The sequence below is a fragment of the Pinus tabuliformis genome, chromosome 8 (genome assembly GCF_031772625.1).
Source record: "Pinus tabuliformis cultivar Carrire ecotype Pingquan chromosome 8, CPIR1, whole genome shotgun sequence".
Lineage (NCBI taxonomy): Eukaryota > Viridiplantae > Streptophyta > Pinopsida > Pinales > Pinaceae > Pinus > Pinus tabuliformis.
The window spans coordinates 1,673,345,111-1,673,417,199 of record NC_142294.1 but is presented as its reverse complement, the minus strand read 5'-3'; positions in this window follow the sequence as shown (position 1 = coordinate 1,673,417,199).

Here is a 72,089-nt window from a genome sequence, read left to right as displayed (position 1 = left end):
CTGCACATTTAACCATTTATCAATGACATCTACATCTATCTAACCCTAGAATATGGGGATTTCAAAATTAACTTGTATCTTAAATGGTGTGGCGTTTCCAGAGTTGTTGTTGGAAGCCGATGTGTTGCCCCTAGGTAGTCGCTGAAGGATCTAGGCAAAGATGTCCATCATCATGTTCCTTTGTCGCTTGAGGGATTCTTTAAATACCACTGATCTAGATTTAAACAAGAATGAAACAAATTATAGAGATAGCCATAAACATAGAGATTAATGGGAAATTATACTTCATTTCATTAATGTAAAATACTGAAATATGCTTACAAACAAGAATGGAAATAAACTATCTAGGGCAATGGTAGCTTATCTCTCAGAAGAGATGTGGTGGCTACATGCCTCTAAACTATTTTAAAATGAGGCTCAAGGGCCTTTTTTTTTGTTGAATAGTAAGAGAAAACCCTAAACAACCAAAACCCTAACCCGAGGAGATGTAACAACAAGAGTTTATGGGCCCTATTGGGGTGAGTTGGACAACCAACTTCCCAGGGTTTCAATTTGCTCATATTATATCCATTTGACACACATGATAGCCTGTTCGAAATAACACTTCGAGGAATATGATGGAAAAGGTGATTTAAATAAAAAATCGCCAACAGTAGATTTCTCGAAAAACGCTGTTTAGGGCCTCAAAATGGCTCCAGAAGTTTAGGACCCGAAAAACTGCTAAAAATAGTAAATTGTCCTAGAATTAAGGAAACTGAAAAACTGAAAGAAGCAATGGTTGGGGTCCAAGTGGAATTAGTGGGTGGCCACCAATATCCACCTGGATTAACCAGATCACTCATTCCCATTGGAATCTTTTGAACCTCCAAAGTCTCTTTATCAATGAAAAAATAGATGAGTGTAAAATTCCCTCACCCTTTGAGCCTCAACCCATTAAAATTTTCTTGAATTTAAAATTTTGAGAATTTCATGAGAATACATCATTTTCCTTGATTTCAGAGTCCTTGTCTTGTTCTCATATGAAGAACAACAAACTGATTTGGAAGGAATAAAGACATTACCTCTTTGATCCCCAATCAAAGGAAACTTAAATAATCCCAAATTCTTCTCACCTTGAACACTATTGTCATGATGATGTTTACCATTTCTAGTCTTGTACTTCCCTCAACTCTTGACCAAATTTGACTACCATCACCATGCACCATCTACACATTTTGAAACCCACAAGAAGAAGTTTTGGAAACGGTTTCCTCTTTTTCAGTTTTCTTTTTCTCTTTCTGTTTTTTCTCGCACTCTCTAACATTAGTATCTTTCTCTCACACAAATTTTCATCAATGAGACGTGTTGTTGCAAATTTACTTGATGTTGTTGACCTATTTGAGAAGGCAACATGTTAGACTCCTAAAACATATTATTGTAGAAAATTTGTTTAGGTTAACTCGATAATGCAATGTAAATCAAAGCAGAATACTATAACCGACTTCTACTATTAATTTTCAGAATCTTAAAGATCAAGATGAACAATATAACCAGAAGAAGAAGAATCAATTACACAATACACATGAAAATACTTTGGCGAAAGCCACCACTAAAAACCCCACACTATTGTATTATCATACACGCTGGAAATACATAGGAATTATACAAAGCCTTAGCTCTCATAGCTAGCCAGCTCTCAGTACAATTCTCATAGATGCTCACAGGAAATCTTAGCTTCTCTCCAGCCTTCCTCTCTGCCCTCCAAGCTCCTATTTCCTTGCACTATTCCTTATGGAGGATTCTCTTGTTACCAAGTGGAAAAACTCTTTTTCCAAAATTGCACAATCCTTAAGGATTAAATCCTTGACTGCATGCATGAGTTTCCTCTTTGAGAAAACACATGCAACTAATAATACACTATCCTTATCTATAATCTCAATTTTGTCTTTCTCAGAATAGACATTTATGAGTTTTTGATGAGGGAATCTTCAGTTAACTAGAGTAGCACTAGTTGAGTGCATGCATGCATCCACTGACTGTTAACTCACTATTAGTCCTGCAAACAATTTGGAACTAATTTAATTGGACTTAACTTAGTAAATTGAGTTAACTAATTAAAACTCAAAAATAACTCAATATTATCTCCTTATTTTAAGGGAAATTTCTTGCATGACTTCAGAAAGACTTCTAACTTGAATTTGTCCAACCAATTAATTTAAAATTAATTAATTAATTATTTCCAAGTAGTTATTAAGACTAAATTTCTTTATTTCACAATTTAATTCAAGGATAAATTAAATTGGAATGTTCTTGTTGCCATATTTCAACACTGACTCTCAAGAAGAAAGGGATTATTTTCCACCCCAATCCTATCTCTATGTAACTCGAATTTACACCTTGACAATGCATTTGTTAAAATGTCACCATCTTGCTCCTCTGATGAAAGATATTGTAGCAACAAGATCCTATAGACCTGTGAAAAGCCACGGGAAAAAAATCATGCCTTATGCTTTTCCACACTACCATCAGTAGTTTGATTTACCTTATAAGCCAACGGGAACTGACAACTGACTTGTTCTCCGATATCAGAGCCACATCCAAAACATTGTTACGAACTATAGAGTCATACTCCTCCACCATAGCATCAAACCAAATCAACAGCTATAGTGCTTCCTCAAAGGAAGATGGCTCAGCCTCAACACATTCCCCAACAAAGGACATGTGTCCAATGTACCTCTTAGGTGACCTCCTGTGTCTGCACTGAGAAGATGGTGCTCCCACATTCTCTCTCACATCCTCCAACAATTTGTCAGCTTCTCTTGTGCACTTCCATCTATCTATGGAAGGCACTACTTGAGTGGATGTCTCCACTCCTGGAACCTCTGCATGTGGTTCCTTTGAATCAGTCTGAGGCTCCTCCTCCTTAGGAACCAATAGTTCCTCCACAGCCTATAGTTGTACCTTCCTTTTAAGGGAAGCTCGAATGGCCTTCTGCTCATCAAACTTGAGATATATGCGAACCAATTTCTTTCGACCGATACGCAAGTACACCCGATAGTTGTGAGGTGTATCAGTGTACCCCAAAAATATCCCCAAATCTACTGTCAGCTCAAGATTCTTTCATTAATCCTTTATCACATGGCAATATATTGATGGGCCAAAGATCCTAAAGTGACCCACATCCGGTCTCTTACCGGAGAAAGCTTCCTCTGGTGTCTTCATCCCATGTATGCAGTGTGGGGTTCTATTTTGCAAAAAGATTGTTGTGTTGCATGCCTCAGCCCACAAGCAAAGTGTTAGTTCTTGTTCATGTAGCATTGCTCGTGCTACCCCTACAATAGTTCTATTCTTCCTCAAGGCCACCCCATTCTACTGTGGGTTATGAGATGCTGTCAAGTCTCATTTAATTCCTTTCACTGCACATAAGTCCTTAAACTCTTGAGAGACATATTCTCCACAGTTGTCACTTCTCAAGGCCTTCATCTTCTTTCTTGACTCTTTCTCAACCAAATATTTGAACTCACAAAAATTTGTGAAAGTTTGGTCCTTCTTCTGCATGAAATAAATCCAACATTTACGAGAATAGTCATCAATGAAAATCACATAATATCTTTCCTTCACTATGGATGTCATCGAGAATGGTACACACACATCAGTATGAACTTGCTCTAAGATATCTTCTACATGACTATCTCGATCACGAAAGGAAGACTTGGTGTACTTTCACAAGGTACAACGTTTGCATGTGTCAACTTTCTCATGTTTACCTTTAGGAAGTCTTGTAGATATCTGTTGCATTATATTCAAAGCCCATTGATGTAAATGGCCCAACCGCCCGTGCCACAACTCTGCAATATCTTGGATGTGCACCAATTGTGCTTTCGTACACAATGTTGCACAATAATCTACCTCTACTTTATAGATATTCTCCACCCGAATTCCTATCCTCTTGATCTAACCCATGGCTTTGTGTCTTAGGAATGCCTTTCCTTCACTAAGGACAACCTCGTAGCCTTTCTCTTCCAACATCGTGACCAATACCAAGTTCTTCTTCAGTCGAGGAACATACATCACATCTATCAAGATGAGAGGAGCTCCATGCTCCCTCTTAAAAGAAACTGTGCCCACTCCTGAAACACTATAACGTCCGTCGTCACCCATCTCTATGTGCATCTTCAGGTCTTTCTCCTCCAAGGCATAAAATAATTTTTTATCACTGGTCATATGGAATGAAGCTCCACTGTTAAGATACCAGACACAACCCATCATCGGTGACACCACACATACAATGAGGGTAAAGTCCATTTCGAACTGAGAGGCTAAGGCCTCACCTTCTAATCCTTTTGAGAATCCCTTCTTGGACTTCCTCGATGGGAAATTAGTCGCACAATGTCCCATATTGTGAAAATTAAATCATCTTACTTTAGACATGTCACCCTTCTTCTCTCCATGAGAAGAATTCAATTTGAAATGGGAAGCCTTCCCATTCCCTTTCCTTTGCTTACTTGCTAAGGCCAGATTTTATTCATCATCATTATTGGATGAAGAACCTTCTCATGTTGTCCTCTTGATCTCCTCCTGCATAAGATCCGACCACAATCTTTCCCAATCTCAAAGTTTATCCTTTCCATTCACAAAGTCATGGTAGCTATTCCAACTCTTTGGAAGGCCAAGGAGAGTGAGGCTCACCATACTATCATCGACAGTAATTATTCCCACACTACTAATATCATCTATACAGGTGGTGAGCTTATTTAGATATGCGGAAATAGTATCACCCTTCTCCATATTGATTCTTTGAAGCTTACCCTTGAGTGCCAATTTCCTTTGGTTGCTACTGTTCTAGTAGAGGTCCTTCAATGTCTTCTGCATTTAAAATGGAGCATCCTTCCCATGGAGACTCAAGACAATATGGTCTCAAAATCCCTCAAGGATGATCCATCTCACCTTCACCACACACTTCTTCCACTCATCCAACTCTTGTGCATTCGTTGAAGCTGGCTTTGGGATTTATTTATTAATGAATTCCTTCAAGCCATTGTCTTCTAATACAAACTCCATTATATCTTTCCATGCTATGTAATTCTAGCCACCTTCCAAGGCATACTCGAGTCTCAAGCCATAAAATGCCATTGTCCAACCTTGATGTATGATAGGAATTAGATTTTCTCCTGCAGCCCCAAAATTCAAACTTAAAATTCTCTTCTCAATATACTATTCACAGCTCTTATACCATGTAGAATATGTGTAGGTTAACCAATAATGCAATATAAATCAAAGAAGAATACTAATGTACAAATTCTCACTGTAGATCAACATAATATGCAATATACTAAAGCAAAATACAAGATCTACTTCTGCAACAAACTTTGCGGAAGCTTAATCGAATATGAGCAAGATAAAGTAGAACACATATAATTGAGAAAGAGAAATCAATAACGCATGAACATAGAATAATACTCTGGGGAAAGCCTTAGCTAAAAAGCCCGATCTCACAAGTGGAAATATGTTCAGATTACACAAAGCTTCAACTCACAAGCCATCCAACTCTCATAGACTAAATAGACACAACATATGCCTTCCCTTAGCCCTCTAAGCCTCCTATTTCCTTTCGCAGATTCTCCTGGGGTCCAATGCTACCACCTGTGTGAATTGGCCTCTCACACAACACATCAAACTCAAAATTAATTGCACAATCCTAAAGGATATAATTCCTTATGCATGGATGAGTTTCCTATATAGGAAAAATCCTCCAACTAATAGTACATTGTCCCTTCCTCTGATCTCAATTGGGTCTCTGACTGAACTGACATGCATGAGTTATTTATGAGAGAATATTCAATTATCTGAAGTGCAGAAATTACATACATGCATGCATTAGCTAACTAAACTCACAATTAGTTCAACAAACTATTTGAACTAATCTAACTGGACTTAACTCAGTTAACTGAGTTAACTAATTACAACTCAAAGTACAACTCATCCTAATCCCCTCTAATCAAGGGATAACTTCCTTAATCAATGGAGAAACTGTTGCATGTCTTCACATAGACTTCATATTTGATTTCCTACAACTAATTAACTCAAGAGGATTTAATTAATTATTTTACAAATAGTTGCTAAGATCAAATTCGAATTTTACTTGTCAATTTTAGTTCAGGGACTAACCAAAATTGGAATCTATCTCGAAATGCTATTTATATTAAAGATATTTTTAGCACATCCATTTTTCATTCCTTTTTGCTATGTCCAACACTGATACCTGAGATTCTATTTATAGTAATGTTATTTATAACATTTCTATTTTTAGCATTTCTTCTTGCCATTTACAACAACTATAACCTATTTCTACTATCAATTTGCGGAGGCTTAAAGATCAAGTTGAACAACATAACCAGAAGAAGAAGAATCAATCGCATAATACACATGAAAATACTTTGGGGAAAGCCACAACTAAAAACCCCGCACTATTTTATTATCATAAACGGTGGAAATACATACGAATTATACAAAGCCTTAGCTCTCACAGATAGCTAGCTCTCAATACAATTCTTCCATATGCTCATAGGAAATCTTGGCTTCTCTCCAGCATTCCTCTCTACCCTCCAAGCTCCTATTTCCTTGCATTGTTCCTTGTGGAGGATTCTCCTATTACCAAATGGAAAAACTATTTTTCCAAAACTATGCAATCTTCAAGGATTAAATCCTTGACTACATGCATGAGTTTCCTCTTTGAGAAAAAACATGAAGCTAATAGTACATTGCCCTTGACTTTAATATCAACTAGATCTTTCTCAGAATAAACATGCATGAGTTTCCGATGAGGGAATCTTCAATTAACTAGAGTAGCACTAGTTGAGTGCATGCATGCATCAACTAACTATTAACTCATTATTAGTTCCTCAAATCGTTTGGAACTAACTTTACTGGATTTAAGTTAGTAAACTGAGTTAATCAATTACAACTCAAATATAACTCAATCTTATCTCCTTAATTTAAGGGATAAATCTCGCATGACTTCAGAAAGACTTCTAACTTGAATTTCTCCAACTAATTAATTTAAAATTAATTAATTAATTATTTCCAAGTAGCTGTTAAGACTAAATTTGATTTTAATTCAAGGATAAATTAAATTGGAATATTCTTGTTGCCATGTTTCAACAATTATCATTTATATTAGAAACATTTATGGAATAAAATTTCAAAATTTAATCATATCCTTGAAAGGATTTACATCCATCAACATATTCATGTTTGAGAATTAATAATGCAAAATTCTTACTAGCATTAACAATTCTCTTCATTTGTCCCACATTTGCAAGAGATGCATTAATCTTCTTGTTGTGTGATGTAACAATATACTCAATCCCATTCTTGAACAAATGATATGTTTTCTAATGGCAATGAAAAAAATCTCTCCTATCATATATATATGGGCTTCCCAAAACAATATCACATATATCAATTGGAAATACTTGGAGCTCTACCTCATCATAAATGTTTGTAGTGATTGCAAATTTCAATTTACATCTTCCTGTCACATGCAATTTTTCATTTTCACATACCCAACCTAAAGCATATGGTTTAGGATGAGGAATGGTTTCAAAATTCAACTTCTTGACAATGTCTTCTTAGATAAGATTTGCTTGTGAACCACTATGCAATAGTTTGTCAAACTTGGTATGTCTTGAAACAACTATAAGGTGGAAAATTTATATTCTTGTTTTTTGATATTGAGTTTCTATTGGCTTGAGGAGGCCTCATCCAACTTCAGTGTTAGTTAGCCAAAAAAATCACTACACTACTGGCCCTTTCATCATCAGCCCGCAGAGCGCGAACTAAAGTCTCACTCGAAGAAGTATGGGGGGATGTTGGAACCAAGTTTCTGCACCCTTGAGATGGATGTGATGTCTGTTTATTCCAACTCTACTTGCCTTTGCACATGTTTCTATCCCTCTACTCTACCTTCGTAAAATGTTACAATCAGCTTCTGCATAGCCCTAACCAGGGGCTAATATCCTTTCGCGCTGCTAGGGCAGCGAACCGTGATATCTCCCAAACTAATCTAAGTATATTACTTATATTATTTATAGACCTTATTTAGATTTTCATAAATAGATGATCTTTATTGCATTCACTTAACCAATATAGTTATTCACATTCACACATCATATAAAAATTAGAAGTGAAATTCATACCCAAGATAACAAATGCATAAACAGGAAATAAAGACACATAAATTATGGAATACATCTTTTTATTGATAATTCCAAATGATTACAGACACTACTTGCCCTGCACACTCAGCTACGTGGGTCTACGGATCTAGCTGAGGACTTCTAGGCCTCTGCACACTCAGCTACAGAGCCTGTACGCATGCTACGGCCCAAAACGTAGACTTCTACTTCAGAGCTATCCCACATACGTCATTCCTTTATTGATTCCTTGTTGTATTCTATCTGCCTATCTACTTAGAGATTCACTCTATTTATACAATTCCATGGTCCGTATATTTTTTACAACTAACATTACATTGACAAAATAAGGGCAGACAACCCTATGAATATTTAGCATCTACATTCTCTGCGACCACATGATGCGGAGTATTTGTATTCAGATTACAAAAATTGGACCAAAATATGGGCTTTAAGCCCCAAAAGTTCTATTGGGGAATCCCACGCCCAAAAGACCCTCAACATAAACATCATGACTCACCCTCAAGTGACTCTGTAGGTGAAAATATTTTAGCACAAAGACCTCCCAGCTGTATTTGGATCACCACAACTTGAGTAGCGCACTGATTGGCTGCCTACTAGACTTCTTCCACATGTTGTTCAGTGACTACTATTGAATTGCTGCTGTAAAAATTCTATTGAGCTTCCTACATTTTTGTTATCTTTCCTTCGATGGAGGCTTTGATCATGCAGGCCTCGTCTATCCATGGATGTAGGCGTGCTTTTAAGATTGATTCCTTATGCCCAGTGACTTCCACCTGTTCCTTACTTGCCTTTACCTCTTGCATTCGTGCAAGCCTTTGTGTAAGGGAAATCAACTGCGCAATCCCTTTGACCTTGTTGTAACTCTGTTGGAGCTCATGCACCTCTATCTCTAGACTCTCTACAGTCGAGTCCTCCTGCAAGGCAGTTAGGACCTCAAATGACTATTCAAACATCTCCATGCAGTCTTCCACTGCACTGTCAACTGTGGCCATTTCTATTGTAATAGCGATGGTACGTTGTTCCCTGATCTCCAGTGGAGCTGAGGGTTGAACCTTCAACTACAATTCTGCAATCTGAAGGTTCAACTCCAGCTAAAATGAACCCTAGCCATCTTTGCTCAAACATCACGCACCCCTGTGGCCAATTTATGGGCACACACCATCGGTTCTTCTTCCTGAATGTCCAACTCCGGGACCATTCGACAAGCTTCCTCCATAACTTGCATTATCTGTTGATTCTTCGATACTGGCTCATTACATCGCAGGCCCAGCTGCTCAATGTTGATGCGCAACTCACAGGCGGTGTAGTTTATAGTCCCACACCTCCTTTCAACTGCCTGGAGTGCTAAGACTGTGCTTCTGTCAGCTAGTCAGATGGTCGGGCCACTTGTGTATGGCTTCAAATGACCACCATTCACTTTTCCTAGGAAGGGTTCTCCATTTAACTTAACCAATTGGACCGAACCACTGTCGGTAATCTCCCTAAGAACGTATAGCCCCAGGAAATAAATTCTGAGTTTCACTGGAAATTTATCAAACTTACTGTTATATAATAACACAAAGTAATTCACCTTAAAGGTGCGCAACTTAATATGTCGATCATGCCAAGCATTTTCACGCTGCTTTTGGACTTGCTGGTGAAATCCAACCAAAAATCTCAATTCCTTTAGCTCATCTAACTTCACGATCCTCTCTTCCAGGGCTCTGCGATCCATCATACCTATGAGCACTACTATGCGTAGGCTAGGAATGATGTATTCCATAGGCATCACAGCTTCAACCCCGTATACCAACCTAAAGGGCATCTATATTGTTAGCTTCTTACGCATTGTCTGATAAGCCCATAATACTGTAGGTATGCATAGGTCCCAATCACTTCACTGAGCATTGCATACCTTGGTTAGTGCACCGATCGTCTCATTCAGGAAGTGCGTACCATGATCACTCATCAAGATTTTTGTACAGGCAAATCATTTCAGTACATGCTCAAATAAAAAAATTGTGGTAGGTGCACTCGTGTAATCCTTCATCAATTTCACTTCTACCAAATGAGTCAAATACTCCTTTGTAGTGATAATATACCTTTTCCCTATCTTCCTTTGTGGCTAAACCGGTCATAAAAAATCTATTGCCCACTTTTCAAAAGGTTGCAATATCATTTGTGGATTCAAAGGCATTTCATCCCTCTATGATGGCCTTCTTGATCTTTGACATATGTTGCACGCCTTGAAATATGCTTTTGAATCCTCATGAAGGGTTGGCCACCATAACCCTATGCATAGAATCTTCTATCTATTTCATCTCCATGCATAATGTCCTCCCGTAATGCCCCCATGAGCACCCACATGGGTGCTTCTTCGTTCAAACTCAGGTACATACCTTCATAGTATTTCATCATTCCCCATCTTGTATAGATTCCCAGCAATGATAGAGAAATCTGCCATGTGCACGACTAATTCCTTCTTTTTCTAGACAGAGTATCCTTTCGACGTAGTTTTAGTTGTTAGGAAGTGTATTATATCCTTGAAATTTCCATCTGCGATGTTGACAACAAAAACCTGTGTGTTAGGTAATCCTTCCTCCAAATACGTGGGTTCCTCCCCTATATCAATGTGCAATAGGTGGCCTAGTCCCGTGTTCAATCATCCAAGCTTCACAATGACTTCAAAATCATATTCCTAGAATAATAATAGCCACCTGTAGATGTGCCCCCCCCAACACAAGCTTATTGATTAGTTACTTTAGTGCGGAGTGATTTGTATACATCTTAAAGTGGCCTCCTAACAAGTAGTGATGATACTTCTGGAGCACGTAAACCATAGCTAGTCCCTCAGGTTCAGTCGTGGAATAGTTCTTCTTTGCTTTGGATAATTTGCAACATGTGAAAAATATGTTGTGGTACACGCCTTCTCCACCATCCTGTGATACTACTACCTCAAATGCTATACATGACGTGTCGACATGTACATGAAATTCTTTTGTCTAGTTTGGGAAGACTAGAATCGGTGCAATAACCACCTTTTTTCAATATATCCATGATCTTCTTACAATCATTGTTCCAGCAGAACGAGACATCCTTCTTCAATAATTTTTCCATCGGCACGATGATCTGGGCATAGCCTTTGATAAAATTTATGTAATATCCCATATTTCCCAAGGTAGCAGACAACTATTTCACACTCGGCGACGCTTCCAAGTTTAGAATTAGAGTGATCCTCATGGGGTCTACCATCAACCCTTGTCTACAAACTACATGTTCCAATAGGTTCCCAAAAGGAACGCAAAACAGACACTTATTAAGGTTCAGCAGAATCTGGTATCTTCAACACACATCTAACATCAAGCACAAGCTCACTACATGGTGCTTAACCAATCCAAATACAGTCCAGTCTTCAAAATAGACCTCCAGGAACTTATGAAGAAATTCAAGAATTATGGAACAACAATGTGGGAAAAGATAGCAAGCACATTCTTCAACCCAAACAACATTACAGTATATTGAAAGAAACCACACTCAATCACGAAGGTTGTCTTGCTCCTATCCTCTGGCGAGATTTTGATTTGGTGGTACCCAGAGAACCCATTAGTGAAGGAGTATGCTTTGTCACCACCTACATTTTTCAACACTTCATCTGTGAATAGAGTTGGGAAAGGATCATGCACACAAGCATCATTCCCCTTTTTAAGATCCACGCATATCATTATCTCATCTTTCTGTTTCTTCTACTGCACCACCATTGGGCTTACCCAATCAGACTCTTCCACATGCTCAATGATGCATGATGCTAGCATTTTGTCTAGCTATAAGTAGACCTTCTCCTTTTATTTCGGATTTAGGTGATAAGGACTCTTCTTAATTGGCTTTGCATCAGGCTTTAGCATGATCTTCATCACTCCCAGGTCTTCTATTATTCATTTCAAATCCAAAATCTTGGTAGGGAATAAGTCCTGATATTCATAGAGTAATTCAACGACGTCATCCACTATCGCATAATGCCAGTAGTCTCCAATCTTTGCAAACTTGGGTTCTACCTCCATACCAATCTTCTCGTGTCTAGTTTTCACAAGTGTAGTTATATCAGGGTTCTCAATCTATGGTCCCTGAACCTCGTGGTGGCCTTCTATCTCTGGAATGTTAATCTTCCACAAATCCTCATCATCTTCTTCAATAGTTACATTATAACATTCCAGCATGCGACTCAGCTGAGTAGCCCATTTAGGTTGTGTCAAGTCTAAAGGATCTTGCGGTACCCTGATGATCGTTGCTTTCACCTCTTCTAACACTTCATGAATGTTGTCAAACCTATCCTCAAAACTAAATGTCATCATGAATCCTTTGTGTAGGAGATCCCATTCACTAGTCCCACAGTGGAGCTCTGTTTCTATATACCAATTCATTTGGATAACATCCATGGTATGACATAATAGGTGAACCCCCTCAGGTTGTGGCTTTTCTCCATAGGCCTGTGTCCATTTCGCCAGATGTGTGTGTGGATCACTTTTCCCATCATACTTATTTGCGAGTCACATTTTATGGTTCCCAAATTGTGCTCTCATCATTTTCTTACAGTCACGCTAATCATCCAAACTCCCCTTGTGTATACCCCACCATCTTGCAGACATAGCGCACAGTGCCCAATCCAAGACTTGGAAGCATTGATTTTTTGGCACCTCTCTTTCGAACACATACAAAGAGACATCTACCTCATTCAGTCTATGATAAGTAGGCAGATTTCTTACCTTTAATGACGCACACCGTAGTGACTAAGTCATCATGTTTCAATTCAGCATAGTTACTTCATATAACCGATTTTGTCAGTGTTCTATTTACTCGTTGGAATATGAAGTGCAAGAGCTCTCACACTCCAATGTAATCCGCCCATCTGCGGTGGGATTCACCTAGTTTTGGTCTTGCGTTGTTATCTTATAGATGCATTCCATATCATCATCACTCTAATAGTCACGAACTAGCTCCGTATAGCACAATCCTTCAATAGCACCAAGGGGTATTATTAGGCATAGAGATTTATACACAAAGATCATCTTTCACTTCTTTAGATTGATTACCCCATCCATATCAGTAACCCAGTCAATTCCCAAGAGTGTAGGGTAGTGATTGTTTCCATCAACAATTTATATTACATCAAAGTCTTCCAACGCGCTTGCTCCACCAATATCCACGATTATTCATGGCAGCCACCCCATGGGTATTATTTTCTGCTGATTCGCCATACTTAGCTGAATTGGAGACATTGCAGCACAGATCTCCCCATTCGCTCCGATTTCTATTTCAGTATAACATTCACCTGTGATCCAAAATCTATAATAACTTGATTCATCTTGTATTCTTTGATCTGCGAGGTGACTCATTTCAGATCCCTTCATTGTCTTATGCTTTCCGATCTTATAGACTACGCGTAGTTCACCTAGAGTGAGACCAACACATGTACTAGTAAGTTCCCGTAACCCATTCACAGCCTTACTATCATGCAGTAACTTCATATAGGTTTATAGGAAAGTTGTGAGAAGGGATGGGTCCATCTCCGCCTCCAGTTTATCTTTGCTTCTTGAAGTTGTTGGTTTGTGTTATATTCTTTCCACGACTAACCTACCTAGTGAACCGAGGCGTTAGAGGGGGGGTGGAGCCCCCCCTTTGTTGCGCTGATTGCGAAGTGGGGGGGTCACGGGGGGGTGGTTTCCCCCCCTGTTTAGGGGGTTTAAGGGGGCTGGGTAGCCCCCCTCTATGGCGTCTGGGGCAGCGCCCCATAAATTTTTATTGGACCCCATATTAGGTTGGGCAAACATACCTATGGTTTTCGGTCCATGGTTTTGGACGCGATGGCTTTCGGTCCATGGTATTGGATGCTTCAACATGTATAAATATGTATTGTAACATTGAATGGAATATAATGAAAAAAAAAAGCTGGTACTCCCGATTTTGGGATCTAGAGGAAAATCTCTGTGTATATGTGTTTTATGTGTTATTATCTCACATTGTTTATTTTCTTTGTTTTATAATTCGCATGCAGGTAATTTGTTAATGGGGTTAAGACCTACGTTTTGTATCAGAGTTATTTTGGCTTCAAGAGGATGCCTTTGTTGCTAAGGGGTTTTGCTCGGGCCTGTAGTAGACCCTATTCAGTGGGAGATTTGTGAGATTGATTCTAGTGGTGAAAGAAGATGATGAGAAATGGAAATATAGAGATTGAGAAATTTAATGTCATAGTTTTGATTTATGGAAACTAAAGATGGAGGATCTATTGGTGGATAAAGATCAGTGGATTGTGGTAGATCCGGGTACTAAACCAACAAGAATGCCCAATGAAGAATGGAAGAAGCTAGATCAGAAGGCAAAGAGAACAATATGATTGTGTGTCTCAGATTCAGTACTGTTGAATCTATCAGGGGAAGCTACAACAAAGGCTTTGTGGGACAAGTTAGGGACTTTGTACCAATCCAAGTCTCTGGTGAATAAACTGTTCCTACGAAAAAAGGTGATAACCTAAGGATGAAAGATGGTGACTCAGTGACAGAGCATCTGAATGCATTTTATATTGTGGTAAGTCTGTTAGCATCTATTGATATTAAAATTTCAGATGAAGATAATTGCATCAGTTTGTTGTGTTCTCTACCAGATTCGTGGGATAGTCTGGTTATTGCAATAGGCAACAATGCAACTGCCTTGAAATTTGATGAAATAGTCTCGTCCTTGCTGATGGAGGAGATGAGAAGGAAAAATATGGAGATATAGAATGGTGATGCCTTGTCGGTACAAGGATAGTCCTAGAACAGAAACAAAAATAAGTCATCGAGTGGGAGATCTAAATCTAGAGGGAGATCTAAATCTCCAGGAAAACCTGTAAAGGTGGTGTTCAGGAAATGTGGAAAGAAAGGTCACTTCAAAATGGACTGTAAATCTAAAGCTCCTGATAAAGGAAAGGGATCTGATGATGCTCCTTTTGTAGAGGCAAAAACCAACTTTGATGAAGGTGGGTATGTGTATTTGGCCTCTTCAAGTATTCATGTAGATCATGAGGCATGGTTGATTGACTCAGGTGAATCCGTTCACTTCACTCCCCATAGAGAGTGGTTCTACGAGTATGAGAAATATGATGATGGTGATGTCTTCTTGGAGGATGATAAGAAGGCTAGAATAATTAGTCGCGGAAAAGTAAAGTTGAAGTTGCAAGGTGGAAGGGTTAGAACACTTCTGGGTGTTCTACATATTCCTACATTGGCCAGAAATCTGATTTCTGTAAGCAAGTTGGATGATGCAAGTGTAAATACAGTGTTCAAGAAAGAAACCTGCAAGATGGTTCAGGGAGTATTGGTATTGATGCGGGGAGTTCGGATTGCAACTCTGTACAAGCTGTAAGGTAGCACTGTTGTTGATGGGTGCAACAGTTCTATGGTTCTTGAAAGTGGAGCTAAAACTCTAGAGGTCTCTAGAGAGAAGACCATGTTGTGGCATCAAATGCTTGGACATATTGGAGAGAAGGACTTTCAAATACTTCATGGTAAATGTATGGTAGAAGGTATGAGTAATAGCTCTCTAGATTTTGATTTCTGTGAAAAGTGTGTATATGGGAAGTAGAATCGGGTGAGTTTCCCCATTGGTAGTAAGAGGGAAAAACAGATATTAGAACTTGTGCACAGTGATGTGTTTGGACCTATGAAGGTTCGATCAGTAGGTAAGTCTGTGTACTATAATCATTTATAGATGAATTCTCAAGGAATAGATGGATATATTTACTTAAGAAGAAATTTGAAGCCTTTGATAGGTTTAAAGATTTTAAGGCTCTCGTGGAAAATCAAACAGAGAAGAAAATAATGGTGTTCAGGATAGATAATGGTGGAGAGTTTTGCAGCAAGGAATTTGAAGAATTCTATAAGAAGTGTGGTATAACACGATAGAAGACTACTCCATATAGACCTCAGCAAAATGGAGTTGCAGAAAGAATGAATAAGACGTTGATGGAAAGGGAAAGAAGCATGCTCAGTGGTGCCAAGTTAGGACAAGAATTCTGGGCAGAGGCGGTGGATACTGCATGTTACCTAGTCAACAGGTCACCTTCATCAGTGTTGGAAGATAAGACTCCACAAGAGGTATGGACTCGTAAGAAACCATCTCTTTCACATCTGAGGGTATTTGGATGTGATGCATATGTACATGTTCCAAAGCAGAAATGAACCAAGTTGGATAGTAAATCTGAAAAGTCCATATTTATTGGGTATAAGGATGGTTTAAAGGGTTATAAGCCTTGGAACCCAACAACAACGAAGATTGTGTACAGCTGAGATGTGGTGTTCAGAGAGGTGAAAGATGTTATTAAACATGAAGTCCAACCAAAGGAACGTAAGAAGATAGAGTTTGAGCTAAAGGAGGAAGAATTAGACTCTACAATAGAGGAGGAATTAGAAGATGAAGAGCCACAAACTCCGAGAGTAAGAAGATCAGTTTTAGAAAGGAGGGAACCAAAAAGGTATAGTCCATCTACTTTCTGTTCAAATTTTTCTTTATCGAATACTGATGATGATCCCAGAACTGTGAAGGAAGCGGTAGATTCAAAGGATGGAAAACTCTACAAAGAGGCCATGGTTGATGAAATGGAATCTTTGCACAAAAATGAGGCTTTGGATCTAGCGGAGATGCCAGTTATAAGGAAACCCATTGGCAGTAAATGGGTGTTCAAGAAGAAGACAAATGCAGAAGGAAAGGTGGAGAAATACAAAGCTCGGTTGGTATCAAAAGGTTATTCTCGGGTGCTGGGAATTGATTTTGGTGATCTTTTTTCTCCTGTTTCCAAGGTAACTTCTATTAGGTTACTTTTATCTGTTGCTATTGATTTTGATTTTGAGGTAGAACAGATGGATGTGAGGACAATATTTCTTCATGGGGATCTGGAAGACGAGATCTACATGAAGCAACCTAAAGGATTTGTGGTGAAGGGTAAGAAAGAATTGCTATGCAAGTTAAAGAAGTGTCTGTATGGGTTAAAACATTCACCAAGGATGTGGTACCAAATATTTGATACATTTATAGAGGACTTTGCTTCACAAGAAGAAAAGAAAATCACTGTGTGTATTTTAAATTAATTGGTGACTGTGTTATTTATCTGGTCTTGTATGTGGATGATATGTTGTTGGTTGGAGATGACAAAGAAATTATCCAAGATTTGAAGACCCAATTGTCCAAATTCGACATGAAATATCTTGGTGCAAAAAACTATATTTTGGGCATGGAAATTAAACGAGATCAAGCAAAGAAGAAGCTTTGGTTAAACCAAAGGAGGTATGTTGAGACAATACTGCAGAGGTTTAATATGCAGGATAGTAAACCGGTGAAGGTTCCTATTCCTATAGGTGTATAGTTATCTGTTGAAAAGTGTCCCAAGACACAAGAAGAGGAAGTGGATATGTCCTGTGTTCCATATGCAAGTGCAGCCGGTAGCCTGATGTATGCAATGGTTTGTACTAGACTAGACATTGCACATGCAGTGGGAGTGCTGAGCAGGTTTATGTTAAAACCAGGAAAGCAACATTGGATAGGAGTGAAGCGAGTTTTCAGGTATTTGGGTGGCACTAGAGATTATGGTTTGTGCTACCAAGGAAGACTAGGATTGGACAGAGTTTTGGATATTCGTGGCTCTGTTGATGCAGATTGGGTTGGAGATCTGGATCAGAGAAGATATACAAGTGGGTATGTGTTGAACCTATTTGGAGGTGAAGTCAGTTGGATGAGTAAGAAACAATCTGTAGTAGCACTATGACCTACAGAGGCAGAATACATGGCATCCACTCATGCAAGCAAGGAAGTAGTTTGGCTGTAGAGATTGTGTTCAAGTATGGGGTTAGTACAGGGAACTATAAGGATAGACTGTGATAGCCAAAGTGCAATTTTATTGGCAAAGAACCCTGCTTATCATTCAAAGACAAAGCACATTGATGTTCAGTATCACTGTGTGAGGGATATGATAGAAGACAAAAAGGTGTTGCTAGTAACGGTGGACACTTTGAAGAATATTCCAGATGCATTGAAAAAATCTATGAGCTCTGAGAAGTTCTCTTGGTGTAGAGAAACAATGGGCATTTCAGGGTTGGAAAAATCGCTAAGCTCTCCTATGGAAAGAAAACAAGTGGGAAAAGGTTGGGTTGTATTATATTCTTTCCATGACTAACCAACATAGTGAACTGGGGGGTTAGAGGGGGGGTGAGGGGGGTGGAGCCCCCCCTATCAGGGGGGTTTAAGGGGGGCGGGTAGCCCCCCTGTATGGGGTCTGGGGCAGCACCCTAGGATTTTTTTTTTTTGGACCCCATATTAGGTTGGGCGAACCTACTTATGGTTTTCGGTCCATGGTTTTGGACGTGATGGTTTTTGGTCCATGGTTTTGGACACGATGGTTTTTGGTCCATGGTATTGGATGCTTCGACATGTATAAATATGTATTGTTCCATTGAAAGGAATATAATGAAAAATGAAGCTGGTAGTCCCTATTTTGGGATCCAGGGGAAAATCTCTAGGTATATGTGTTTTATGTCTCATGCTCTCGCATTGTTTTTTTCTGTGTTTTAGAATTCGTATGCATGTAATTTCTCTATTGGGTTAAAACCTACAGAAGTGGGGGCCTTAGTGAAGCTCCATGAAGGTTTCTCGAGTGCGTACCAAATCTAACTCGACCTCTTTCGTCAGGACTTTGCAAACCCATGTACTATCTTCCAGTTGTTTCCTCTTGTCATCAACCGTCGCTATTCCACTTCGGAGCACTATATTTATGTTCATACCTTCCTCGCATAGCTGAGACCTCATGATATGTAGGTTCTGAGTCGGGGGAGGTGGTAGCGCTCCTTTGTGACATATCCTGGCTATAAGTGTAGGACATGTTAGAGTCGGTCTGGTCATCCCTTCGCCAAAGATCAAAACTCTTTTTGCATTTCATGTTTAAGTGTCCCATCGCTTCCGATCACTTGCATTTTGCTAGGGGCATGCCATTGTCTGACGGAAGGGTTTGGTGTTCTTGTTTCCCTCATGCTTGTACCTGCCCGAGATAGTCAAAATTTCTCTATGTTCATCAAAGTTCATTTCATTCATTCATAGTCATTATGCTATTTTGGTTAGAAAGAGTTATTTTAAGAGTCTAGGTCTAGTGGTTGGTCTTCAAACATGTCGAATAATGCCCGCAGGCCATGAGGATGGTTTTCGAAGAGGTTCCTAGTTCAAAAGCTCATCATCAAACTCATTTGAGGACATTTATTGTTCAAAACTATGTTTTGAATAAGAAATTGTCGAATTCACTTTTTGTAAAAATCATGTATTTTTTCGCTGTGGAGTTTTCAAAGCAGGCTCTGGTTTTCCTTTGCCAAACATCAATGCCAACATCCCTATAAAAAACAACCAAGTTCATCAGCTCAAAACTCTGAAAATCAATGAGACAGCGAAAAGACAGAGTTTCATTTTAAGCACAAAGTGCCAAAGTCTGCCATATTAGAAAGTGGATTTGTCAAAAGAGAATTCAAATTCCTTTGTTTATATATGATATTGACCACATTCATAGGCCCATATGCATGTCAAATACATCATTGAAGTCAAGAAAAATCGTGGATGAAGCGAAATAGTTTTTGAAAGCTGAGACTGTGGGTAAGTTTTCCTGTGCGGTGCACTGTGCGTTAGTCGCGGCGCATCAGGAGTGTGCGGCACACAGAGCTGCATTCCGCAGTGCAAATTTGGTCGGGCGTGGCGCACGCAGGCCATGCGGTGCACTGGGTTTTGTGCGCAGCGCACAGGACCTCCCACACAGAAATCCGTCCCAAGTTCATCAAAATTCGCTCATTGAGCCTTGTTCATCATTTGAAATGCATTTTGTGGTGTCAAGGGGTCAAAGGAGCTCAAGTGGAGGTGTGGAGGAGAAAATTTTTCATTTGAAGAGCCAAATCATTTCTTGAAAGGTCGCGTGCCACACACACAGAGGGGCGCGACACACATAGAGCGCCTGGTGCACTTGGAGTTTTCACCTAGTGTAATTTATAACGGGTGCGACGCATATAGAGCGCACGACACACTGGGTTTTGAGCGCATCGCATATATCCTCAAGCCCAAAACTTTCTTGGAATTTCACCAATTCACCCGTAACTTTCATGAATTCGCCAGGAAGGCCCTCATTCTTGCTATTGCTTGGAATTTGGTGATAAGTGTGAGTGGTTTATGGGTGGTAGCATTTGAAACAAAATCTAAATCCTCCCTTTAGAATACATTCAAAGGAAATGTGTTGTGGGGTCTTGACATATTGATTGGTCGTCAAGGACTCTCCCCTTTCCCCCTTTCAATTTTGTTTCCTCATTTCCTACCCCCCCATAAAGCTCATCAATCCAACATTGCATTCAAATCCCATAACTCCTAAACCCTACCTTATAAAATCCCTAAACCCTCCTACATATCCTTGAACAAAATATCCCCCTTAACCCCTATTCCCATCATATTATTCCGCTTCCTAACACTCCCTTTTTACATTGGTCTCCTTGGTAGTAGATCTCACAACAACACCTAGTTTCATACCATCATCAAAGGGCAGTCCAAGCACAGTACACATGAAAAATTTTTGGGCACAACAAAGGTTTTTTCTCACTTAGGATTGGGAGCTCCAAATCACAAATGGTTTGTATTTTTGGATTCAGCATGAAAAATCATGACTGCTGGTACTTGGACAAGAAATTTGGGCAAGTTTTGAGTCCTCAGGAGGTCAAAAACACCCTAAAAATGACCTCTCTACCCCTAATTTCACATACAGGAAGCAGTCTTGGGAGATCGAGGTTTTGGAGTGGCAAATGGGCACCAAATTTAGAAATTACACTTGGGTTGGAAAGTAGATAGGAAGGGATTTCGAACAAGCTCACTTGGGCTCAATTTGGACTTCAGAAAGTGCCTCAAAATCAGCATCAAAGTGGCAGGATGCACAAATATTTTGGCGCGGCGCACAGAGGATTTTTGCCCAATTTTTCACCTTCCAGCTCAGAAATTCGACCACTTTGACTAGTTTTGCTTCTTGATGTAATTTTTGATCTATCTTTATGTAATTGGGTAAACATGATGTAATTTTGGCACTTATTTACTTGTTCTAGAGGATTCATTCACTAAAAAGTGAAAATTAAATGAATGAATCAATTTCCTAACATATAGAGGCAAGTTGATTTGATTGCCTAGATTTCAGTACTTGGTTTAGAATCAGTTGGATCAGCTCCTAGAATGATGAACTTGACCCCTAGAGGCAAGGGAATGGGTTGGGCTAGTCTATATCATGTATTCTCGAAGTCATTTTCAGGGTTGGACTCTTGCGAAAAGCTTGGCACTCTATTGTACATTCTATCTCTGCATTTTTGTCAAAGGAAAGACCAGGGTTTTGTAGCACTGTTTGGGATCCATGTGGCTTTATGTTTTGATGGTGTGCTTCTCTGAGTAATAGTAAGTTTATCTAGTATTTTATGTATCATCATCTTTCTTCTTCTTTTGAATTTGAAACAAATGAGTGATTAAGGTGGAATCCATGACTGTTATGCTCTTCCTTTGAATTTGTTTAAATTTTCATGTTTTCTTCAGTTTAAGGAGAATTCTTGAGTCTCTCTTGCTCTCACTAGCTCCTCACATGTCTAATCTACCCATCTCACCTCCTTTAAAGCATCAAAACGATCACCTTCCTTGCCCCAATCAGACCTCTGCAGAAATTGTGCCTCATCCCCGAGCCCAAATTTGCCTTTCCCATTTCTTCAACAAAACCCTTAAAAAACAAAATCAAATCCTTTGCACTTAATACCTAGCCTAAGATCAGTTTCAAATTTAGTCATCTCGAGCCCCATTGCTTGTCTTTTGCTAAGATTGACCCGGAGACAACCCTCTCCTGTTCTCATAGGGCTACTTACGAGGCTGAGCATGGTTTGATGTGGACCTAGACCCTTGTCTTTTCAGCCTGAGACAAATCTAGGCTCTAACATAGTGGCAACCATATTGGGGAAGAAAATGATTTGCTTGTTGATGTCATTAGTTTTCTAATCTACAGACAAAGCATAAAGTTATGCCAGGTAGCCTTCAAAATGCTTTTGCTTTGCATTAGCACAAGTAGGTAAACGCTGCTTCAGTCAATCTCTGGTCTAGCTTGTAATCGTGACACTTGATTTGTGAATCACCCCGGTACTTCTGAGAATTATAAGCTTTGGATGATAGGTTTAGAGTTTGATAGGCTGATCAAGTTGTTTTTGTTCCTTTGATTTCTTGAAAATAACACGTTGGCTTCAAAGAGATATACAAGAGCTAATCCAGATCAAAATCCTCCTCCTTTCTACAAGAATCCTAATCTGATTTCAAGAATTGTTCACCAAGAGAGCTCTGTCACTCCCGTGTTTAGATCTTGTTCATGCCCAGCAATTTTTGAGTATCTTGAAGAGCTCGATTTTGATGAAAAGTTTGAATTGTCATTATTTAAAACCAAGTTTGAAAACACTCGAGTCTGTCGTCCCAAATTTGGATTTTCTTGCTGCTCTAAACATTGAAAAATCTAATAAGTCTATTGAAAATTTCATTCTAAGACAACTCCAAACTGAGATTGAGGCTGCAAATATAATTGATTTTCTAGAAGCTGCATCTACAACTCTTGGAACTATTTCAACCCCATCTAGCTCAAGGGTTCCAACGGAGCCACCTTTCATTCCCACTCTTCCTCAGCAGCCTAACATTGCTGATCAAAAGTCTGCTGTAAATTCGCCTCCATCTAATCCTACATCTAAAATTGTTTCACCTCCGCATACACCTCCTCATACACCTCACACATCAGCTGCTCCCACTCCTCCATCATCCCCCCCAACCAAATCCACCAAGAGAAATGGCTGCTCGGTTTTCACCTTTCGTGCTGCCTCAAGTTTTGAATGACATGCCCACAGATTATTAGATCAAAATTCCTTTCTTTGATGGCACACCTCAAGGTATCGTAGCCCAGCAACATGTGGACAAAATGATAGATTTCTTCGATCTTCATGAGATCGGTGAAGAAAATGTGACCATGAGATTATTTGTGTAGATTGTCGGTGGCGAGGTAAGAAAATGGTTCAGAGCTTTGCCGGCCAGAAATGTTCCTACATTAGAAGACCTTATAAGAAAATTTTTGGAATGCTGGGAAGTAAAGAAATATCCGTTGTAAATCACTTTCGAATACAGCAAGATCAAGTGAAATTTTGGTGAGTCTGTTCAAGACTATTGTATTAGATTCAATCTGGTTTATAATGCAATTCCGGATGACTTAAAGCCAACTAGAAGTTTAGCTTTGCTTCAGTTCCCGAATTGCTTTGGTCCGGACATGGCTTATCAGTTGAGGGAGAGAGATTTGGCTACCTTAGAAGAAATGCAGAAGATTGCCGTTAGTGTTGAGGCAAATTTGAATGACAAGCGAGCTAGAATGAAAACTGAAAAGAAAGTCTCAATAAATGAGGAAGCTTCTACCTCAGATTAGGTGCTACGCAAGGTAGAAAAGATGATTGAAAGGTTGACACTTGATAAGCCTAAACCGCAGATTCAGAATCCCAATTTTCGTGGCTAGCAACAGCCACAATTCAGGATAAAACAACATGAGCAGCGAGCACAAGAAACAGCATCACAACAACAGCAAGTAAAGACACCTCTTCAGTAGAATTTTGTTGGCCCCGAATCAAATGATGAAGACCATGTAATAGGAGAATAAAATAACTTCTTTACTCCTGATGATATGCCCACATTTATCACTGAAGATGATGAGTATGCAGAAAGTTCAGCGGTACAGCATGATGCAAATTTTATCTTGTCGAATGACATAGATCTTGAAGAGGAGTCAGACAAGTATCAAAGAGGGTACATGCATGCTTTGTCCACCCAGCAACGTCAGTATTCATTAAGAAACATAAATGTCCCAATCAATCCAATCCAGAAGAGAATGGAAGGTCCAACATCTAAGAATGAGTCGTCAGTTGTAGCAAATAAAGGCAAAGAAGTTGTTGATCCAATGCCTAACAAATCTCCATCAGCAAATGAACGAGTCAACCAGCCTATTGCACCAAAAGATAAAGTTGAGAAGAAAGAAGTTCTAGCCGAAGAGGTAAAGAAGACTTCCACTTTTAGTTTAGAAAATGAGATTTCTAAGTTGAAGGTATCTATTCCTTTGACAGAGCGGATGAGGAATAGTGATTATAGAGGGCAGGTTTCCAAAATTCTGAATTTTGATCCAATATCTGACATGGAAAGTGTGGAAGATGATAAACCTGAATTGATTTTTGGACCAACATTGAATGGTGAGTCTCCCGACAGTGATGTGCCTCCTTTTTATATCAGTTTGAGAGTGCATGAGTTTGTTTTGCATAATGCTATGTTCGATTCCGGTGCCTCCCACAATCTTATGCCAAAAGCTATCATGGAGAAGTTGGGTTTGGACATTACCCGGAAGTACCATGATCTTTATTCTTTTGATTCCAGTAGGGTGAGATGTATTGGGCTTATCAAAGTCTTGGTCGTCAATTTGGATCAGATTTCGGCTAAGAATATTTTGATGGATGTTGCTGTAGTAGAAATTCCTCCCCGATTTGGTATGGTTCTTTCAAGGTATTGGGGAGCAAAGATCAAAGGAACTATGCAGCTCGATTTCTCCTATGCAACGATTCCAGTGTTTGGCCAAATGAGAAAATTGTATCATGAGCAGAAAATGAAATACATGATTACTAGCAAGGAGAAACCAATTAATCATCCGATTAATTATGTACATACAGATCTCGAGTATTTTGTTTTGTATTCAGATAGTTTCAATGATATTGATAGTCAGTTAGTTGTAGCAGATGGTATTCCAGAAATAGCTGAAAATTTTAGAGAACTTTTGAAGAGTGAAGGACAAGAACATGGAAAGACCGTTCAACAAATAGAAAAAGATGATGGACAACAAGCAGAAAAAACAGAGGAAAAAGAGTTTCAGCACTTAGAAGAAGAGGAAGATGGCCTATGGACCATGGATTTCGATGGCGCAGTAGGAAATGATGGTGCTGGAATTGGCATTTGGGTACGCAGTCCTTTTTCTGCTCCAAACAAAGTGCCGAGTAACGTAAGGGTATGTTCTTAAAAACTTGCTTTTGATTGCTCGAACAATGAAGCTGAGTATGAGGCTTTGATTGCTGGCCTAAAGAGCTTAAGAAAGCTAAATGCAAAGAGGATTGTTGTATATGGTGACTCTGAATTGGTGATTAAGCAAGCTAAAGGCAAATATCAAGCAAAGCATCCTCAGATCCGGGCATACCAGAATGTTGTTCTAGACATTTTGAAGCTTTTTTCAGATTACACTTTGATGTGTGTGCCTCGTATTCAAAATAGTATTGCTGATGCACTTGCTAAGGTAGCAAGTAATTTGAAGATTCCCATGAACTCAAGCAATAAATTTGAAATCCATGTGAAGCACCGTCCGACTGTCCATGAAAATCAAAGATATTGGCAAGTTTTCCAAGATGATGAGTAGATCAATAGTTTTCTGCAAAACAAAGGTAAATTCAAAGATACCTCAATTGATGTAGAGCATGATGATGTTAAAGATGATGTGCAGATCAATCAAATGGAAGTGTTGTAGCTCAAGGATAATGTGATTCCTAAAGGCTTGATACGTTTAGAAGAACTATTTGATCATGATGACGTAGCCCGCAAACCAACATTGAAACCAATAGAAAAGGGAGTTGAAGACGTGAACATTGGAACAGCTGAGTATCCGAAGATGGTAAATGTGTCCAAAGCATTGTCACCAAAGGTAAAGGCCAAATATATCAGTTTGTTGTCATCTTTTGCCGATGTGTTTGCTTGGGACTATTATTGTTGGGGGGAAAAGTATCTAATGCAGAATGCCTCTATCCCTACTCTGAAGGTGATAGTACTCCAGCAACAACTGAATGCAAAGCTATTCAAAGTTTCTTCTTTATGAGATGAGAGAGGGAAGAAAAGGATGATCTACTAACCGTTATCTTGCGCTTATAGTCGATCCAGTCTTCACTCCTTGCTGCTTGCTCCTAGCTCCTTGCCCTTTCACCGGCCCAGCTACACACAGATCCTGTAAAAGCACAAGAAAAGGAAACTACAAGAAGCATACATCCATAATCCATTATAGGATTAGCATAAATCAAATGTACAAACATCTATTCATCATAAAGACACATGCACATAGAAGAATCTCGAATACTTTATTGATAATAGAAGTAAAGTTCTGAGAGAGTTACAACCACGATGGGCCCAATCCAGCAACACCTCCCAGCTGAAAGAAATCTCCTCTTCACCTCCTTCAAGCAAACACCCAATAGCTCTAATCACAAACCAACAACACTTCCTTACTTGCACAAAATTCCAGCCTCCTTAGACCTCATGAGAGAGCTCTATATATAGGAGATTTGGAGAAAGGATGAGTCCGCTTGAGGCTGGCATAAAGCTGACTAGTGTCCTCTCCCACTTTAGTTAATCTTCAGTTCTTCAGTCCACTTGGAGAATCTTGCTTCCACTTGGAGATCAAGACCCTCTTACTCATCATAGGGCGAATTCCTTGAACCAAGTGTCGGTTTGGAAGCTTCCTGGGCAGTTGACAACTTGCAGAATGACTGTGCCACTTGGCCAATCTCGCCCAGCGCAGGTAGCCTTCATTGATTTTGACCTTCAGCGCAGGTACAAGGAGGAGCAGTTGACATTCATCGCAGATGCTCAGTGGAGCAGCTGACATGATCCAGAAATAGCCTTTTTTTGAGTGGAGAACTGATTCTCAGTGCTGTGGTTTGCAGACCTTGTTCCTCTAAGGGTAAGAACAACATGTTTAGGGACTTTGGATCCCTCAGATTATCGACATTTCATGCTCCATGATGTTAGGCATAAAAATGTCTATAACAGTTGCCCCCTAAAGTATGAGGTCGTTTATCGGGTGAAATGCTTTATTAGGACGATCCGAAGTTCATTCAATCGGCTGAGAGGTGCCCTGCGATAAAATACAATACAATACATTATTTTTCATTCTGCTTTCATGATCTAGCTGAGGCGGGCATTCCCATGCTTAGCTTTATAAATTCATTTTGGAAAATATAACAGACGACCGTCTGATGATAGACTGATAATTCTCTGCTGAAATTATCATCCTTTGAGTAGGATGATCATCTGCTGCAACAATGTACATATCAAATGTCTTTATATCCTGAATATATATCGCAGCCCGGATGGATGAAACTAGATCCGGGGTCTTCAATCTCGTTCGATCTTCACTCTAAGTACAAGTCGATCCATGTGAGAATTACGCTGAAGTCGAACATGGAAAGACATCGCTTGATTACCGGTCAATAATGTAAACCATTAACAAGCGCGAGAGGAATCACCAATAATGACAATGACCCTCAAGGTACTACAGTACAATTCACGTGGTGTGAATAAAGGACTTGGCGTCGAACACCACGCAAAATCTTCTGGTCGAAGGTCATTGATGTATACCTGTCGCCGAAAGTGAGAAACTTGCCATTGAGGCATGCAAGCTTCAAAGTACTCGGGGGGTGTTCCTAGATCAACTTCTTGGATAATGAGATGAAGTCGACAAGAAGCGATCCGTCAAAGGAGGGCCTTAATGAATCCCACATCAGTGACACGAAACAGAGCTAATGACTTTAGTGGAGGTGAAAACAATCTGTGAGATATGATTCAGGGTGGCGATCATGGGTGGATGAAGGATAATGTATGGCAGTGGATGGGACAAGGTTAACTCTTTCTGAACACATCTCTTGAACATATAACGACACTAATGTGATGGATCGGTAGCATTACCCCAAAAACGGATGGTTTGGCGAGGACCATGGTGATGAGACCGGTGAATGAAACAACCCAACCCGATGTGGTACGAAGGACAAAGTGTCATGTTCAAGAGCGACTTGCTACCATCAAAGCTTTTGAGATTCTCCCAATTTTTCCCCAGTCATTTCTAACCAGTACCTCTTTATTTTTGTCAAGCTTGAGGAGGATAACATATGCTTGTTCTATAACCTGCCCTTCGGGCAAGCCCATCGCTATGTTTTAACGAGCCTAGCGATAGGGAAACTCGTTCTCGTCTAAAGACAAGTTTGTCGCTATTTAATCATTTTAACGAGTCTAGCGACAAAGACAACTTGGTCCTTTTCATTTTTAGAGAGTCTGAAAAGGTACAGAAAGTTAACTCCAAAATTCCTTTTTCGTCATCTAATCCCTTAAGTCCGAAAAAGTATAAAACAATACAGAAGGGATGAATTTTCGATAACTTTAACGAGCCGAATAAAACAAGCGCTCGATCTTTTTGTGCAATAATCCCTCAGGTCCAAAAAGATTAAAATCTAGATGAGGGATAGCTCTTCCGGTCCTTTTAACGAGCTGGAAGGCCAAAACTCGGCAAACTTTTCATATTTTACGAGTCAGATGAAAAGAGCTCAAAGAAGACTCGTCTTTTGAGGAACGAGTGATAAACAGGGATAGTAGCAGATTCCAGGTACAGGTTGGAATTTTCCAATCACGGCAGTGTCAGAAGGATGGCTAAGTGAAATCACTCTTCGCAGCTGTTCCTCAAAATGGGTAAACAATCATATGGAGGTGAACGATTGGCCAAATGGAATGGAGGTGGCGGGTGCAAACACGACCAAGGCTTTAATGGCTATTTAAATTTACGATCACAATGGTTATTTACCGGAATAGGTTCATTTTTTATTTTAAAATGAGCTTAAACTCTGGGGGAAACATTGCTCACTGCTTATATTTATTTTTTAACGAGCATGAAGACCGCGTTAAAACTGCTCGGATCTTGCGTTTATTTTTTAACAAGCATGAAATTTATGCTAAAACTGCTCGATATACCAGTCATAAGATAAGAAATGTCTTCCTGCAAGATTCCAATTTTTATAGAGCTTGCACCTCACATAAGCTATGCTCTTTGGCAAATTTTGACTTTTGCCCCACATCCTTTCTTCATGCAAGTTTGGAAACGGCTAATCCTACGAGTTTAAAGGGTTAGACCTACAGGTTTAAAGGGAGGACCTAAAAATTTAAAAAATAAATAGTCGTCCCTTGCTTGCACTCCAAAAGGTTGCATGCCCCCAGGTATAAAGTACGATTTCAAGGTTACCCCTCAATTTGCAGGTAGAACAATTGTCCTACCGGGAAAGGCCTACCTCTTTCTGGTTACCCAAAGAATGGTTTTATTCGCTGCCGCAAATGAAACTCTTTCTTCGGCGATGTCTATCATTAGGTTACTCAAAGATGGTTACTACTTGTTGCAGCAAAAGAGTCCCCTTCTTTGGGGGCTGCCCCTACTTATCCTCTAAAACATTAGTTTTAATGGGTGAGGCTTGCCTTTTACCCAAAGATGGTTACCATTTGCTGCCACAATAGAATCTCTTTCCTTGGTAGCCTACCTATTTAGACAAAGGTGAAAAAATCATCCAACACATAACTTTGACAAAAGAGTCTTGTTCTAGAACAACCCCTCTTCCATCCACGGACGGGGTACAGACTAGTCATACTTTTTCGCGGAAATTCTACCTTATACCCAAGGTTTCCTCTGCCCGAAGCAGACCAGGATGCATGCCCCCTGGGTTCTAGTTCTATCTTTCCGAATCACTCGCATTCATCGGGAAGGAGGACTAGGGGTGGAGACACTTCTAGGGTGAATAGACCATTGAGGATTTGACTATTTGCGATGCGTGATCCCGGAAATGAAAGTTGGTCTACGAGTTTGACCATCCTTCCTTCGTGTGGAAAACACATTACTCTAAAGAGTGAGGAGACTATAGCTCCCATGCAATATATATAGTCATGTCCAAGGAGTAGGTTATAATCCAAGGGTCCTTGAACGACCATCACGTTCATATTAACGGTCTTCCCTTTCAATGTAACAGGCACATTGGGTAGGATCCCTAATGGTCGAATGGTTCCTTTATCAAAGCCCGAGAGATTTCTCATCTCAGGAAAAAGCGCCGGGGAACCCAGTGCTTTCCAAGCAACAGAGGAAAGGATACTCACAAATGCCCCTTCATCAATGATAGTTCCAGCCATCACCATTCTATAAATTTGGACTATGATTCTGAATGGTATACTGGCTGGTAACCGGGCTCTGCCCAGTTGGTTCCAATCAAAGGACACAACCAGGTTGCTTGGTGGTGGGACCGAATACACGGCCGGATATGATCCTGACGATGTTCCTTCCTGCGATAAAGGAATGGGCGCATTGCCCTGATGCTCATCAGAATCTGTGTTGACGAAAAGAATCTGGATGGTGTCATCCTTATTCTCTTCCGTGGGGGTGTCATTTGAAGATGAATCTTCAGTGACGGTGTCATTTGAGGATGAAACCTCTGAAGGAAGAACCGGGTCAACTGCCGTATCGACCTTTAGACTTTCGTCTGGTCCGGATTCAATAGGTTCATTTTCAATGACTGACGCTTCAGCTGACCACTTGAGCGGGCCAGCTATATTTTCAACCAACGAAGGAGTTGGCACGAGTTTTTTGTATCCAGGAGGAAGTATTACCGGAGAAACCGGACGATCTTCCAAAAGTCTCTTCGCTTCGTCTAAGAAGGGACAACGGTGGATGGCGTGACCGCCTTCACACAGCCTGCAGGGGGATCTTGCTCCCCCTATTTGTCTTGAACATTCACTTTCGCTGGTTGACGGTAAGCAATCAACATGGCTATCAGTGGTTGATGCTCCCGAATTGTGCAAACGAGGTGACCAGTCCCTCAGTATCCGGGGAATACAGGGACAATCTCTATGGAAGTGGTCTCCTCTACATATGACACATGGCGATTTAGGCCCAGTCTGTGCCGTGTGTGGGTTTTTATTAGATGTCTTTTGCTTGCCCCCAGTTGCCTTAGGCTCCTTCTTCTTCTTCTCTTTCTTCTTCTTTTCCTTCTTCTCCATGGGAGCTTGGCTTTTTCCAGCTTTACCTTTTGAAGATGAAGGATTGGAGGAAGGGTTAGAGGAAGTAGAAGGCTGGTGGGATGCTCTAGACTCATCTAACTGTTGACTCGACTGCTCAGGAACCATGGTGTTCTGAACTACACTAGTTGAGAATAGCCAAACCGGCAGGCCAATTGTCAGTCCTGGAACCGACAATGTGGCCATGTGGGGCGCACCAACTTCTCCCCAAGAGGAGAGTGGACTAGGACTTCCATCATGTGGAGTTCCTTGGTTGGGGCATTCCATGTTCTCAACTTAAGATCAACGCGGGAATAGGAGGTGATTATGTTCCGTTTAAAATAAATTTTATAAGGACGCTTAGACACAACTTGCTTTTTCACTTTTTAAGAGTCGAGAAAAAGCTAAAGATGACTCTAGTCTCCTTCGATGTTTTAACGAGCCCGAAGTGACAAATGCTCGGATGGACTTTTTCAGTTATAGAGTTTGAAAAAGGCTAAAAGAAACTGCTCTGGAGTTCTAGGCAGAGGGTGTGCCAAACCTTTCGCAAAACCACAGAATACGTTTTACGGTACGAGTGGTCGATCTTCGTGAATGCTGTGTTCACTGCATTGCGATCAGTAGGGCGGCCGAGACGGTTTCCTATGGATAAAGGCTTTGATCCTATAGGGGTCTCCCAATATATACGCGACGGTACATGGGAGCACAAGTCCGTATTGATACTTATCGCTTCACCGTGGAGGAATCACCCAACCACTCAACGCTAAGATACCACGTTTAACGACGCCGGAACACGTCTCTAGCTTAGACCTCTAGATGTTTGTGTTATGTTTCAATGCGTTGTTATGTAAATTCAATTTATTTTAAGGTTGATCTTGTTTAGCAGTTTTCCTTTATGGATCACCACGAGATGTATAGAAACACTCCTGAATGCAACCTAAGATGATAAGCAAGCTTTTCAATCTTTCAACTTTGAAAACCTTAACTACTGAGGGAGAAGGAAGATAACACCTTTTCACACAGATCATAGAGAACACACTAATGCACTTTCCTAAATCAACATGCAAACAGTCATAATGTACATGCACAATGCAAGTATTTCTTTTCTCTTTCTTAATGTTGATGAAATGCAAAAAGAAAGCTGTTGTATAACTTTGAATTCAATTTCAAGCGAAAGCAAACAAGTTCGTCCAAAATCGAAAGACACCTTACGATTTACTTTTTTCGACACTTAGAAATATGTAAATTCAAATCATATAACGAAAGCGACAAACTCAATCAGCTATGAACAGCAAATAAGCTAGCTCTTAAGATCAGAAACGACACTTAATCACAGGTCTAGATCTAAGAGGTCAATGCAAGACTGGTTCACTTTTGTTATGGGAAACTGTAAATGACATAAGAAATACAAAAGAACAAATACAGTTTCTTTATACAACTGAAGCAGAATAATGACAAAGGAAGATGGTTTCAGATAGGCCTACTGGATGGCAGCAAACAACAAAAACAACAGTGAAAACAAATCAAGACACAGCAGGAAACCCCAGGAACTCAAGCCAAGACTGGTCCAGCGCAGGTGTAACACTGCCTGTTTGACCTTCAGCGCAGGTAACGCCTTCGGGAACTGCGCTGAAATGCAGACTGCTAGTGTACAGCCTGCAATGAAGAATGAGACTTTCGTCCGTCTTGGTTTCTGGGTCACAGATTGCTCAAAAATTCACAGTTTTTGCTCAAATCAGAAGCTATCAGTCAAGGACACACTAAGGGATGTAAAGGAGGATGAAAAGCTATCACTAAGAGCTTATTAGAGTCCTTGTGGATCAGCTCTTCAAATCATAAACTTGCTCAGAAACTGAGCCAGAGTAGCTGCCCTCTACTTTGTGTTTGATGGATTCAAACACAGTTCGATTCGGTACTCTCCTTGTTTATGAAATGAATAGCAAGAAACACAACAAACTAACAAGATACGCTCCCCAGTGGAGTCACCATTTTGTTGGGGGGAAAGGTATCTAATGCAGAATGCCTCTATCCCTACTCTGAAGGTGATAGTACTCCAGCAACAACTGAATGCAAAGCTATTCAAAGTTTCTTCTTTATGAGATGAGAGAGGGAAGAAAAGGATGATCTACTAACCGTTATCTTGCGCTTATAGTCGATCCAGTCTTCACTCCTTGCTGCTTGCTCCTAGCTCCTTGCCCTTTCACCGGCCCAGCTACACACAGATCCTGTAAAAGCACAAGAAAAGGAAACTACAAGAAGCATACATCCATAATCGATTATAGGATTAGCATAAATCAAATGTACAAACATCTATTCATCATAAAGACACATGCACATAGAAGAATCTCGAATACTTTATTGATAATAGAAGTAAAGTTCTGAGAGAGTTACAACCACAATGGGCCCAATCCAGCAACACCTCCCAGCTGAAAGAAATCTCCTCTTCACCTCCTTCAAGCAAACACCCAATAGCTCTAATCACAAACCAACAACACTTCCTTACTTGCACAAAATTCCAGCCTCCTTAGACCTCATGAGAGAGCTCTATATATAGGAGATTTGGAGAAAGGATGAGTCAGCTTGAGGCTGGCATAAAGCTGACTAGTGTCCTCTCCCACTTTAGTTAATCTTCAGTTCTTGAGTCCACTTGGAGAATCTTGCTTCCACTTGGAGATCAAGACCCTCTTACTCATCATAGGGCGAATTCCTTGAACCAAGTGTCAGTTTGGAAGCTTCCTGGGCAGTTGATACCTTGCAGAATGACTGTGCCACTTGGCCAATCTCGCCCAGCGCAGGTAGCCTTCATTGATTTTGACCTTCAGCGCAGGTACAAGGAGGAGCAGTTGACATTCAGTGCAGATGCTTAGTGGAGCAGCTGACATGATCCAGAAATAGCCTGTTTTTGAGTGTTTTTGAGTGGAGAACTGATTCTCAGTGCTGTGGTTTGCAGACCTTGTTCCTCTAAGGGTAAGAACAACATGTTTAGGGACTTTGGATCCCTCAGATTATCGACATTTCATGCTCCATGATGTTAGGCACAAAAATGTCTATAACAATTATGATTTGAAGACATATGATACAAATATAATTCAACACACTATTCCTATTAAGCCTAATCAAAAACCTTTCAGACAGAAGTTAAGAAGGCTTAATCCAAAATTACTGCCATCAATTGAGAAGGAAGCTAACAGGTCGTAGAAGTCAAGAATCATTGTTACCATTTGTTTTTCTGATTGTATATCTAATTTGGCGCCCGTGCGAAAGAAGACCGGTGAGATTCGTTTATGCATTGATTTTCGAAATCTCAACAAAGTTTCGTTGAATGATAATTATTCGCTGCCCAAAATGGATCACATACTTCAGTGAGTAGTTGGAGCATCTCGCATGTCACTACTCGATGGTTATTACAGATATAACCAAATTTTAGTCCATGAAGATGACCGAGACAAAACAGCGTTCACCACTCCATGGGGAACATTTCATTATGCAAAAATGCCTTTCAATTTGAAGAATGCGGGTGCCACTTTTCAGCGGGCAATGGACTTGACTTTTGCAAATGAGAAGGATGTCTTCTTGGTTGTGTACCTTGATGATTTGACCGTGTTTTCCAAATCAGATGAAGAAAATTTGTATCATTTCAAAATTTTCTTCGAAAAGTGCAAAAAATATGGTGTGTCGCCGAATCCTGAGAAGAGTTTGTTTGCCATGGATGAAGGCAAACTACTTGGGCACATTATCTCAAAAGATGGCATCTGTATTGATTCAACAAGTGTGGAAGTGATTTGGAAAATTGATCTGCCTCGGAATAAGAAGGAGATCCAATCGTTTAATGGTAAGATGAATTTTCTGCGCCGTTTTGTTCGTAATCTTGTTGAACATCTAAGGGAGATTACAAACATGCTTAAGAAGGACAACCAAGTGTCATGGACAGAAGAGGCTGTAAAATCTTTTAATTTAGTAAAATTGGCTCTTTCCTCGACTCTGGTTCTAATTAGCCCAGATTATACTAAGAATTTTATATTGTTTTCAATTGCTCCGGAGCATACTATGGCAGCGGTGTTAATGCAGAAAAAAGATGAGCATGAAAGACCCATTGCCTTTTTCAGCCGAACTATAAGAGATGCTGATTTGAAATACAATATTATTGAGAAGCAAGCCCTTCCACTTGTAAAAGCACTGAAAGATTTCTGTGTGTACATTCTACTTTCCCATATTTTAGCTTATGTTCCTAACGCTACTGTCGAATATGTTTTTGTTCAGACCGATCCTGAAGGAAGACGTGGCAAGTGGATAGCAGCCTTGCTTGAATATGATGTGGAAATAAGGCCCACAAAGCTTGTTAAAGGTCAGGGATTGGCGAAGTTGATGGCTAAATCAAATCTGCACGTCTTAGACATAAATCGGATCGCTGCTATGTCCAATGAGAATGAGGAAAGTTCGTCACTTCAGGTATCAGAAATGTTTATTCTTTCTCCATGGTATTCAGATATTATATATGTTCTTCACAATTTGTCTGCACCACTTGGTATGGCTAGAAACAAAGCGAGAACTCTTAAGTTGAAGGCCGCTAAGATTTGTATTTTGAATTTTGCACTTTATTGGAAAGATCCCGGTGGCGTTTTTTTAAATTGTTTGGTGGAAGAAGAAGTGAAGCAGGTCATGGAGGATTTCCATAAAGGGGATTGTGGTGGTCAACTTTTTTGGAAAACAGCAGCAAATAAAATTTTTAGGGTTGGATATTATTGACCAACATTGTTTGCTGATGTGTTCAAGACTGTTAAGAGTTGTCATAATTGCCAGATTTTTGAAGGGAAACAGAAATTACAGCCTTTTCCGCTTAAGCCCATTGAGGTGAGTGCCCCTTTTCAGCAGTAGGGGTTGGATTTTATTGGTGAAATTCATCCTTCTTCTTCAGGTCAGCATAGATGGATCCTCACGGGAACATATTACTTCATGAAATGGATTGAAGCAATTCCAACCAGGCAAGCTACATATGCGGTAATAATTTCATTCCTTGAGAATAATATTTTGTCTCGTTTTGCTTGCCTGAATAAGTTAATCACTGATAACGCAGCAACTTTCAAGTCAAAAAGGATGGTTGAGTTTCTTAGTAAATATCATATTACTTTGGGTCACTCAACCGCCTATCATCTGCAGGGCAATGGATTGGCGGAGTCTTCCAACAAATCTTTGGTTAATATCATTAAAAAGATGCTAGAAATCAATAAGAAAGGTTGGCATAAGAAGTTGGTCCATGCACTTTGGGCAGATCGTGTGAGTCAAAAGAAATCCATTGGTATGTCCCCCTTTGAGTTAGTTTATGGAGTTGACATAGTGTTCCCTAACTCTCTTGCAGCTTCGGTAGTCAAACTTCTTCAAGAGGCAGGTAGTGAAGAGGATCCAATGCAGAGAAGACTAAATCAAATGATCCACTTGCAGCAGACATGGGAAGATGTTTTTCAGAACACATTCAAGTTGCAAGAGTGAATTAAAATGATTTATGATAGAAAAGCAAAGGCGGACACATTTCAGTTGGATGATGTGGTGTTAAAGTGGGATGCAAGGAATGAGGAAAAGGGAAAGCATGGCAAGTTTGACAATATCTGGAAAGGTCCTTTTAAGATTGCATCGTATTGGGGTTAGAAGCCTTTCTTCTTAAGGAGATGAATGGAGAATATTGTCCAGGAGGGCCGGTCAATGGTCGACTGCTCAAGAGATACCTTTTCTAAATTATTTCTGCTATCATCATTACCATTGTAAAAACCATTTTATTTTAGTTTCGCTGCAAGTGCACGCTGTAGTGTTTTCTTCAGTCTGGAGCCTGAAGTGAAGGCTATAATTCTGAAGAAAGATTTCAGTTTATCGAGTCAGTTTTTCAGTCATTTTAGTGTTATCATTGAGTCGTTTTCAATTCAAGTATCAGTAAAATAAATTGAGCCAGAAGTCTTGTATTGTTTGTTGAAATAATGACTCCGTAGCCCAATGGACGAGGCACTATCTAGCTCTTCTAGAGATTTTCCATTCTTGGCACCTTCAAGGAGCTACCATCCCCATTGGAGCCAATGTTAGATTCGGTCTGGTCATCCCTCCATCAGAGATCAAAACTCTTTTTGCATTTCATGTTTAGGTGTCCCATCGCTTCTGATCACTTGCATTTCGCAAGGGGCATGCCATTGTCTGACGGAAGGGTTTGGTGTTCTTGTTTCCCTCATGCTTGTACCTACCCAGGATAGTCAAAATTTCTTTATGTTCATCAAAGTTCATTTCAGTCATTCATAGTCATTATGCTATTTTGGTAAAAAAGAGTTATTTTAAGAGTCTAGGTCTAGTGGTTGGTGTCTAGTCAATTTAATGTCGTAAATTGCTTTACATAAATTATCAATCCGGGTATCGTAAACTGATGAAGTGTGGTGCACTATATGTGCTTAGTTAGCCTTTTTATTACTTCGTTGTTTTATAGTTTATGTTGTTTTTGGGGTTTTGTTCTTGTTGGTTTTCTAAAGTGTTTAATGCAAATGGAAGTCCTATTCTAAAGTCTTAAGAATACTTTTAAAGAACAAGTATGGATAAAGATTTCAAGACAAGGCCTTTGTCCCTAATGGTAATTTCCAAAACTTAGCACTTCAAAAGAACTTAAAACATGTTATTGATGGAGTTAGTATTTAAACAAAAGTGTAAATATACAACTAGTTCAATCGAAATAAAATGCAATAATCAAATAATGAGAGAATGACTATGTGACCCAGTATCCTTGCTGCTTCAGCAAAAGGACAAGACGATTCTATCACGTCATTAGTTCATTAAAAGGCTATGTGCATCACTAATCTACAATCAACTTGAAAGCAATTTATGTACACTAATATACATGTTTAAAAAAAAAAATGCAGCAATTTAAAAAGACATCTGTACATTAATATACATGAAATAAGAAAAAGAAATGCAAGAAATTAAAGTGACAACTATACAAGGCAGGGGCCCCCTACTACCTATGAAATCAAAGCAAAATTAAACACACTTGCATGAATTAAAATTGCATGAATGAAAAATCTAATCTACCTTACATTCTACAAAGAAATATTTACAAAATGAAATCTACTGTACCTTACATCCTAATATGCTCCATGACATCTACTTCACATCTCCTTCCATGTTGAGAACATCAAAGCTTTATTCAATTTCTTCAAAAGTACAAAGTACAACAAAGTTCTCCAAAGCTTTCAAAAGCCATCAAGGAAGAACTACAAACTTAAGAACTAGGGACTAAAAAGACTAAAAAAGGACTAACAAATGGAGAGAGATCTCCTATTTATACAAAAAGATGAGAGCCATCTCATTAATGAGAATCCATGAATCTCTCCCTCTACCTATAGAGTCCTAATCAAAACAGGAACTGATAAGACACATGTCTTTTTAGAGTTACAATACAATTAGGAAATGTGACACATATCCTCAGGATCCCATGATTCTTTCCACTCAAATTCGAATTTGGCCTTGGGGTGCCACATAAGGGTCTTCTAGAAGCCTCCTTTCAACCTACACATGTCAACAATCTCAACCCATTTGTTAGGTATAAGAATATGCACATTATTTTCTAATGTTTAACCACAAATTCACTTAAAAGGCTTAGAAATAATAAAGATTGGAAAACATAAAGGTGGCCCAATGATAATTAAGGTGGGATGAATGTGGTGACATAGTAGTGAAATGGAGGTGAAATGGAGGTGATATAATGGACATAATAGTGAAAGTGTAATGGAAATGAATGACATTTTCAAGACTCAACATACCCCCCAACTGAAGTTATTGGATGTCCTCATGCAACATATATTACATTAACTCTTTTGATCCTTGAGCTTTGGCTTAACTTTGCATGATATCATTTGATAACTTCATGTTTCTGCAAAGTGTTTCACTTGAATTGCAACATGGTTGGTTCCTGTGTTACAACCATTTTTTTTATTGTTGCCTTCTATTTTTATCTTTGAACTTTGCATAATGATATCTTGATTATTGTTGCAAAGTATATCTTTATTGGATTGCATGATGGTTGGTTCTTGTGTGACAACCATGATTTTGTTTGTATCCAATTTATCCTTTAAGCACTTTTTCAAAAGCCATTGTATGCTCATAATAGTAATGTAATAATTAATATATGTTGGAAGTATGTGAGCTCTTGAATATGATATGGACATGGCAAGATATGAATATGAATGTATTCCCCCCCCCCAACTGATGGTATTGGCAATTTTATGAAATGAGGAAGAGAAATGTTTTTCCAACAATTATCATTCTAGCCTTTTATGGAATTCTATGGTCAAAAGTTAGAAAATGGCGTACCTTCACTTACCCTTTGGAATGGATGAGTTGTATGTGTGGTGGCTGAAAAAAATTTCTGATCATATTCTTCTTCAAGTGGCTGAACAAGAGGAGTCATGGATAGAGAGATAAGATGACTTTTTATTGCTTCTACTAAAACTTGTTGAATCTGCTCCAAAATGCTGAAAATAATAGTCTTCATGTCTTCAAAACTCATTGGCACAATTCCTACCATGTGAAAAGATGTTCTGATGTCGAACATAGTAGGAAATTGTTGGCTTAGTGGCCATTAATGGATGCCACTATTCAACACGAGAACTCTCACCATTGATGACAATGAGAGTCAAGATGCCCAAACACACCTTGCTAGGTACGAATGAATTTTCTGATGTCGAGTCACCTAGAAGATCTAACGAACAAGGGACATTAATGTATTCCCATTGTTTGTCAGCATGAGGACTGCCATTAAGGCATGCAAGCCTCAAGGTGTTTTTACAAAGAACTTAGACTCAAAGGACTATGGACTCAATAATTTGCATTCAAGCAGGGCTTATTTTCGGAATGAAAATGACAAAAAATGGAAGATGAAAATGGAAAATGGCAATGGAGAGTAGAAATGGCAATGGGCAATAAGCATATGAATGAGCCTCTTGCTTTTATTTGTGGGCTATGAATGGACAAAAAGAGATGGAAAGTGTATGTAAGTGGAAAGTATGGAGTGGAATGAGGTGAATGGTTTATTATGAAGTATGGATGTGATGGATGAATTTGATGGAGACAATAGTATCTGAAAGTTTTTCAAGTGTTTGGATCTGATTTTGCATCAACATATTTCCTCTTTGTTGTTGATCATCCTCTTATGAAACAAATTGGTCTCTTAGAGAGACACCATTCTCTTGTAGTCATTTGTCCTTCCTCCTGGAACTTGCAAAGAAAAACTAATACTTCTTCTACAGTGGAATGTAAGATTATCAAAGGAGAGAGATGGCCAATCTCTCTAGTTATGATATTTACACAAAAAACTAAGAATTTGTATTAGTGAAACAAGTTCTCAAAGGAAAAGTCAAAAGAATTTATACCTGATTTGGAATTAGTGCCTCAAGTTGATGTTGCTTCTTTTCAGCAATTTATTTCATTATTTGCCATTTCAAACCCAAATGATGGATTTCTCATTGTGTAGATCTTGTTGAGATCTTTCCAATGGTACTTAAATCATCAAAATCTGATTTTGTATGAAAACGTTAGGCCGATTTGAACAATGAGGTTTTTCTGGCTGCGGAATTGGAGAACAGCTGCGGAATTGGACTTTAGCTTCGGAATGTGCACAGTTTCTGTAGCTAAAAATCTTGAATAAATAGTTAGCCATTCATCTTTCATCATCAATCCAAAATTAATCAATACCTTCAGAAAAGTGAGCAAATAACTTATTCATTTCATTGATTCAAAATTATTATTTTTTCTTGACATGTAGCGACTTAGTGTGGCGACTCAGTGTGGCGAGTTTGTGATAACACTCAACTTGACTTCCTTTTGACCGGGGTCTTTTTCATCAAATTTGACCAAATTAATAGGACACCATCCATGTATTGACATTCCCCTAGCTACCCATGTGGCTTGTTTTGCTTGATGACACCTGCAACCTAGAGTTTAACAAAACAGCTGCGGAAAGTTCGGCTAGCTGCGGAAAGTGGCTAAAACAGTCGATCATCATTTTTGAATTTTTTTTTTCATTGTCTGCATGTAGGAACTCTGTGAATGGAGCAAAACAGTTTTATTGATGGACTTATAGTTTGATGAACAACCTATAACCGTTTGGCCCTTTCGGTTCTATCCTTAATAACCGACCCATCCTTTACTCTGTTTAAAATTTGTTTGCCTATGAGGGTTTAACAGAGGTAAGACAGTTATGTTGTAAGGTTGATGGAAGAATAATGGCTGAAAATGAAAGATGGATACGGGAGTGTTCAAGAACTGTAAACGGAAACAGAGGATGAGCAGCCAAGATGAATTCACAAGAAGATACAAATGCATGCGAGAATGGTAAACAAGTTCACAAAAAGATACAAATGCATGCGTATAAACATTGTCTTTCCTATTCCCAGTTGTAACTTTTCTGCTAATCTTCTTAATATTGATTGGTCAACATCTCTATCACTCCTCTGAGACAAGATGGTACTTAGATCTTTCTCACTTTCCAATCAGGTGTGTTAGCTCTTCCTTTAGCTCTTTTGAATTGGGCATGTACAAGTTCAACCTGTTCTCGAACTTCATCTCACAATCCAAGTTCTTCATAAACCAATTCACTTAAAACCTGCTCCAACTGAGTAGTTACACTGTGAAATTTGCCTGCAGCTTGCTTTCTTTCTAGAACCATGAACAGCTTGCTGCTCTCGTGGCCAAACTTGAGGGTCTTCACAGCATGTTTAAGAGCCAAGCACAGAGATGTCAAGGCCTGTAGGGTATTATCCTTAAGCAGGGGATCCTTCATTTCCCTGAGTTCTTCAAACATGATTTTCTCCCAAAATTTAACCGACAGTAATGAAACATGTACAGATGGGTGGCAGCGTCCTTGATGCGATTTAATGACAGAGAGTCGTGTTCAATTGGAACACGTCTCTAAACAGGTTTGAATCGAATAAGATGAAAGGCGTATGATTGGTTTTAGATGCCAGCATGCAGTTGATCCCAATTATAATTCCTTCCCTCAGGCACGCGGAGTTGAATCATGCATTCAAACTATCAATTAATCAATTCAAATCCAGTTTTTTTCACGCAGGCGGCAAAAACAGAGGCTCCAAAGAACCGAATATTTCTCCCAGACCGCCACAAATTTCTTCAAACAGTTTCTGGGTTATCTAATTAACCCACCTGGAAAAAAAGCCCATGTTTTAGTTTTTTAAAATTCGTCTCCATTTGGGAAAATCGAACGTTTGAAGTTTGACATTTTTCTATGTTTATGTTTTTCCTGAGTTAACTGTTCTCTGTTCTGCATTCTTTCTGAGTTGATGTTTTTATTGCTGCATTCATTTTTCTTGTTTTATCTACTGTTCTACTGGTGTATTACACAGGTTCAAAAATTACAAGAAGCTCAAAATCATCATCAATTATATACGATATGTATGAAGAGAATAGAGAAGTGATGCACATGAAACTGATAGGAAGGAGGCAAGTATTAACACTCCAAAGTCCTTAGGGTCTGAGACAATCATTCCCATGACATAACCCAGCAAGTCCATGCATGATTGAAGAGAGTTTTGAACACCACCTACAACACCACGATCTGATTCAGGGACAGAATCCTGCATTTCTTGTACCACAGGAAGATCAAACATCCATAGTCCCAAGCGAGATGCAGCCACTCCTCCCATTAACATCCAAGATGATAGTTATTCCTTTTGAACCCAAATTGAAGCCACACATGGCAACAAAATCCACCACTGAATCCAAATGGATCAAAGCCACTGAATCCAATGATCGCACTTACTGCACTGGCAAGGCCCAACACATACGTTGGAATACCTCTCCATTCTAAGGCTGCTGTCACCAAGGTACCAAAACTTAAGACTGTGAAGTACAACAGAGCCAAAGAAAAACTTGCAAGTGCCACATCTTGTTGCATGTATACCAACCATCCTTATGACATAAACTCACTTCTATATGCATTTTTTCTCTGAATTTTTGAAATTTTTTTATTTCTTAGTCATCCCTGCATTTTCATTTTATTGCACTAACATCTTGACTGTAAATATGAAAAACAGAGTGGTGGTTGCGGAAACTGATTACAGCTGCGGAAGCCAGTGTCAGCTGCGGAAACATGGCACAGCAACCACTTAGCTAAATATAGATAGTTATGCAATCTTAATGGAAATGATCATGGGGAAATAACTTTTATTGATGAAATGGATGGCATGGAGTGAAAATGGAAATGAAATGAAGTTTATTTTTTCTCTTCTTCTTTTTTCTTCTTGAATCAATTGAAGTGATGAAGTTTATTTTGTCTCCTATATTTTTTCTTAACAATTCTTTTTCTGATCCTCTAGATCACACAAAGTCCAGGAGGAGAGCATACTCAGGAATTTTTTTTTATTTTTTTTTTACTTAACAATCCTTTTTCTGATCCTCTAGATCACACAAAGTGAAAGAGGAGAGCATACTCAAGAATTATTAACTTTTTTTTTTAGATGTAAGAAATAAGGTCTCCTAATTGCACTTCCCCGGCAATGGCGCCAAAATGTATAGTCAATTTAATGTCTTAAATTGCTCTACATAAATTATCAATCCGGGTATCGTAAACTGATGAAGTGTGGTGCACTATATGTGCTTAGTTAGCCTTTTTATTACTTCGTTGTTTTATAGTTTATGTTGTTTTTGGGGTTTTGTTCTTGTTGGTTTTCTAAAGTGTTTAATGCAAATGGAAGTCCTATTCTAAGGTCTTAAGAATACTTTTAAAGGACAGGTATGGATAAAGATTTCAAGACAAGGACTTTGTCCCTAATGGTAATTTCCAAAACTTAGCACTTCAAAAGAACTTAAAACATGTTATTGATGGAGTTAGTATTTAAACAAAAGTGTAAATATACAACTAGTTCAATCGAAATAAAATGCAATAATCAAATAATGAGAGAATGACTATGTGACCCAGTATCCTTGCTGCTTCAGCAAAAGGACAAGACGATTCTATCACGTCATTAGTTCATTAAAAGGCTATGTGCATCACTAATCTACAATCAACTTGAAAGCAATTTATGTACACTAATATACATGTTTTAAAAAAAATTAAAATGCAGCAATTTAAAAAGACATCTGTACATTAATATACATGAAATAAGAAAAAGAAATGCAAGAAATTAAAGTGACAACTATACAAGGCAGGGGCCCCCTACTACATATGAAATCAAAGCAAAATTAAACACACTTGCATGAATTAAAATTGCATGAATGAAAAATCTAATCTACCTTACATTCTACAAAGCAATATTTACAAAATGAAATCTACTCTACCTTACATCCTAATATGCTCCATGATATCTACTTCACATCTCCTTCCATGTTGAGAACATCAAAGCTTTATTCAATTTCTTCAAAAGTACAAAGTACAACAAAGTTCTCCAAAGCTTTCAAAAGCCATCAAGGAAGAACTACAAACTTAAGAACTAGGGACTGAAAAGACTAAAAAAGGACTAACAAATGAAGGAGAGAGATCTCCTATTTATACAAAAAGATGAGAGCCATCTCATTAATGAGAATCCATGAATCTCTCCCTCTACCTCTAGAGTCCTAATCAAAATAGGAACTGATAAGGCACATGTCTTTTTATAGTTACAATACAATTAGGAGATGTGACACATATCCTCATGATCCCATGATTCTTTCCACTCAAATTCGAATTTGGCCTTGGGGCGCCACATAAGGGTCTTCTAGAAGCCTCCTTTCAACCTACACATGTCAACAATCTCAACCCATTTGTTAGGTATAAGCATATGCACATTATTTTCTAATGTTTAACCACAAATTCACTTAAAAGGCTTAGAAATAATAAAGATTGGAAAAACATAAAGGTGGCCCAATGATAATGAAAGTGGGATGAATGTGGTGACATAGTAGTGAAATGGAGGTGAAATGGAGGTGATATAATGGAAATAATAGTGAAAGTGTAATGGAAATGAATGACATTTTCAAGACTCAACAGTTGGTCTTCAAACATGTCGAATAATGCCCACAGGCCATGAGGATGGTTTTCAAAGACGTTCCTAGTTCAAAATATCATCATCAAACTCATTTGAGGACATTTCTTGTTGAAAACTCTATTTTGAATAAGAAATTGTCGAATTCATTTTTTGTAATAATGATGTATTTTTTCGTCGTGAAGTTTTCAAACCAGGATCTGGTTTTCCTTTGCCAAACATCAACACCAACATCCCTGTAAAAAGAAACCAAGTTCATCAGCTCAAAACTCAGAAAATCAATGAGACATCTAAAAGACAGAGTTTCATTTTAAGTACAAGGTGCCAAAGTCTGCCATATTAGAAAGTGGATTTGTCAAAAGGGAATTCAAAGTCCTTATTTATGTATGATGTTGACCACATTCGTAAGTACATATGCACGTCAAATACACCATTGAAGTCAAGACAAATTGTGGATGAAGCGAAATAGTTTTTGAAAGCTGTGACTGTGGGTAAGTTTGCCTGCGCGGCGCACTGGGCGTTGGTCACGGCGCATATGGAGTGCGTGGCCCATAGAGCCGCATCCACAGTGCAAATATGGTCAGGCGCGGTGCACACAGGCCGCGCGGTGCACTGGGTTTTGTGCATGGCGCACATGACCTCCCACACAAAAATCCATCCTAGGTTCATCAAAATTCGCTCATTGAGTCTTGTTCATCATTTGAAACACATTTTGTGGTGTCAAGGGGTCAAAGGAGGTCAAGTGGAGGTGTGGAGGAGCAAATTTTTCATTTGAAGAGCCAAATCATTTCTTGAAAGGCCACGCGGTGCACACACAGAGGGGCGCAATGCACATAGAGCGTGCGGTGCACTGGGAGTTTTCACCCAGTGTAATTTATAACGGGCGCGATGCATATAGAGCGCATGGCACATTGGGTTTTGAGCGCGGCGCATATAGGCTCAAGCCCGAAACTTGCTTGAAATTTCACCAATTCGACCATACCTTGCATGAATTCGCCAGGAAGGCCCTCATTCTTGTTGTTGCTTGGAATTTGGTGATAAGTATGAGTGGTTTATGGGTGGTAGCATTTGAAACAAAATCTAAATCCTCCCTTTAAAATACATTCAAAGGAAATTTGTTATGGGGTCTTGACTGATTGATTGATTGCCAAGGACTCTCCCCTTTCCCCATTTCCCTTTTGTTTCCTCATTTCTTACCCCCCCCCCCCCCATCAAGCTCATCAATACAACATTGCATTCAAATCCAAAAGCTCCTAAACCCTTGCCCCTATAAACATCTCCTAAACCCTACCTTATAAAATCCCCAAACCCTCCTACATGTCCTTGAACAAAATTTCCCCCTTAACCCCTATTCCCATCATATTATTCCCCTTCCTAACACTCCCTTTTTACATTGGTCCCCTTGGTGGTAGATCTCACAACAACACCTAGTTTCATACCATCATCAAAGGGCAATCCAAGCACAGTACACATGACAAATTTTTGGGCACAACACAGGTTTTTTCTCCCTTTGGCGCGACGCTTAGGATTGGGAGCTCCAAATCACAAATGGTTTGCATTTTCAGATTCATCATGAAAAACTCATGACTGCTGGTACTTGGACAAGAAATTTGGGCACGTTTGAGTCCTCAGGAGGTCAAAAACACCCTAAAAATGACCTCTCTGCCCCTAATTTCACATACAGGAAGCAGCCTTGGGAGATTGAGGGTTTGGAGGGGCAAATGGGCACCAAATTCAGAAATTCCACATGGGTTGGAAAGTAGACAAGTAGGGCTTTCCAACAAGCTCACTTGGGCTCAATTTTGACTTTAGAAAGTGCCTAAAAATCAGCATCAAAGTGACACAACGCACAAAGATTTTGGTGCGGTGCACAGAGGATTTTTGCCCTATTTTTCACCTTCCAGCTCAGGAATTCGACTAGTTTGACTAGTTTTGCTTCTTGATGTAATTTTTGATCTATCTTGATCTAATTGGCTAAAAATGATGCAATTTTGGCACTTATTTACATTTTGTAGATGATTCATTCACTAAAAAGTGAAAATTAAATGAATCAATTAGTTTCCTAACATATAGAGGCAAGTTGTTTTGATTGCCTAGATTTTAGTACTTGGTTTAAAATCAGTTGGATCAGCTCCTAGAATGATGAGCTCGACCCCTAGAGGTGAGGGAATGGGTTGGGCTAGTCTATATCATGTATTCTCTAAGTCATTTTCAGGGTTGGACTCTTGGGAAAAGCTTGGCACTCTATTGTACATTCTATCTCTGCATTTTTGATAAAGGAAAGACCAGGGTTTTGCAGCACTGTTTGGGATCCATGTGGCTTTATGTTTTGATGGTGTGCTTCTCTGAGTAATTGTAAGTTTATCTAGTGTTTTGTGTAACATCTTCATGCGTATTCTTCTGAATTTGAAACAAATGAGTGATTAAGGTGGAATCCATGACTGTTATGCTCTGCCTTTGAATTTGCTTAAATTTTCATGTTTTCTTCAGTTTAAGGAGAATTCTTGAGTCTCTCTTGCTCTCCTTAGCTCCTCACCTGTCTGATCTACCCATCTCACTTGCTTTAAAGAATAAAAAATGATCGCCTTCCTTGCCCCAATCATACATCTGCAGAAACTGTGCCTCATCCCTGAGCCCAAATTTACCTTTCCCATTTCTTCAACAAAACCCTTAAAAAACCAAATCAAATCCTTTGCACTTAATACCTAGCCTAAGTTCGGTTGCAAATTTAGTCATCTTGAGCCCCATCACTTGTCTTTTGCCGAGATTGACCCGTAGAGAGCCCTCTCCTGTCCTCGTGGGGCTAGCTATGAGGCCGAGCATGGTTTGATGTGGACCTAGACCCTTGTCTTTTTAGCCTGAGACAAATCTAGTCTCTAACAGGAAAATCTTTTCTTTCATGATCAAATAGCGTGCAATACTTGCAAGATGGGCATGATGGACTAGTAAAATCACAGGTATAGTGTCTTGGCACTCGACTATTATAGAAAATCAATTGTCCGTGACCTATACCAGGTCCTCCTCCACCTCAACCTCGTCTGCATCCCCGAAATCCTATCCGTGCCATCCCTGCATTCTGGTCAAGGAGTTGTGTTCTAGCCTAAACTCTGTGTTCGAGTGTTTTATCCATCATCATTTCATAGCTTTTGTAAGTATGCTCATCATGTTCCATTGATATACAAAATTCGCAGAACAACTATTGCATCATTTTCACATACTTTTGTAGCAAGTGATAGTTATCCATGGCATGTTTTCTTGCTATTTGATAGATAACACACCACAAAGAAGGCACCACACTAGGTCCTACTTGAGCTTCCGACCTTAAAGGCATCAGTCCTCTTCCTGCAATGTAATTTGTAAAGACTGGGCAGCGGTCTTTGTCATGACCCTGACTCTTGCATTTCATGCACCATACCTCTTTGTGTACCTCTGGTCGAACGGTATTATCCTGCCTCTAGCTTTGCATCTCAAGGTACAGATTCTTCAGTTGCACATGGACCTGTGGAACTCCTATGTTAGGATCTTGCATCAGAGGCTCATATAGTCTCATGGAAATCCCCAAGGCCTCTGCCTAAGTTGTTACCTTCTACTATGACAATGCACTCCTTAAATGTGGTAGTAGTGAAGCCACAAACCACTCATGATGTTGTCCATTTATCAAATTCATGTGAGCTTCGCAGATCGTACATTTCAACTTCTAATATATTTCCCAAGGTGTCTCTCCTAGTAGCATCGTGATCTCTTTCAATCCCACAATTGACTTCACTTCATATTTAGGACTGTCAAATTCCCTATTTAGTGTTCCTTGGATGTTTTCGACTCTCGCATTCCAGTTATCATTGAAGTATTTAATATACTAGGTCAGCGTGCGATCCTCCAGAGAACTAACTAGTGTCAAATTATTTATTTGGTAATATGGAACACCTTGCGCTTCCCATACAACCCTTACAATGAACCAGAATTGCTCTAGATCCTCATTTCCTAAACATTTAAACAAAGGCAACTTCATTGTTTTTCTATATTGAATCGTGGTGATGGTGGAAGTGGTACCGGTGAAGTTGGAGGTGATGGCAGTGAAGATGGAAGTGGTGTGGGCAGAGGTGGTATTCTTTGAAATCCCTGTCTTATCAACTAAATAGAACTTTGCGAAGAGACCTTCGTTATCCCTTTTCATCCCTTAGTGGTAGTGAAATCAAAGGGCTATACTTGGACCCTTATTTGCTTCGTTTTTGTAGCTTTTTCCGCTTCGTGTAGTCCCAAACATCAAGGTAACTTCATAACACATTTTTCACACAACAACATTTTAATTTAAGTATTCAGAGATTTTATAAACTTATCTCACAGTCCTTTGAAAAAGCATCGCTCTGCCTCACTATAACTCACTGAGGTGCCAGCCACGAACTTAGTAACAAATCCTCCTATAATGCAATTGAGCCAATGATCGATGGCATGTGCGATCTTATCCTCCGATGCTTCCAAAATTCACACTAGCTCTCGTGTTCACACGATAGGATCTTCAAATTTCAACCTTCCTTAGCTATCTACTAGCTTCATGATCCAATCATATAGCTGAGTAGGCAAGGAGGCGAAAGATATTTCGTGGATCTCTGAATACATGTATGGCTCCAACCACTATTCTTTTGAGAGTCGCATGTTTTTTTTCTCCCGTGTCACGAACTCGTGAATCCTTCTATCCAACCATCCTTCAATTTCTTTCTTAGTTGGATTCCAGTGATACGACATCATAAATATCTATGCAGATTTCGGTCTTAGCAACAAAACCATTTGTTGGCTTTAGGGTGCTTCACCCAGGCTTAGCATTAGTTAGCCAAACAAATCCCTGCACTACTATCCCTTTCGGCAATAGCCCATGGAGCACGGGCTGAAGTCTCACCCGAAGCGGTATGGGGGGATGCTCGAACCAAGTTTCCGCACCCTTGAGATGGATGCGATGTCAGTTTATTTCAACTCTACTTCCCTTTGTGTAGGTTGTTATCCCTCTACTCTAACTTCACAAAATGTTACAATCGGTTTCCATGCAAGCCTAACTAGGGGTTGATAATCTTTCGCACTGCTAGGGTAGTGAACTATGATATCTCCCAAACTAGGGAAAGTATCTTACTTATCTTATTAGTAAATCTTAGTTAGCTTCTCATAAACATATGTTCTTCCTTGCATTCACTTAACTAATACAGTTATACACATTTTCACATCATATAAACATTAGAAGTTGTAAAGCTATAACTAGGGTCTCTCACACCACTAATTATTCCACATTAATAAGTCAATCCGGGAACATTTTTTTACTGCAAGAAGTAGCTCAATCCGAGGCTATTTGTCCGAGTAATGCTTATTAGTACAAGGTTGAGAAGATCAAAGGAAAACAGATGCTAAGCTGTAACTAAACGAATAACACAAAATCGTTGATCAGTCAAGGATATCCCATCCCTTTAGAAACTGATTAAAGAAGGGAAATTAGAGCATGGACTTATAGGTCTGGGAGCTAAGCAGCGTCTTGCTGAGGCTCACTATAGCCTTAGGCATTCTCTCACACCAAAGCAACAAAGGCAGGTAAATAAATCAGCGGAAAGTAAAATGGAACAGTAAAACGGAAATGGAACAACAGTAATCAAATGGAACAACAATATTCAAATGGAACAGCAACCCTTAATGATTTACGAAACAACAACCATCACCTGTATGTACATGTTCTATAGCAATCTGAGAGTATTGAATGATACAACTACGTCTCTAAACAGAATGACGCTACTCTCAAATCCCACGAATATTGTTTAACATAAATCCAATGACAGTAACATTCATACCAGTACTCTGTTACAGAAATGGCTGAATAAAGATACAATCCGACCCTGTGTAAATCCAATTATACAGTGCAGAGTCTTTACATAGAGAAATCATTCATTCGTTAGACATAACAGAGCATAGCGTATCATATAAAGAATGTATCAGATTGCAAAGTAATAAAGATAAACAAACCACACGCAAATCACCGTATAATGATACAAAAGCAAGTGTCCTTCGGAGCTAGGCCCTTAGCTGCCAATGGCACACTGCCTTAGATTACTCCAGACGCAGAGACGGAATAAACACCAAGTCTTTTATATTAATCGCATTCACAAAAGTATAACAAAATCAGGTCTCAGTGAGACTCAATGATTAAAGTTTGTTCTGGAACTGTAAAATTACAAAAACAATCGTCCTCTTGCTTAATGCTGCTGCGCCATTATATAAAAGAAATGACGGAGATATCTAGATAATCAGAGATAAGTAAAGCAGCGATCCCTTACGAAGGGATTCGCTAACAGTTCAATTCTTCTTGCGTTCGCCGAGCCAGTACTCCGCATCCTTTTCCTGGCTACTCGATTCGGATTTTGCTTGATCGTGTCCGCATCCGGTTCCCTACTGGAGGAACAATAGTTATTTTTCCTCTGCTTCTCGCTTTTGGGCGGGAACTCCTTGCTCGCTTGTCTTCCTGCATAGAAAACGTCAATTATTAGCACTTGAGCTTCCTTTGTCTATTTTTGCACATTTTATCGAAATCCTTTATCTTCTTTGAATTCCTAATGTAGAAAAGGTTACAATTATTATTGAAGAACCACTAAATTGCTTGTCAAAAGCATACCTTCCAAGTGCTCCACACACCCCCCTACTTACCCTGTTTCATGGCCTCATGAAAACATTGTAGTTGACATGCAAGGCGGTGAGAGAATAGGCCGGAGAAGGGATCTCGTGAGGAGGCTGAAAACCGTGATGAGCAACTAGATTATCAAAGAATTGATCTATTTGATCTGCAGGCATCTCATACAAGGCCTGATATCCGGGTGCAGGGTGCCAAATAATTGGACTGCGAAATCGATACCCCAACCAGGATGGCCCTGCTTGCAGAATCCGTTCCCCATAAAGGCTCAACCGGCTTGCAGCCAGCTCAAAATTCTCATATTTGAATGGTTCCCTGAGCTGGATGCTTGGACTAGAGGTCCGGTATCGAAATTTTGCAGCATCGATGGCAGGATCTTTAATAGTCAGGAAGTATTCCAGACCATTTCGGATCAAGTCTTCGTGCATGGGTCCTAACATCTCACTGACACCTGGGATCCTCATAAGACTCCTATGCTCTCTCCATAGCATCACTGGGTTTCTAGGTTCAACTCGAATCCACAAGTCTAGGCTATTTTCTTGTGTCTGAAAGGTGTTATAAGCTCTGAGCCATTTCAGCTGATTAACCCCAAATGAGATGAAGGCTTGGAATTGTATATCGCCAACAAAAGGGCCAGGATTTAAATCAGTTTCCTGGTCTAGCACAAGGTTGTGCAAGTAAAACTCGCACAGTAACCTTTGAACCTTAACCCCATAGTGCTTGCAACAGTCTATAAAATCATTAACAGTTTTGATGTGGATAGGTGCTCCTGCCCTAACGGCTTTTATTTTCAATCTCAAATATCTTTCAAGCAAAACTAAAGCATAATTTTTAGCAGGGGCCCTACAAGTCAAAACATCATTATATAAGGAACACACAGTGTCCATCTGCTTAACAACACTATCTAATCGACGAGTTACCTTAGCAACCTTTTCTTGTTCCTTCTGCCACCCCTCAAAGGCTTGGATTTCGGATTGACTCATACTCCGAAGTTGCTGCTGTAATTCTTCGTATTTCTCTTGGGGGATTGCTTGCTCCCTTAGTTGTTCAGCTTCTTCTTGGGCTTGCTTCATCATCCTGTGAAAGTTTCTCGTTTTTGGATCCTTTTTCCATTGAGCGGGAGAGGCCGGGAATTTTGCCTGAAACTTTTTGTTGCGTTGTTTAGAGTTCAGAACCCGAATAACCCCTGAGGGTGGTGCCTCTGTTTGGATCTCCTTATTGTCTTTCTCCTTCTTGACACGAATGAAAGGCTGCGGAGGTCCCCTTGCCATTGGAACATCTTGCTGCTCTTCTCCCTTAATTGGAATGTCAGTTTGTTCTCCAGGGTCAGATGGAACAGCAGTCTATTCCTCTATGTTATTTGGAACAGCACCCTGTTCCTCATTAACATTTGGAACAGCAGACTCTTCCTCGGCAGTAGGTCTCTTGATGGGGTTTCGACCAACAAAACGGGTTCTTGTCCTCGGGGTTTTTGCTGTAGTGGCCCTCCTCCTTTTCCTTGAGGTCTTTTGTATTCTCAAATCGGCTTTCAAGATTCGAATTTGCTGCCGGAGCCTGGCTATAGTGCCCAACAACCTCTGCTATTTCTTTCTTAACTTCTTAATTTCCTTTGCCTCAGCAGAGGGTTTGGCCCTTAAATCCGCTCCTTCTTCATCTAGGATATCTTCCGGTGTCCTGGGGACAGACTGTCCCTGATTGTTGTCTTCAATTTCATCATCAAAACCAGGCAGGTTTTCTTCTCCCGCCTTTTCTGCATGTACTTCCTCGGGTAGTTCTTCCTCTGCGGGATTGTCAGGGATGCCTTCTGTGCTGGAGGGCTGGCCATATTCCCCCATGTTGGCCATAACTGCTGCCAATTCCTCTTCACCTACAGGGTCCTGCGACGGGCTACCTCCTGGCTGTGCTATTTCTTCTTCTTGATTGCCCTGTTCGGTAACCCTTTCTTCCTCAGAGTGCTCATTTTCTTGATTGTTCTGTTCGATAATCATTTCTTCCCCTTCCGGCTGACCAGTCCCGGGCCCTGATTGCTCCATATTTCCTTCAGAAGGTCCTCCTTCTGGTTCTGGAGATTCGTCCGCAATTTCAATTGGCTGGGTCGTGGTTTCCTGAATTCTTTCCAACCTTCCTCGTATCCGGGCCAGCCGAGCTGACTTCCTTGGTCTCTCAGGTAGGTCGGGTGTGCCAGCAGGTTCTCTGAGTTCCTCTGGTCGTTCTGGCGTATCAGAAGGTTGTTTCCGTTTTGAAGCGGCATGCCTTTCTGCTGCTGACTTCTTGCGTTTCTCTAATCTTTCCGGCATACTAGAGGACTGTTCAGGTTTTGGGGGTGGTGCAGTCGATCCTCCTTCGACTATTGCGACCAGTTCCTCCCAAGTGCTTTGCTGTTGAGTGAGACTGTGGCTCACTATCAACCGAATCAGCCCATGGTGGCTAACGACTGCATCTATGTGTTGGGCCTTTTTCAGGCTTTGGGCCGCATCATGTAGTAGCGAATTTAAAAGTACCGGGAGATTTACAGAACATTTTCCTTTTAAAACAGCTAAGAGTTTCAGGTGACGAGGTCTTACCACGTCTTTTCTCCCTTCGCAGGTGATATAACTTTGCACTGTCTTTGCCAGCTTGGTCCAGGGTTCCCCTAGTGTTGCCGGCAGAACTCCTTTCCCTTTGACTGTCAATCTTTGGCCTTCGTCCTGGAAAATTTCCATAGCTTTTTGTAATCTTTCCTTCTTCGGCGTCCATTTGGGTCCAACAGCTGGTAATCCTGAAACTTCAGCGATGATATCCTCTGTTACCTCTATCCGCTTTTCCTCCTACTATGGAGTAATTTTCCTGCAAATTCTGTAGGAACTCCAACGCCACTGCTTCATTTGATTCTTGCAGGCGGCTGAAGTAATTCAACCATCCTACGTTTTCCAGGATTTCACGAGCAGCAGCGCAAAATGTCAGCTTGTGAGGTTCGCTTCGGACCGTCTTTCCGCCCATGATTCTACTCAGAAATGGAACAGCAACTGCTTGCGGTGTTTTCGTCGTAGAGAGGATGATCACCGAGCATGCAACTAAAAAAAAGATCGTGGATGGCAACTTCCGTAGAATGGAAGCATCATACCATTAAACCATGTCATTTCTTCGTACATTGTCTCGCCCGAATGGTGTGCAGCCACGTAATCATGGAGTAATGAGATTACCTTCCCCCCCGCGATCTGATAGACTGTCCCCAGCCGTCAAAGAGAGGAGCAGCAGCCAGTTCGGAGGTCCAATCGTAAAGTAAAACATATGAAATTATGCCATGTTTTAGAAAAACAACGAAATGCCGAAACTGAGGCAAAAAGGTAGATCACGTTTTGCATAAGAGCCTGCGTGATATAATGACGAGCTAGGGGATGGGACGTTTGTCAAGCGTACGAAGTCTCCAGCGGTCACTGTCAGTTCCGTTGCCATGATTGGTGGTAATAAATATTGATGCGATATATACATCGGGTGACATATGATCTTTGCAAAGGATAAGAGACAGAAAAAATTAATATCATACCTGTTGGTGTAATTATTACGACTTCTATGCCATTAACAGAGCCCTGCTGCCAACAAGTGTTCATAACCTTGGCAGAGTTTTTTATTTCACCCTCCAGAACCATGATCCTTTGTGTATATTCTGAAGAGTGCTTTGTCAAAATGCAGGCCATTATGCTGGCTTGGTGACCAGATGGGCATAATGCCATTCACAAGGTAGGCGCGAAACGTGGTCAGGCTGGCTCGCGATGAGACCCCTTGTTCCAAGGTTTACTTGTTAATTTACCTTCGGACCATATCCCTGGTGTGGTGGCCATTATGGGAATGCCACTTCGCTTCCATCCTTATGATCATGGTAGGCCGGCTCTTAATGGGACCCCCTATCCTGCATTTGACAATTTCCATATTTTGGTTTTGTTTTCTTTTTGCAGAGCACCTTCTCTTATTTATTTTCACATAAGGGTGGTTCCGCACTCCTTAAGAGCGAGGAATGGAGGAAGAAGTCTTACGATCCCAACAGATAGATATAAATCGTTCGTTCTTACTCCTAAGTAATGATCAAGAAAGATTTTTAGGGGAATCGTCATGATAAAGATCACCAACCAGGGTACCGGTAAATGACAATGACAGCGAAGATGAAAAGTTCACTTCCCTCCTCTTGTCCTCTTATACATGCTGGTTTCATAGTGATAGCGATTTATGATGTGCTGATTTCGGTATATCATGGTTTTATGTTCACCGCATAAGTTCATTGTTGTATCTACAAGATTGAGGAAAACATGGGGGCAGAGTATCCTCCATGAGGGAAAAAACATGTCGATGGCATTCCTGAGAGAAGAATTCATTCGTAGGATACCATTTCTTTGAGAGGAACGATGGGAAATTGCAAATGTTGTTCCTTTTAAGAAAGGAACAACAAGGATACTCAGATGTTGTTCCTTTTGAAAAGGAACAACAGACACACTCAGGTGTTGTTCCTTTTTGCAAAGGAACAACAAAGATATGCGAATCACACAGGTGTTGTTCCTTTTCGCAAAGGAACAGCAAAAACACACAAGTTCTGTTCCTTTTCGCAAAGGAACAGCAAAAACACACAAGTGTTGTTCCTTTTTTGCAAAGGAACAACAAAAACACATAAGTGCTGTTCCTTTTCGCAAAGGAACAGCAGAAATCACAAGTGTTGTTCCTTTTCGCAAAGGAACAGCAAAAACACATAAGTGTTGTTCCTTTTCGCAAAGGAACAACAAAAACACATAAGTGCTATTCCTTTTCGCAAAGGAACAACAAAAACTCACAAGTGCTGTTCCTTTTCGCAAAGGAACAACAAAAACAAATAAGTGCTGTTCCTTTTTGCAAAGGAACAACAAAAACACATAAGTGCTGTTCCTTTTCGCAAACGAACAACAAAAACTCACAAGTGCTGTTCCTTTTCGCAAAGGAGCAACAAAAACACACAAGTGTTGTTCCTTTTCACAAAGGAACAACAAAACCATGCAAGTGTTGTTCCTTTTCGCAAAGGAAAAACAAAAACTCACAAGTGCTGTTCCTTTTCGCAAAGGAACAGCAAAACCATGCAAGTGTTGTTCCTTTTCGCAAAGGAATAGCAAAAACTCACAAGTTCTGTTCCTTTTCGCAAAGGAACAGCAAAAACACAAGTGTTGTTCCTTTTCGCAAAGGAACAGCAAAAACACATAAGTGTTGTTCCTTTTCGCAAAGGAACAGCAAAAACACATAAGTGTTGTTCCTTTTCGCAAAGGAACAAAAAAACCATACAAAGGCTGTTCCTTTGGAAAAGGAACAACAAAATCACACAAATGCTATTCCTTTTTGCAAAGGAACAGCGAAAACCACAAGTGCTGTTCCTTTTGCAGAGGAACATCAAAAACACACCAGTGCTGCTCCTTTTTCAAAGGAGCAGCAAAAACACTTGGAATACAAGCAAGAAAAATCAAGAAAAGAGATATACAAGATGTTATGTACAAAAAATAAATTTCTTAAATCATAGGTGAGGAAGATTTCGCTTCCTCTCCTAAGATTTCCATATCAGTATCTTGTCGTAGCTGCTGACAGAAGGATTCCTGAGTGAGTGGCTTTCGATAAAGGTGAACTCGGTGACCATTTACTTTGAATGCATATCCAGAGCCATCAATTGTGATCAGGGTCAGGGTCTCATTGTCATGTACCTTCCGGATTTCGTATGGTCCTAACCATCGAGTCTGGAGTTTCCCCAGGAAGTCCTGAAACCGAGAGTCGTATAACAGAGCCCAATCTCCTTCATGAAAGACTTTATTCTTGATCAGCGCATCATGCCATTTAGCTCGCTGCTGTTGAATCAATGCTGTATTTTGTAATGCAGAGAGCATGATCTCGTCTAGTTCATTAATCTACTGTAATCGATTGATTTGTGCCTCACTCAGATCTAGGCCGACTTCCTGTGCAGTTCGTAGCGTTCGGATTTCGAATTCTATGGGGAAAATTGGCTGCTTTCCAAGCACTAATTGATAAGGTGAATAGCCTGTAGTACTTCTCCATGTGGTTCTGTAGGCCCACAGTGCCTCAAGTAGTCGAGTGGCCCAATCACGCCTATGCGATGCAATGGTCTTTGTTAAAATTCATTCTATTACCTTATTACTACTTTCTACTTGCCCATTTGCCTGCGGATGGTATGGGGTGGTGATCTTATGTTGGACATGATAATTGTTAAGTGTTGCAACTAATTTATTTCCAACAAATTGTGGTCCACCATCGGTGATTAGTTCTCTAGGAAGTCCATAACCTACAAACAAATGGAACAAGAATTGTATCACAGAGTCTTCTGTAGCCCTAGGTAATGATTCGGGCTCGACCCATTTAGTAACATAGTCTGCCGCCACCAGAATGTATGTCCTCTGATTTGATGATGGATTGATGGGCCCAACGAAGTCCAGAGCCCATCGTTCAAATGGCTCTATGACCAATTGTGGTCTCAGAAGCATTTCATCAGCTTGGCTAGGTTTTCCTGCTCGCTGGCAGCTGTCATAGGCTTGTGCAAATTTTTTCGCATCCTTGAAAATTGTAGGCCAATAGTATCCCGTCTGCAATACTTTGTGCGCTGTTCGTTTTTCAGCGAAATGTCCCCCGCATGGCCCGTCATGGCAAGCTTTTAGAATGTCGAAGATTTCGTCCTCTCGAATACACCTTCTGATTTGCATGTCTGCCCCTGTATGGAACAAATGGCCTCCAATCCACGAAAACCGAGTGCTCTTCTGAACAATCTGCTTGCGTCCCTAAGGGGTTAAGTGTTTTGGTAGCTTACCGACTGCAAGGTAATTGGTGACATCAGCATACCAGGGTGTTCGAACAGCAACAGCAAACAGGTACTCGTTAGGAAATTGATCTTCCACTGCTGCTGTTTCAACTGCTTTCGGTATTCGTGAGAGGAAATCAGCTACAGGGTTCTCCTTGCCAGGTCGATCCTTGATTGTGATGTCAAACTCCTGCAATAAGATCAACCATATCGTTATTCTAGCTTTCGTAACAGGTTTATTTGCCAAATATTTGATAGCAGAATGATCTGTATATAACACAACAGGATAGCCTGTGATATAATGCCTAAATTTGTTAACAGCATGTATTACAGCCAGGAATTCCTTTTCAGTAACAGTATAATTGAGTTTGACAGAGGATAAATTTTTGTTGATATAGTAGATAGCGTATGGTCTCTTATCCTCTTCTTGCCCTAGGACTGCACCAATTGCTGTGTCTGAGGCGTCAGATGAGATTTGAAATGGCAAATTCCAGCTGGGTCCTCGAAGGACTGGGGCTATTGATAGAAGCTTCTTCAATTCCTTAAAAGCCTGGTCACATTTTTCTGTCCACAAGAAATCAACATTGCCTGTTAAAGTAGATAGAGGTGCAGCAATACGTGAGTAATGTTCTATAAATCGTCTGTAATACCCAGAGAAACCAAGAAAAATGCGTAACTCCATTTGAGTAGTGGGGGTAGGAATAAGCAAAAGAATCTGGATTTTAGCCGGGTCTACCTGGATGCCAGCTGCTGAGATATAGTGCCCTAGAATGAGCCCTTATGTCATCATCATGTAACACTTTTCGTGACTCGGACAAAGTCTGGTAGCGATACAACGTTGTAAGACTTTTTCCAGGGTATCTAGAGCTGGGTCAAAATCATCTCCATATGGTGTAAAGTCGTCCATATACACTTCAAGTCCGTCATTTATCAGATCTGTTAAAATACTAAGGACAACCCTTTGGAATGTAGCAGGGGCATTACATAGGCCGAAGGGAAAAACTGGATAGGCAAACGTTCCCCAAGGGCAAGTAAAGGTAGTTTTATCCTGGTCTTCAGGGGCGATTTGGATTTGATTATATCCGCTGAAGCCGTCCAGGAAAGAAAAGAATTTCTTTCCTGCCAAAGTGTCCAATATTTGATATATAAATGGGAGAGGGAAGTGATCCTTCTGCGTGGCCTTATTTAACTCCCTGTAATCTACGCAAATCCTCCATTTTCCATTTTTCTTCAGTACCACCACCAGGGGAGAGACCCATTTACTGTCGGAGATGGGGTAGATAAAATTAACATCTAAAAGTTTCTCAAGTTCGGCTTTGACTACCTCTTTTAGATGGGGGTTAAGTCTTCTTTGCGGCTGGCGAACAGGTTTTGCATCTTTTTCTATGTAGATGTGGTGGGTGCATAATTGGGGATCGATCCCTTTCATGTCAGGGTAATCCCACGCAAATGCTCCTTGATATTTTCATAACAGATTTACAAGTTTTGCTTCTTGGTCTGGTGTAAGGTTGGCGTTGATATTTAGGGCCTTACCAGGTTCAATTTCCACTACTTTACTATTGGCAACAATAGTCACTGGTATTGTTTGGTCATGTGCGTCTTTCAAAGGGTCTTCCTCTAGCTCACTATCAAATGCTGCCTCTATCATAAAACACTGTGTGTGAGATTTAGATTCAGTTTGACTAATGAAGTTACTGATGGCATCATCTTCTATTTGATCTTTAAAATCTAAAGCCTTCTGTACAGTCAATGGGGATCTGATATTGTTAGTAAGGTATGACACAGGATACTGATTAGTTTTGATCATTGGGAGGCTTGGCTGTGCTGGAGGATATAGAACTAGATTTTTAACATCTGGTCCTTTAGTTATAGTCATGTTTCCCTGCCGGCAACCAATGTAGGCATCGGCAGTAGCAAGCCAAGGTCTTCCTAATATTAGCGGATGTCCATCCAGTCGGGTTTTTGGGTTAATTATCAGGAAATCAGTTGGATATTCCCAGGAGTCTACAGAAACCATGACATCATATAGAGTGCCTTCTGGTCGAACTACAGATCGATCTGCCAATTCTAGAAAAGTAGAAGTAGGTTCTACTGATGTGATGCCAAGTTTTTGGCAGGTAGAAGTTGTCAAAATATTGATTGCAGCTCCTAGATCAACTAAAGCATTAGTCAGGGTTTGGCCATAGATTTGGACAGTCACAATTGGATTTCCGGGATCTTTATATTTGATAGGTGTCTCTTTTCCTGATAATAAGTCAGATAAGGTGCCGACTACTTGGACTCTTGGGTTAGTGGTTGTATTCCTCCTTGATTTTTTTATGCACGGTTCTTTTATAGTTTTTGCTTATATGGGAATATCTTGAATGGCTTGGAGGAATGGAATTTTTATGTACAGGTTTTGTAACTCTCCCAGAATCTCAAAGTCTGGATGTTGTACTGGTCGTGGTATGACTAATCGTTCCGGGAAAGGAGGAGAGGATGTATTTGTTTGTTGATGGGTCTGTTCCTTATTTACACCCTCTTGTTGTGGTGGTTGTTCTATTGGTAACTGATCTTCAATGTGAACTGTTTTGTCTCCCTCTGTTTCTATGATACGTCCAGATCGTAACTGAAGGTCATTGCACTCCCTTAAGTCAAGTCCAATTTCTGATGTTTCTATAATTTGGAGGGATTGGACTGGTCTATTATTAGGATTGGGATTGGGTTGGGCTGGGAGTTGTGGCCTTAGATTAGACTGGGGGTTTTGTTGTAAGGCAGGCAGAGTCAGTTGAGGGAGTGGAATAGTTCCTGTTGACTGATATGTCGATCTTGGCCAATTCGTCTGTCAGGGTGAACCTTGTGAAGTAGGGGGAATCCATTGCGGAGGGTATGAGTTATTCTGCCAATATGGTGGGGTGTAAGGAAAATTTGGCCATTCGAATTGGCTTTTCTGATTCATCCATGGATTTGGAGAAGGAAACGGCTGTGATGACCAATTCGGGACTGGGGGTGTAGATTGGTTTTGCCACATACCATATTGCTGAGCATTGTACTGCGGAGGCTGAAAAGAAGAGGTTGGGTCAGAAAACATACCAGATTGCCTAGGTTGCCATTGGCGACGTTGGTTAACAAAGTATGCTGGTTCTGATACTTCTTCTGCTTCCTTGTATACTGCCTTCAGTCCAGGAAGTGAGGGGCAGCTTTCAGTAAGGTGGTCTTTCGTACAGATAGCACATGTTTGAACTGTATCTAGCGGACATTCCTTGTGGCTGTGTTTTCTTCTGCATCGAGGGCAGAAAATTGCCAGATTTTGTTCCGCCTCCATTTGCTTCTGTTTAGCCTGCACAATATCAAGCTGAGTAGTTAATGTCCCTAGAATATCGGTTTTAAAATTTTCTAATAAATTCCCTAGTTCTACACATGTTACCCCTTCTGTTGATATTTTGTTTTCTTTAACAAACCTATCATATTCTGTTGATTTTATCCTTGTGCTGCCTCTTGAACTCCTGATGCATAAATTAATGATATCAGCAAAATTCTCTTGGTAAATATCCCCTTTTCCCATGATATTCAATGTTTCAATACACTGCTCTTTCATTCCTCTAATCAATGCAGTTTTCAACACATTATCAGGCAGAGGTAGTGATGCATAGGGGGATCTCTGTAAATTATACTGGAAATGTTCTACGTATTCTTCTAAAGTTTCATTTGGTCTGGCCGTCATTTGGAAAATTTCATCTTTTAGCTCTCTCGACCTACAATAATCCTGGTATTTTTTAAGAAAGGATTCCTTCATTTGCTCCCAGTTGTTTATGACTCCACCACCTAAGCCCATAAACCATCTCAGAGCTGCTCCTTTTAAAGTGGAGGGGAACAACTTTAATTTCTGGGGGTCAGTGGTGTAATCGTACCCTCTACATAGCACGTCGAATTCAAATAGAAATGCATCGGGGTCTTCTGATGTAAGTCCATGAAACGTCGGGATATGTTGAAGAGGTATCGCTTTCATGGGTGCATTTGCAGCAGAATCTACTATAGGATATTGCAATGTAGAAGTTTGACCATTTGGCTGATTCTGCGCCATTGGATCAAATATGTGCCAATATCCTTCCGGAATTTCTAGGAGGGTGTTCCTAGGTTGAGAAGGGACGGCCTTGGCAGGAACTGTTTTAATGACACTTCCCTTGTCTGGGATTTCTGTCTGAGGGAATGGGGTGCCTTCAATGTTAACTTTGGCCACGCTCCCCCTATCTGGACTGTTTAACAATTGGATTATCCTAGAAGGAGATCTTGGTTCCTCTATTTCTCCTGTTTCCCCTTCTCCTTCACAAAGATTGCTTAAATTCCCTTCTTGCAGCCGTTCTGACACAGAATTTCCAATTTCTTGGAAGTCCTGCTCACTAGTCTGACTATGCACCTCAGCGTAGGCTCGAGATGGTGATGCTGTAGCCTGAAGGGAACTAGTAGGCTGCTTAGAATGAGTCTTTCTGAGGCCTACTGACGGCTGAGATTCGGCTTTCTTATAGATTTCGTCTATGAAGGTTGTTCGGCCAAGGGTCACCGGTCCTTTGGCTTTTTCAGGTTTGACTGGAGTTTTGATATTCTTTTCTAACTTTTTCTGCTTAGTCATGCACTCTAAAAACTACTAAATCCTATTCAACCAACAATTCTGCTAAGAGAGCGGACGGTGGAGCAGGGCTTTTACATGCTCCGTACGCAGGTTCTTACCTTCCGTTTTTAAAATCCAACTCCCCCTTAACAGCTTTGCACACTACTCTATAAAGGGAAAATGGCTATACTCCTTCCCCGGCAACGGCGCCAAAATGTAGAGCTGTAACTAGGGTCTCTCACACCACTAATTATTCCACATTAATAAGTCAATCCGGGAACGTTTTGTTATTGAAAGAAGTAGCTCAATCCGAGGCTATTTGTTCGAGTAATGCGTAGTAGTACAGGGTTGAGAAGATCAAAGGAAAACAGATGCTAAGCTGTAACTAAATGAATCACACAAAACCGTTGATCAGTCAAGGGTACGGAAGCAATATCCCATCCCTTTAGAAACTGATTAAAGAAGGGAAATTAGAGAATGGACTTATAGGTCTAGGAGCTAAGAAGTGCCTTGCTGAGGCTCACTACAGCCTTAGGCCTTCTCTCACACCAAAGCAACAAAGGCAGGTAAATAAATCAGCGGAAAGTAAAATGGAACAGTAAAATGGAAATGGAACAGCAGTAATCAAATGGAACAACAATATTCAAATGGAACAACAATATTCAAATGGAACAGAAACCCTTAATGATTTACGAAACAACAACCATCACCTATATGTACATGTTCTATAGCAATCTGAGAGTATTGAATGATACAACTACGTCTCTAAACAGAATGACGCTACTCTCAAATCCCACGAATATTGTTTAACATAAATCCAATGACAGTAACATTCATACCAGTACTCTGTTACAGAAATGGCTGAATAAAGATACAATCCGACCCTGTGTAAATCCAATTATACAGTGCAGAAATTTTACATAGAGAAATCATTCATTCATTAGACATAACAGAGCATAGCGTATCATATAAAGAATGTATCAGATTGCAAAGTAATAAAGATAAACAAACCACACGCAAATCACCGTATAATGATACAAAAGCAAGTGTCCTTCGGAGTCGGGCCCTTAGCTGCCAATGGTACACTGCCTTAGATTACTCCAGACGCAGAGACGGAATAAACACCAAGTCTTTTATATTAATCGCATTCACAAAAGTATAACAAAATCAGGTCTCAGTGAGACTCAATGATTAAAGTTTGTTCTGGAACTGTAAAATTACAAAAACAATCCTCCTCTTGCTTAATGATGCTGCGCCATTATATAAAAGAAATGACGGAGATATCTAGGTAATCAAAGATAAGTAAAGCAGCGATCCCTCAGGATCGAAGATCCTGAGGGATTCGCTAACAGTTCAATTCTTCTTGCGTTCGCCGAGCCGGTACTCCGCATTCTTTTCCTGGCTACTCGATTCCGATTTTGCTTGATCGTGTCCGCATCCGGTTCCCTACTGGAGGAACAACAGTTATTTTTCCTCTGCTTCTCGCTTTTGGGCGGGAACTCCTTGCTCGCTTGTCTTCCTACATAGAAAACGTCAATTATTAGCACTTGAGCTTCCTTTGTCTATTTTTGCACATTTTATCGAAATCCTTTATCTTCTTTGAATTCCTAATGCAGAAAAGGTTACAATTATTATTGAAAAACCACTAAATTGCTTGTCAAAAGCATACCTTCTAGGTGCTCCACAGAAGTGAGATTCATACTAAAGATGATAGATGCATAAACTTGAAATAAATATAAATAAATTACGAAATACTTCTCTTTTTTTATAATTCCAGATGATTATAGACTCGACTCGCCCTGCACAGTCAGCTGTAGGGGTCCGCATACTCAGCTACGGACTTCTAGACCTCTGCACACATAGTTGCAGAGCCTCTAGCTACGCTATGACCCAAAACTTAGACTTCTACTTTAGATATATCTTTCATACATCATTCCTTCATTGATTCCTTGATGTATTCTATCTTCCTACCTACTTAGAGCTTCACTATATTTATACAATCCCATAGTCCGTGGACCATGGGTAGATATTTTACAACTAACATTACATTATCAAAATAAGGGCATACAACCCTATGAATCTTTAACATCTACGCACTTTGTGATCACAAGATGCGGAGTCATTATATTTGGATTACAAAAATTGGACCAAAATATGGGATTTAAGCCCCAAAACTACCCTTGGGGGATCCCACGACCAACAGTTTCATTGGAACAATTTGGAAAACTAGTACTTGAAATGTCCTTACATTTCAAAACCATGGTTGTGATATTTGTTTCATCTCTAGAAGTTTAACCTAAATCATGTTGTGCAGTTGCAGTTGTTGTTGTGTGTGGAGCATGATTGTTCAGAGGTCTTTGTTTCAGCCGGATGTATACCCCAGGATGTTTGTACACCCCTCCAAACGGGGGGTGCGAAGGGGACTTGTCCCCCCCGTGGGGGTCCGGGGGTGCCGATCCCCCCCGGCTGGGGGGTCCGGGGGCTAGCGGTCCCCCGGCGGGGGCTTAGCGGCAGTGCCCCCGAAGCTAAAAACAAATGTAAAATTGCCTTGTAAAAGTATAGTAATTTCTAGTCAATCTGGGTCGTTCATTAGGCAGATGATCTGACGGTAGAACTTATGTTTAGTTTAGGGTTTTTTACCCTTGAAGGCAACCCCTCTCTTTGTATGAGGGCATTGTATTGGAAGATGAGATATAGATGTGTATTCTGTGAGCGAGAAATAGAGAGGTGAGACTGTGAGAGAAAACAGAGGATATTTCAGCGGATTTGCTGTAGGTTGTGTCTCTTCATTTTGCTGGAAAATAGAAAGGAAGGACTGGCTGTTCGGGGTGGACGTAGCCCAAACTGGGTGAACCACGTATATCTGTGTCTCTCTTGTTTTGTGCGTTTTCTGTGTTTATATTTCTCCAATATTTTGTGTTCCATTGCTCCGTAATATATAATTTTCTAACAACTGGTATTGGAGCCGAAGGTCTATTTGGCTGATAAACTCGCAGGAAAGAAGGGTTCCTGGTTTAAGTGGGAGCAATGGCGGAAGATGGTAAGTTTAGGGTCGAGAAATTTAACGGCCAAAACTTCTCACTGTGGAAGATGCAGATGGAAGATTATCTGTATCAGAAAGATCTATACCTACCATTGGGTGGAAAAACAAAGATGTCGACGGGTATGAAAGACGAAGAATGGAACCTTCTCGATAGAAAGGCACTCGGAACATTACGGTTGTGCCTTGCTGCATCAGTCGCCTTCAACATTTTGAAGGAAACCACGACAGAGGGTTTGATGCAGACGTTGTCGAAACTATATGAAAAACCCTCGGCCTCAAACAAGGTATTTCTTATGAAACAGTTATTTGATATGAATATGTCGGAAGGTGGATCTGTTGCAAAACATTTAAATGATTTTAATACAGTTACAAGTCAATTAAGTTCTGTAGGGGTAAACTTTGATGATGAAGTTAGAGCTATGTTATTCTTGTGCTCATTACCAGAAAGTTGGAATGGTTTGGTAATGACCATTAGTAACTCCGTTTCTGGATCTAGTACTTTAAAGTATGATGATGTTGTCGATGCTATCCTTAGCGAGGAAATGTGACGGAAAAGCTCCGGTGAGACATCAGGAAATGCTTTGAGTGAAAAGTCTAGAGGAAGAAAAATGGAAAGGGGAAAGAGCTCAGGATATCACAGTAAATCAAGGAAAGGCAGATCCAAGTCCAGATCGAGGATAATGTGCTGGAAATGTGGAAAGAAAGGACACCTAAAGAAAGACTGTAGATCTCGGAAGGGAAAAGAAGGAGATGCACAACAAGAAAACAATCATGAAGAAAATGTGACTGGTGAGGTGTTACAAGATGCTTTGGTTCTTTCTTTTGAAAATATTACTAATTCCTTGGTGGTAGATTCAGGGGCTTCATTCCATGCCACACCTGATAAGAAATAATTTCATGACTATGTTCAAGGAGATTTTGGACAAGTTCGTCTGGGTGATGATAAACCCTGTAAAATCGTTGGAATGGGTAAGGTTTTTTTTAAACAACAGAATGGAAACCAATGGCTATTGAAGGAGGTAAGGCATGTTCCAGATCTAAAGAAAAATCTGAATTCGACAGGGCAATTAGGCGGTGAAGGCTGTGTGACAACTTTCACAGATAAACCTTGGAAGGTCACCAAAGGAGCCCTGGTAATAGCAAAAGGCGAAAAGGTTGGTACATTGTATTTATGCAATGGTATTTCTAACTCTGTTAATTCTTTAACTTCCAAAGGAGTAGATGCAGCATTATGGCATCATAGGCTTGGACACATGAGTGAAAAGGGGATGAAGATTCTTCACTCAAGGAATTTGTTGTCGGGTTTGAAGAATGTTGATTTGGACTTCTGTGAGAATTGCATTTATGGAAAACAAAAGAGAGTCAGATTTCTCAGAGTTGGGAAAGAAAAGAAGAATGAAAAATTAGAGCTTGTGCATACAGATGTATGGGGACCTGCTTAGGTCTCATCTCTCGGTGGCTCTCGTTATTATGTTACTTTTATTGATGATGCAACTAGAAAAACTTGGATTTATTGTATTAAGAATAAATCTATTGTATTTGATACTTTCAAGAAATGGAAAGCTTTCGTTGAGATTGGGACAGGAAAGAAATTGAAGTGTCTTAGATCAGACAGTGGAGGTGAATATTGAAGCAAAGAGTTTGATAGGTACTGTTCAGACCATGGAATTCGCAGAGAGAAGACAGTTCCAAGAACACCACAAGAAAATGGTGTGTTAGAAAGGATGAACAAAATAATCATGGAGTGTGCAAGGTGCATGATATTGCATGCAGGATTGCCTTTACAGTTTTGGGCAGATGTTGTAGATACTTCTATTTATCTAATAAATAGAGGGCCTTCAAGTTCCTTGGATGGTGGTGTTCCGGAGGAAGCATGGACAGGTAAAAAGGTAAACTACTCCTTTTTAAAGCCTTTTGGTTGTGAGGCCTTTGTCCATATTGATAAAGAAAATAGAAAAAAGCTTGAGGCAAAGTTAAAGAAATGTATCTTTACTCGATATGGTGTTAATAATTTTGGTTATCGCTTATATGATTACGAAAATCACAAAATCATTAGGAGCAGAGATGTAATATTCAATGAAATGGTCTTGTATAAGAATCAGTTGCAGGAAAAGAAACAGGAAAAAGAAAACAAGGAATATGCAGTTCTTGATGAAATCACTGAAAAGATAAAGGTGCCTGAAAAAACAACAACAACCACCACAACAGCAATAGGCACCCCAAACACCTAAAGTGGTGTTAGAAGATCTACCAGGATAAGTAGACCCCCTGAACGATACTCTCCTTCATTATATTATTTATTGTTGACTGATTCTAGTGAACCCGAATGTTATGAAGAAGCAATGCACGTTGAAAGCAGGAAGAAGTGGGAGGTATCCATGGAAGAATAGATGGACTCCTTAATGCATAACCAGACTTGGGATTTAGTCAATTTTCCTGCAGGAAAAACTACATTGAAGAATAAATGGGTTTATAGACTGAAGGAAGAAGATGGAGGAAAACAGAGGTATAAAGCTAGACTTGTGGTGAAGGGGTTTGCACAGAAGAAAGGTATTGATTTTGATGAAATATTTTCTCCTATTGCTAAAATGACTTCAATCAGAACCATTTTAAGTCTTGTAGCAGCTGAAGATTTGCATCTTGAGCAGTTAGATGTAAATACAACCTTTCTCCATGGGGATTTGGAGGAAGAGATATATATGTAGTAGCCACAAGGATATGAGGTGAAATGGAAGGAGAAACTAGTGTACAGGTTGAAGAAGAGCTTGTATGGCTTAAAACGGGCTCCAAGGCAGTGGTATCTAAAATTTGACAAGTTTATGTCTGAACAAGGTTATACTAGATGTCACTCTGATCATTGTCTTTATTTGAAAAAGCAAAATGATGGCAGCTATATTATATTGTTATTGTATGTAGATGACATGCTTGTTGCAGAATCTAACATGCAGGAAATAAATGTGCTCAAAAGAAAATTGGCAAATTCATTTGCAATGAAGGATTTGGGAGCTGCAAAACAATCTTTGGTATGAGAATAACTAGAGACAGGAAAAATCGTAAATTAACATTGTCTCAGAATGAGTACATACAAAAGGTGTTGAAAAGATTTAATATGCACAATGCAAAACCAGTTAGTACACCTTTTGATAGCCATTTCAAACTTAGTAAGGAAATGTGTCCAAAGACCCAAGAAGACATGGATTATATGTCTAAAGTTCCATATGCATCAGCAGTTGGAAGCTTAATGTATGCAATGGTCTGCACAAGGCCTGATATTGCACATGTAGTGGGAGTTTTAAGCAGGTACATGAAAAATCCAGGAAAGGAACATTGGATGGAAGTGAAATGGATTCTCAAATATTTGAAAGGTACCAAAAATCAAGCATTATGCTTTGGTGGTGCAAACATTTCTCTATAGGGATATGTTGATGCAGATATGGCAGGTGACAGGGATAACAGGAGGAGCACTACAGGATATGTATTTACTGTTGGTGGAACAACTGTCAGTTGGATTTCAAAAATCCAAAGTGTTGTTGCACTTTCAACAACAGAAGCATAGTATGTTGCTGCTACAGAGGCTAGTAAAGAAATGATTTGGTTACAAAGGTTTATGGGTGAATTGGGTAAGGAGCATGATATGGGCACGTTATACAGTGATAGCCAAAGTGCCATTCATCTTGCAAAGAACTCAACATTTAATTCTAGGACTAAACACATGCAGGTCAAGTACCATTTCATACGATCAGTGTTGGAAGATGGAGAGTTGAAGTTGGAAAAGATACACACTAGCCAGAATCCTGCAGATATGCTAACAAAAGTTGTAACCAGGGAGAAACTAAGAATATTCTCAGTTTCAATTGGTCTTCAAGGATGACGATGAAGATGAGAAACAACCAGGTCCAAAGAGGAGTCATTGTCCAGCAAATGAAGAAGCGGTGGAGTTTCTACAATCATTCTCCAAGTGGGAGATTGTTGTGTGTGGAGCATGATTGTTCAGAGGTATTTGTTTCAGCCGGATGTATACCCCAGGATGTTTTTACACTCCTCCACGCGGGGGGACTTGTCCCCCCCGCGGGGGTCCGAGGGGACCGATCCCCCCCGGCTGGGGGGTCTGGGGGCCAGCGGTCCCTCAGCAGGGGCTCAGGGGCAACACCCTCAAAGCTAAAAACAAATGTAAAATTATCTTGTAAAAGCATAGTAATTTCTAGTCAATCTGGGCCGTTCATTAGGCAGATGATCTGACGATAGAACTTATGTTTAGTTTAGGTTTTTTTGCCCTTGAAGGCAACCCCTCTCTTTGTATGAGGGCATTGTATTGGAGGTTGAGATATAGATGTGTATTCTATGAGCAAGAAATAGAGAGGTGAGACTGTGAGAGAAAACTGAGGATATTACAGCGGATTTGCTATAGGTTGTGTCTCTTCATTTTTCTGGATAATAGAAAGGAAGGACTGGCTATTCAAGGTGGACGTAGCCCAAACTGGGTGAACCACATATATCTGTGTCTCTCTTGTTTTGTGCGTTTTCTGTGTTTATATTTTTGCAATATTTTATGTGTTCCATTGCTCCGTAGTATATAATTTTCTAACAGTTGTCTTATCCTTCTCCTTATTCTTAAAATTCTTGGGTCCCATTTATGAATGAAGTTTCCAGCAATGATCTTCATCGTATCCATATTTGGAATAATGTTTACATGTGAGTTTATATTTCTCCATCTTGATGGCAACATTCTTCTTCGGCTTTCCTTTGAACTTACCTTTTCCTTATTCTTGGGATTTTAAGGAACTCTCACTAGTGTATTCGAAACATTTTTCCCTCTTGCCTCTAAATGAGTTTCTTGAACAAAAACCTCATCTAAAATTGCAGGGTTAAACATGAGAATGTTATGACGCAAACAACTATGCAAACCTCCAATATATTTGACAAAATATCTTGCGATGACAAATCTATACCCAAAATGAAAGCCATTTTCTAAATTCTTTGATATAAGATTACATATTTTTCCACTAAGATTTCTTAAAGTTCTGCCAATCCATAATAGTTTTTTCCATATATGCTAATGGATAAAATTTCCTTCTTATTGCAACAATAAAATCACCCTAGGATGATAGAACCTTACGATTTTCTTCATGACCTCTTGAGTTTTGGCTTCCCACCAAATTAGCATTGCACCTTCTAGTCTAAGAGAAGCAAGTTCAATATTGATTTCATCATCTTTAATTCTTTTTATCCTGCAATACACTTAAATCTAACGAATCCAGTTGTCTAATATTTATGCCTTTACATATCCATTGTACATAAGAAATTCAAACTTAATATCAAGCTTAAGTAAAGGAGTTTACCATGAACTATTGGGAAATTTGGATGTGTTTGTGAAAGGGTAGAAGAAGTTGAAGGTGAGGATGATGATGGAGGTGAAGGTGGTCATTTGTCAAAATTCCCTCCATTTCCTTTTGGAGGCTTTTCTATTTTCTCTCCATTATATTTTAATCTCTCTCCAAAAATTCTTGAATTCCTCTCCTGATATAAAACCTTAACCATATCTGACATTTCAAAGAATGATTTTCTGAAAGTATTCTCATATTCATACATCCCTTTAGGACCCTCTTCATGTGCCATAAATATTGAAGCTTGAGTGTTTGTTCTACTTGAAACAATCTCAGACCTTAGCTCCACCAATTCTCCTTCTCCCCTCTTGATCTTCAACCTTGTAAGCATAAAAAAAACAAATTGCAAACAGATCAAATAGTCACAAAAAAAATTATGCTTTGATACCAAAATTGATCCCTATCTAAAACTTGAATATTTTTAAACAATTTTTAAGTTAAATTTTTATGTGTTTTGGGTAGAGGATCAACTTACTAAACACATATACAAGTAATTTAA